This window comes from Haliotis rubra, unplaced genomic scaffold (assembly GCF_003918875.1).
Source record: "Haliotis rubra isolate DU_JTF1 unplaced genomic scaffold, ASM391887v1 Scf669, whole genome shotgun sequence".
Taxonomy (NCBI): domain Eukaryota; kingdom Metazoa; phylum Mollusca; class Gastropoda; order Lepetellida; family Haliotidae; genus Haliotis; species Haliotis rubra.
Window position 1 is genome coordinate 424,596 of NW_025767378.1, and position 72,089 is coordinate 496,684.

Below are 72,089 nucleotides of genomic sequence, written 5' to 3' on the forward strand. Positions count from 1 at the left end.
TGGTAACATACTAATACAATGAAGAATATAGTGTGTTGCGATACTTTTTTTCTATGTGTAAATTCAGTTAGTATTAGCTGAGGACACTGTCGGAAATCAGTTTCCTGACCGTGCAATATTGAATACAAATACAAGGTAAAAAAACCCAGGAAATGGCCCCTTTCTTCAAGATCGCGCGAACAGCGTAATTTCGGAAACAAAACAACACCATCATTGCAATCTAACATCTCTTATTGTGAGACGATGTGTAGAAAGGTAAGTAAGTACATTGTCGTAGGGAGAAGCTTCTATGCTTGATAGACGGCGAGGGCGTTGATCCTGGAGAAGTTGGGGGGTCCGGCCATGGAGTTGCCGGTGCCGTCTTTGTTGATCTTCATCACTCCGCTGGGAAAAAAGGGTAAGGATTCAGAACACACTACCGTGTGCATCTCATAGCGCCTGTTTCCACTTTTCGAAAATATATGGTGTACTTAGACCTATATGATCGTGAAACGAAGCGTGTCCATGGTAACCAACAGAGTGTTACAGGTGAGTGAATCGTCACAGCGATTGCTGGATATCAGATAGAAACAATACAAGGATGCACTACATAGCTGAGACCTTACAGGTAGGCATCAAGTTGGTGGATGTGGTTCCGACTGACACAAACGTGTAAACTCAAACACTCTGATAACCACTGCACAAAACAGATCACCTTTTGTTCCAGTCAGAGTAGAAGATGTATTTGTCGGACAGAGCGAGGGCGAAGAAGTGAGCCGAGTTGTCTTGATAGATGACCTTCCGGTTTCCGCCATCAAGGTCAACAACCTCGATCTGATGGGTACCAGCGTCACAGAAGTATAAGCGACCAGCTGCAAGTTATGCAAATAATTACTGAATCAAGAACAGGTGTACGGCTCACTCCAACAGCGCCCCCTTTGGTCATGAAAGGTAACGTTAACGATTCTAAAGGCAATAAGCTCGTCGTCTAACTGAATATTCAGACTAATCCTCTGAATGCAGAACACCCTGAAATGTTATAATTGATCTACACTAGGACATGCTTGTAACAGGTTATTAACGGATTCGGGTGGTCAGGCCCCGTGACTAGCTTGGTGTCATCGCACCCCTGTGGTGTAGACTCCTGCTCACGATGCCAGGCGCCGCTGTTTGGTCCAGACTCATACAGCTCAACTGTTAGTGCTGCGTCAAACAACGATTAAAACAAAACCGATTACTAGGCTACCCCACTGCCCCTGTTGCTGAGAGGGGAATATGACCATCATCATCTTTATTGCTATAAGTACTGGTCTTGAATTATAACAGAAATTGGGGGCTCTTCCATGATCAATCTTTAATAAATATCAAAATTAACTGTCAAAACTGTTTGATTAAAATCATATTTTCTGGGACTGTGGTGGAACTGGCCGAATATTACAACCTTGACATCAATTTTGGAATGCTCATTTAAGGCTGATTTCGGCTGGGGAATCACGTTACAACGCACAAACAAACACACATATTCACTTAATACACACATCTACACTTCTCCAGTGTTACCACAAACAGACAAATACACAACTTCAGTACCACACAGGGACATATATACAATTTGCCCTGGATACCACACAGGGTACATATACAACTTACCGAGGCTACCACACAGGGTACATATACAATTTGCCATGGTTACCACACAGGGTACATATACAACTTACCCTGGTTACCACACAGGGTACATATACAACTTGCCCTGGCTACCACACAGGGTACATATACAACTTGCCCTGGCTACCACACAGGGTACATATACAACTTACCCTGGCTACCACACAGAGGCATATACAATTTGCCCTGGCTACCACACAGGGTACATATACAACTTGCCCTGGCTACCACACAGGGTACATATACAACTTACCCTGGCTACCACACAGGGTACATATACAACTAACCCTGGCTACCACACAGGGTACATATACAACTTGCCCTGGATACCACACAGGGTACATATACAACTAACCCTGGATACCACACAGGGTACATATACAACTAACCCTGGCTACCACACAGGGTACATATACAACTTGCCCTGGATACCACACAGGGTACATAAACAACTTGCCCTGGATACCACACAGAGTACATATACAACTAACCCTGGATACCACACAGGGTACATATACAACTAACCCTGGATACCACACAGGGTACATATACAACTAACCCTGGATACCACACAGGGTACATGTACAACTTGCCCTGGATACCACACAGGGTACATATACAACTAACCCTGGATACCACACAGGGTACATGTACAACTTGCCCTGGATACCACACCGGGTACATATACAACTAACCCTGGCTACCACACAGAGTACATATACAACTTGCCCTGGCTACCACACAGGGTACATAAACAACTTAGCCTGGCTACCACACAGGGGCATATACAATTTGCCCTGGCTACCACACAGGGTACTTATACAATTTGCCCTGGCTACCACACAGGGTACATATACAACTTGCCCTGGATACCACACAGGGTACATATACAGCTAACCCCGGATACCACACAGGGTACATATACAACTAACCCCGGATACCACACAGGGTACATATACAGCTAACCCTGGCTACCACACAGGGTACATATACAACTAACCCTGGATACCACACAGGGTAGATATACAACTTGCCCTGGATACCACACAGGGTACATATACAACTAACCCTGGATACCACACAGGGTACATATACAACTTGCCCTGGCTACCACACAGGGTATATATACAACTTGCCCTGGCTGCCACACAGGGTATATATACAACTTACCCTGGCTACCACACAGGGTACATATACAATTTGCCCTGGATACCACACAGGGTACATATACAACTTACCGGGGCTACCACACAGGGTACATATACAATTTGCCCTGGATACCACACAGGGTACATATACAACTTACCCTGGCTACCACACAGGGTACATATACAATTTGCCCTGGATACCACACAGGGTACATATACAACTTGCCCTGGATACCACACAGGGTACATATACAGCTAACCCCGGATACCACACAGGGTACATATACAACTAACCCCGGATACCACACAGGGTACATATACAGCTAACCCTGGCTACCACACAGGGTACATATACAACTAACCCTGGATACCACACAGGGTAGATATACAACTTGCCCTGGATACCACACAGGGTACATATACAACTAACCCTGGATACCACACAGGGTACATATACAACTAACCCTGGATACCACACAGGGTACATATACAACTTGCCCTGGCTACCACACAGGGTATATATACAACTTGCCCTGGCTACCACACAGGGTATATATACAACTTACCCTGGCTACCACACAGGGTACATATACAATTTGCCCTGGATACCACACAGGGTACATATACAACTTACCGAGGCTACCACACAGGGTACATATACAATTTGCCCTGGATACCACACAGGGTACATATACAACTTACCGAGGCTACCACACAGGGTACTTATACAATTTGCCCTGGATACCACACAGAGTACTTATGCAATTTGCCCTGGATACCACACAGGGTACTTATACAATTTGCCCTGGATACCACACAGGGTATGTATACAACTTACCGAGGTTACCACACAGGGTACATATACAATTTGCCCTGTCTTCCACACAAACACATCTACAGTTCCACTGCACTTCCAATAAATCCAAAAAAGTCATGGGACCCAAGCCACCTAACATAAATGGACATCCGTGCTACCACACATAGATATCCACATTCAACCCACACATACCTTTCATGTCTATAGCTAGGCCGTTGGGCAGTTGGATGCCGGTTGACACGATGGTCTTCCTGTTTGCCCCAGAGTAGTCAGCACTCTCAATTTTAGGCGTACTGCCCCAGTCCGTCCAGAACGCCACCCTGGAACATGAGGGTTCACAGTTTACCTGGTCTGTGCATCACGGAAAACGCTACCTACACCACCCTGGAAGATGAGGGTTCACAGTTTACCTGGTCTGTGATTAACGGTATCGCCACCTACACCACCCTGGAACATGACAGTTCTCTCCCTCCTCCCTCCCTCCCCGGTCCACCCACCCACCGACCCACCCACCCACTGTTTGTATGGTAGTTTCATTAATACATCAAGCACATTTGTATGACACTGACTGGTTTTGTGTGTCCACGACGATTGCCCTTGGTTGGTCAAGTTGGTCTTGAGCTATAATTGTCTGCCCAGTTCCGTCGAGGGCCGTCCAGGCAATGATATCACTTCCGGCGTCAGTGTAAAATAGTTTTGCTGATGTCGAATCCACAGCTAAGCCATCTGGGATGCTTCCTGCAACAGGTAACATAGTGCAAAAATGTCAAAAATGTCCAACCACTTCTTTCATCTTATAAAGCGGAGGTACTCGTAGAAAGGAGAAGGACATGTGCCCCCCGGGAAATACCATCATCGTCAGTTGCCACATGGACATGTGCCCCCCGGGTAATACCATAACCATCAGTTGCAACGAGGACATGTGCCCCCCGGGTAATACCATCACCTTCAGTTGCCACCAGGACATGTGCCCCGCGGGTAATACCATCACCATCAGTTGCAGCCACCACATGTGCCTCCCCGGATAATACCATCACCATCAGTTGGTTGCAACCACGACATGTGACCCCGGGTAATACCATCACAGTCACTTGCAACCGCAACATGTGCCCAACCCTTCGTAATACCATCTCCGCCAGTTGCCACCACGTCATGTGCCCCCGGGTAATACCATCACCGCCAGTTGCCACCACGACATGTGCCCCCGGGTAATACCATCACTGCCAGTTGCACCCACGTCATGTGCACCCCCCACCCCCACCCCCCCGGGTAATATAATAACTGTCAGTTGCCACCAGGACATGTGTCCCCGGGTAATACCATCACCTTCAGTTGCAACCACGACATGTGACCCCGGGTAATACCATCACAGTCACTTGCAACCGCAACATGTGCCCAACCCTTCGTAATACCATCTCCGCCAGTTGCCACCACGTCATGTGTGCCCCGGGTAATACCATCACCGCCAGTTGCACCCACGTCATGTGCACCCCCCACCCCCCCCCCCCATCACCGCCAGTTGCCACCACGACATGTGCCCCGGGTAATACCATCACCAGTTGCCACCAGGACATGTGTCCCCGGGTAATACCATCACTGTCAGTTGCCACAACGGCATGTGCCCCCGGTAATACCATAACAGTCAGTTGCCACCTGGACATGTGCCCCCACGTAATACCATCACCATCACTTGGTTGCAACCAGGACATGTGCCCCTGGGTAATACCATCACTATCAGTTGCAACCGGAACATGTGCCCCCGGGTAATACCATCACCGCCAGTTGCCACCTGGACATGTGCCCCTGGGTGATACCATCACCGTCAGTTGCCAGCAGGAAATGTGCCCACTGGGTAATACCATCACCATCATTTGCCACCATGACATGTGCCCCCCGGGTAATACCATCACCATCAGTTGCCACTCAGGTAATACCAGAACCGTCTTGTGCAATGAGAACATGTGCCACCTGGGTAATGCCATCACCGTCAGTTACCACCAGGACATGTGCCATCACACAATTCTTACCTTGGACAATTACCACAAACCTTTTCAACTCTTAAAACATGTCACAGATATTGTTAAAGGTAGTGTGGTTCACTTCGGGGAAGGTGTTTGATTCAGGCTCGCCTTGACAGACTATTAGTTCGTTTTATGGCCATATGTTTGACTGGCTTAGTGCAGCTGTCTCACATTGGGGTAGATGTTTGATGCGCCATGGGGCAGCTGTTTGACTCACCTTTGAGGAACCTGTTTTACTCTCCCGTGGGTTGCTATGGGACTCACCATTGGGCCTTTGTTTGACTCACCATTACTGAGTTGTTTGATGACCTTTAAGCCGGTGTCATCGATGCCAACGCTCCTTATTTGACTGCCTGGGTTTGGCACAACCTCCGAGTAGAAGACTTGTTTCGTGACTTCATCGTAAGCGAGGCCGACGGGGTTGGGGCTTCCTTGCTGGGGTATTACGCTGAAGCTGTAGGTGTTTAAGTCCATCCTGAGCAGCTCACCGCTGTTTACGTCCGTGAAAATGAGGAAGTTGTCCGGAATTGTTGCTGTTGGTAAACACGGTAATTCCAGAACACTTTAATCGACAGCTTTAACAGGAAGTCAGGACATGTCTCAGTGAAGCCCCGCCCACGTAACGTCTCAACAACGAACCCCACTGAACGTGTCTACAAGAACATTTAAACGTTTAATGGAAAACCGATCCATTCGGCGTGTTTGTTAGAAACCCCGTACGCTCAAAGTGTTTAGGGATAGTTCACCCATTCAAAGAGTTTACATGATGCTAGGATGCCATATTGCCACGATTGTTTAATTTTATGGTGACACGATGTATCACGATCTGGTCTCCCGTTCAGATACGATCACATGCGTTCCGATAGGATTGTCCCGATGGAGTCCATGATTAGGTCGCGATCTGACACGATCATCATGATCATCACGATCGGGGTCACCGATTTGGGACGATCTGGTACGTGCTGGTATGTACCGATACGTTCATCACGAACCGATGCGCTTTGTTGCGACAGGATACGATTGTGGTCGCGATGTATTTTACGATCACGATCGAGGATGATCACGACTTGAGCTACGATTGGACCCCGACGGGTATTTATACAGCCCGACTGACCATGGACTTCATTGTTTCTTGAATACTACAGAGTGAACACTACAACCCACAACCATTGATGATGGCAGGAGTTGAGGATGATGACAACGTGACATTTGCAGAGTTACTGTATGCTGACATCGCCAGAGAGGAAGAAGACGAGCACCAGCCAGACCAGCAACAGCTTCAACCACAAAGGGTAGGAGAGTTTCAGTCTGGCACTTCTGGGTGCGACAATAGCTCACAGAGGAGAGGAGACAACAGTCTGGTCAGTTGTCCAGCCTCCTACACACTCATTTGAGGCTGGAAGATCCAGTAGTGTTCCAAAACTACACAAGGTTAACACCACAGCTCTTCGATGGCAAACACACCATCAAGAAATGACCCCAAGCTGGCAGCCAGTACTTCAATTACAAGGGCTTCTTTTCGATACCACTCCTAGCTCTGGTGGATGCAGATAACAAAATTGTGTGGATCGAGCTTGGTGTAAAAGGACACATGTCAGACTCGGAGCTGTTGAACGGCCTGGGGCAGGAAGGCCTAGGACTCCACCCCACCCTGCCCTCTGACTGCAAACCCTGATGACCGCCACACATGCCCTTTTTCATCCTGAGGGATGACTCCTTCGCACTCAGGAACTACCTCATGAAGCCATACAGCAGAAGAAGGATGTCCAGAAGGAGAGGATTTTCAACTGCAGACTCTCCAGAGAAGGAGAGTGGTGGAAAATGGCTTTGGGATCCTGGCCAATAGATTCAGGTGTCTCCTCAGGACTCAAGAGCAGAAGCCAAACACTGTCAAGGATGTAGTGGATACGGCAGTAACTCGTAATAGATCGCGAGCGTCCGTGAAAAAGCGTCAATACTTGCATTTACTCGTATCACCTCGTATCTGCTCGTGAGTCATTCGTGTCAAGTCGTGAGCAATGGCACCCGACAGAGCGTCACAGATCGCAAAACATCTCAACAGAGCGTGGTGTTTGTCATGTCCACGATTGATTCCGATCACCACGATTTGGAAGCACGATTAGATGCGATATGTTGCGCATTTGTTACGATGCAATACGATCTGGTGCGATGAGCACGACTGACAATTAATCGTGTTGATCGCAGAAAATCTTTGAACCGTCCAACATTTTTCTACGATCAACACGAGTGCCACGACTGACCTCACGAATCGTGATAGTGTGAAAATAGCATAACATCCAAACTCGTCAAGGTGGTGTTGCGACACCTGGCCACTCAACGTGTTTACAGGAAGCCGTACCTACTCAACGTGTTTACAGGAAGCCCTACCTACTCAACGTGTTTACAAAAAGCTCTACCTATTTAACGTGTTTACAAGATGCCCTACCTACTCAACGTGTTTACAGGAAGCCCTACCTACTCACCATGCTTACAGAAAGCCCTACCTACTTATCGTGTCAACAGGAAGCTCTACACACTCAGCGTGTTTACAGGAAGCCCTACCTACTCACCATGCTTACAGAAAGCCCTTCCTACTTATCGTGTTTACAGGAAGCTCTACACACTCAGCGTGTTTACAGGAAGCCCTACTTACTTATCGTGGTTACAGAAAGCCCTACCTACTCAGCGTGTTTACAGGAAGCCCTACCTACTTATCGTGTTTACAGGAATCTCTACCTACTCATCGTGTTAACAGGAAGCTCTACACACTCAGCGTGTTTACAGGAAGCCCTACCTACTTATCGTGTTTACAGGAAGCTCTACACACTCAGCATGTCTACAGGAAGCCCTACTTACTTATCGTGGTTACAGGAAGCCCTACCTACTCAACCTGTTTACAGGAAGCAACCTTACACACACTCAACGTGTTTACAGGAAGCACTACCCCTACCTACTCATCGTGTTTACAGGAATCACTACCTACTCAACGTGTTTTCACTACAGGAATCCCTACCTACTCAACGTGTTTACAGGAAGCACTACCTACTCAACGTGTTTACAGGAAGCCCTACCTACTCAACGTGTTTACAGGAATCACTACCTACTCAACCTGTTTACAGGAAGCCCTACCTACTCAACGTGTTTACAGGAATCACTACCTACTCAACCTGTTTACAGGAAGCCCTACCTACTCAACCTGTTTACAGGAATCACTACCTACTCAACCTGTTTACAGGAATCACTACCTACTCAACGTGTTTACAGGCATCACTACCTACTCAACGTGTTTACAGGCATCACTACCTACTCAACGTGTTTACAGGAAGCCCTACCTACTCAGCGTGTTTACAGGAAGCCCTACCTACTCAACGTGTTGACAGGAATCACTACCTACTCAACCTGTTTACAGAAAGCCCTACCTACTCAGCGTGTTTACAGGAATCACTACCTACTCAACCTGTTTACAGGCATCACTACCTACTCAACGTGTTTACAGGAAGCCCTACCTACTCAGGGTGTTTACAGGAAGCCCTACCTACTCAACCTGTTTACATGAAGCCCTACCTACTCAACGTGTTGACAGGAATCACTACCTACTCAACCTGTTTACAGGAAGCCCTACCTACTCAACGTGTTGACAGGAATCACTACCTACTCAACCTGTTTACAGGAAGCCCTACCTACTCAGCGTGTTTACAGGAATCACTACCTACTCAACCTGTTTACAGGAATCACTACCTACTCAACCTGTTTACAGGAATCACTACCTACTCAACCTGTTTACAGGAAGCCCTACCTACTCAACGTGTTTACAGGAAACACCACCCACTGATTGAACTGAACGTCACTAATTCTCAACATGTGAACAGGAAACCTCGGGAACACAACTTGTCTGCTGTATGCGTCACCTTATCAATATGTGTCCAGGGAACCATTACGCCCAACCAACTCACGGAGTTCACAGGTGATCCCAGCATCCTCTTGATGGCTGCAGTCGTGCACGGCCCAGTTCTCCTCGGTGAAGCCGCACTGTACGATGTGAGTCTCGGTTCCCGTGCAGTTCACCTCGTCCATGTAGATGAGGCCAGAGCCCGAGGACACTTGCACATTTGACGTGGCCAGAGCGTTCTCTCTGTGGGGAGGTCAAGAAATGGGATGGGATCCGAGAGCGTACATGTAATTCACGTTCACATTGGTCGATCTACAGTTACATGGCGTTATTGTTGGGTACAGGGAATGTTTAAACGAGCACAGCTGTCGAAAAGTATGATGACATATGAGGGCAATTGTTTTGAAACATGCGTGCATACATGGAAACCTGGTGACAATTGCCCTGTGGGCGGGTGTACACACGTTTGGAAATATGTTTCTGCATGCAGAGTACACAAAGTGTTTAGGAAACGTGTGACGTACATGTATATGTAGGTAGATGTACCTACGATGATATACGACCTCCTGTGTTCCTGAGCGCATCTTGACGAGAACAATGTTACATCTGTATGTATATATGAGAACAATGTTACATCTGTATGTATATATGAGTACAATGTTACATCTGTATGTATATATGAGTACAATGTGGCATCTGTTTGTATATATGAGTACAATGTGTCATCTGTATGTTTATATGAGTACAATGTGGCATCTGTATGTATATATGAGTACAATGTGTCATCTGTATGGTACACAGTGACATCTATGGACTAGGGACTATCTCTGTACCCACCTGTTGTACCCCAGCATGGAGCAGACCACACTGGCGTCTTTGTTGTCCCAGTGGTCATCGCAGATTGTTCCCCACTCGCCATTAGCATACACGTCCACTCGACCTGCTGACGCCGTCCCGAGCATGCGCACAAACACATGTGCAGGGTCTAAGTTCATAGTTGACGATGGGGTTGGCTCTACAAGAAGACAACGCGTGGATGTAAGAACCGATAACTTTAAAGAAATACACGGCCTGGGTATTAGAATGGTAAAGCAGTCGGTGTATAAATATGAAAAAGTTGGCTTCATAACGCCTTGTTGTAACTGTATACAGTTGACGTCATGCCATGAAGACCTCTAACGGTTATATGTTTGACAACGGACGGACAGGGTACAAGCCAACTTGATACAAGGGTTTACCAAACGTTGATATAACAATTGACATATCAGTGAATGATGACTACAGGCGTGAGAATTTTAAAAGTTTAACAGTTCACTATTTACCTCCTTTACGTAACATCTTTACAGTCTACTACTGCTGACCTGATAGAACAGGCAAACTATCGACACTGATATATAGATTTCACACTTGGCCACAGACTGATGTGATAGAACAGGCATACTTTTGACATATTTCTCGGCTAACTAACTGTTTCAACTTAGGAATCGACACGTATCACACTTCAGAACACCTTGCCTTGGACATCCGCCTTATAGATGCAACATCCGCCTTATAGAAGCAACATCCTCCTTATAGAAGCAACATCCTCCTTACAGATGCAACATCCGCCTTATAGGAGCAACATCCTCCTTATAGATGCAACATCCGGCTTATAGATGCAACATTCTCATTATAGAAGCAACATCCTTCTTATAGAAGCAACATCCGCCTTATAGATGCGACATCCGCCTTATAGAAGCAACATCCGCCTTATAGAAGCAACATCCGCCTTATAGATGCAACATCCTCCTTATAGGAGCAACATCCTCCTTATATATGCAACATCCGCCTTATAGGAGCAACATCCTCCTTATAGAAGCAATATCCGCCTTATAGGAGCAACATCCTCCTTATAGATGCAACATCCGGTTTATAGATGCAACATTCTCATTATAGAAGCAACATCCGCCTTATAGAAGCAACATCCTTCTTATAGAAGCAACATCCGCCTTATAGATGCAACATCCTCTTAATAAAAGGAACATCCGCCTTATAGAAGCAACATCCGCCTTATAGATGCAACACCCTCCTTATAGATGCAACATGCGCCTTATAGATGCAACATCCGCTTTATAGATGCAACATCCGCCTTAAAGGAGCAACATCCTCCTCATAGATGCAACATTCTCCTTATAGAAGCAACATCCGACTTATAGATGCAACATCCGCCTTATAGAAGCAACATCCGCCTTATAGAAGCAACATTCTTGTATAGATGCAACATCCTTATAGAAGCAACATCCGCCTTATAGGAGCAACATCCGCCTTATAGATGCAACATCCTCCTTATAGAAGCAACATCCGCCTTATAGAAGCAACATCCGCTGTATAGATGCAACATCTGCCTTATAGGAGCAACATCCGCCTTATAGATGCAACATCCTCCTTATAGAAGCAACATCCGCCTTATAGAAGCAATATCCGCCTTATATAGAAGCAACATCCGCCTTATAGTTGCAACATTCGCCTTATGGAAGCAACATCCTCCTTATAGAAGCAACATCCGCCTTATAGCAGCAACATCCGCCTTATAGATGCAACATCCTCCTTATAGAAGCAACATCCGCCTTATAGAAGCAACATCCGCCTTATAGATGCAACATCCTCCTTATAGAAGCAACATCCGCCTTATAGAAGCAACATTCGCCTTATAGATGCAACATCCGCCTTATAGAGCAACATCCGCCTTATAGATGCAACATCCTCCTTATAGAAGCAACATCCGCCTTATAGAAGCAACATCCGCCTTATAGAAGCAACATCCGCCTTATAGAAGCAACATCCGCCTTATAGATGCAACATCCGCCTAATAGGCAACAGCCTTAACATCCTCCTTATAGATGCAACATCCTCCTTATAGAAGCAACATCATCCGCCTTATAGAAGCAACATCCGCCCTCTTAATAGAAGCAACATCCCGCCTTATAGAAGCAACATCCGCCTTATAGAAGCAACATCCGCCTTATAGAAGCAACATCCGCCTTATAGAAGCAACATCCGCCTTATAGAAGCAACATCCGCCATGCAACATCCTCTTAGATGCAACAAAGGAACATCCGCCTTATAGATCAAGAAGCAACATCCGCCTTATAGATGCAACACACCCCTTATAGAAGCATGCGCCTTATAGATGCAACATCCGCTTTATAGATGCAACATCCGCCTTAAAGGAGCAACATCCGCCTCTTAGATGCAACATCCTCCTTATAGAAGCAACATCCGACTTATAGATGCAACATCCGCCTTATAGATGCAACATCCTCCTTATAGAAGCAACATCCTCCTTATAGAAGCAACATCCTCCTTATAGAAGCAACATCCGCCTTATAGAAGCAACATCCGCCTTATAGAAGCAACATCCGCCTTATAGAAGCAACATCCGCCTTATAGAAGCAACATCCTCCTTATAGAAGCAACATCCGCCTTATAGATGCAACATCCTCCTTATAGAAGCAACATCCGCCTTATAGCAACATCCGCCTTTATAGAAGCAACATCCGCCTTATAGATGCAACATCCGCCTTAATAGAAGCAACATCCGCCTTATAGAAGCAACATCCGCCTTATAGATGCAACACCCTCCTTATAGATGCGACATGCGCCTTATAGATGCAACATCCTCTTAATAGAAGGAACATCCGCCTTATAGAAGCAACATCCGCCTTATAGATGCAACACCCTCCTTATAGATGCGACATGCGCCTTATAGATGCAACATCCTCTTAATAGAAGGAACATCCGCCTTATAGAAGCAACATCCGCCTTATAGAAGCAACATCCGCCTTATAGATGCAACATCCTCCTTATAGAAGCAACATCCGCCTTATAGAAGCAACATCCGCCTTATAGATGTAACATCCTCCTTATAGAAGCAACATTCGCTGTATTTATGCAACATCCGCTTTATAGGAGCAACATCCGCCTTAAAGATGCAACATCCTCCTTATAGAAGCAACATCCGCCTTATAGAAGCAACATCCGCCTTATATAGAAGCAACATCCGCCTTATAGTTGCAACATCCTCCTTATGGAAGCAGCATGCGCCTTATGGAAGCAAAATCCACCTTATAGATGCAACATCCTCCTTATAGAAGCAACATCCTCCTTATAGAAGCAACGTCCTCCTTATAGAAGCAACATCCGCCTTATAGAAGCAACATCCGCCTTATAGAAGCAACATCCTCCTTATAGAAGCAACATGCGCCTTATAGATGCAACAGCCTCCTTATAGATGCAACATCCGCCTTATAGAAGCAACATCCTCCTTATAGAAGCAACATCCGCCTTATAGAAGCAACATCCTCCTTATAGAAGCAACATCCGCCTTATAGAAGCAACATCCGCCTTATAGAAGCAACATCCGCCTAGGGACGGACACTGCGGGACATGGTCCCTGTATTTAAACATCCGCCTTACATACGTGTGACTGAGGGACACTGGTCCTTAGACGTCTGAAAGATTGCTGACCATAGATGTCCAAATACGAGAGATCCTACGTTGGACAGCACAATAGACGTGACACTAAAGGCGAGCCTACCTTGGACATCAGATCCGTATTCGTGTATCCTGACGTCGGCGAGTTCCCTGAAGCCTGGTGGTCCCACAGCCGTCTTACCGCTACCATCCTTGTTGACCCGCATCAGCGTTCTGAAGGTGCATTGTAAACCATGTGACAAGTACATCTTCAATTAGAGATTCACTTGGGTGACACCAACAAGACTGACAGCTACATTTGAATAGGGCATCAGTACAGGGATCACATACACATGATGGACAGCAGTACATTATAAGTTGTTCACTGGTCACGAGGGGGGCATGGGTTGATGTACCCTCGATGTTTGTTTATGTTATTTAACATCGAGGGTACATCAGCCCATGGGCCCCGAGGGACTAGCAAACGACGTATTTTTCTTACCGAACACCTTAATATTAATTTTGAATTGTTTGAAGCACGGGTACACATCTTTTTGTAGCCATCGCTAGATTTTGCTGACAAGAAAAACAGATTTAGAGTTATCTCCCTTCCATCAATTTGCATTCGCAAAACATCGGTAATTTCCGTACATCATACGTGATTCAATGTTATTCGAGATAAAGAATTACTACCACGAAGTACCAAATGAGTTGCCATTGACAGCGTGGTACATTGAAATGTTACTCGCTTGTAAGGGGGTACATGGAAGATAATAGAAGAGAGCTCAGCCAATCAGAAAGCGACATTTATGTGTGAGGTAAGATAAGGATAGATGTATCCATAGAGGCGGGTTTCCGGACTGCATACAGATCTTCAGGCTTGTAAATGTTGAGCACTTGTTTAAAGATCTGTAAGGATGCCATGTACGGGATAGACAGCACTTCACGTACGGTTGGTTCCAGTCGGTGTAGTAGAGGTAGTTTTTGAAGACATCGATGGCAAAGAAGTGTGCGCCGGCGTCCTTCAAGATGGTGCGTCTGTTGGAGCCGTCCATATCCATCACCTCCAGCAGGTGCGTGCCCCCGTCGACGAAGTACAGCTTGTCGTCTGCCAAACACAGACATTGTGTAACTCTTAGACATTTGGTCTATATAAACTTAACTTTAACATGGAGTCTTTTGAACGCCATCTCATAGATGCTTTAGGCCAGGAATAAATTGGTCAATGTCATGTGATAGTTGACATTCTCTTCTAGGAATAGAATCATAAAGTCGTTCCCTATTTGAAATAGAATAGAACGGTATTGTCTTGTTTGGTCAATATTCAATTCTGCTGACATAAACTATATTTCGGGGGATTGGTGGGCATGAGGAAGTAGGGTGTGAGTACGGTGTGTGTGTGTGTGTAGTCTATTCCCACATTCTGTACTGACCATTGTAATCTATTGCCACATTCCGTACTGACCATTGTAGTCTATTGCCACATTCTGTACTGACCATTGTAGTCTATTGGCACATTCTGTACTGACCATTGTAGTCTATTGCCACATTCTGTACTGACCATTGAAGTCTATTGCCACACTCTGTACTGACCATTGTAGTTTTTCCCACATTCTGTACTGACCATTGTAATCCATTGCTACCCTCTATTACTGACCATTGTAGTCTATTGCCATGCCGTTAGGCCACATGATTCCGGTGGTCACCAGGGCTTTCCTGTTCGTGCCGTCATAGTTGGAGCTCTCTATCTTTGGAGATTTTCCCCAGTCTGTCCAGAAGATCTGTCTGCAAGAGGACAAATCATTAGGCCATTACTAAATCAGTTCGTCTGGCCAATGTGAGATCACCTTGTGTGGCTATTTCAAGAATATCTCTTAAAACCAAGTCTGAAGGTTATTTCATGGTCATCTCGTTAGGCCGACTCTGAAGATTATTTCTCGCTCAGCTTGTTCAGCCATATTTGGATCAACCCAATTGGAATTGCTCGTGGGTCCTGATTAAAGTGTCGGAATTCGGATTCACCATTAGTAGTCATAATGTTTTGTATAATAGCTTATAGGCTGTGTATAATAACACAATGTTCTGTGGCGTGACCGATAGGCTCTTGATGTGTCGCGATTGATAGGCTCTGTCATTCTCTTCCCACAGAGGTTACTTGTCATTTCTTCCTACGAACCTCTGTTCTAATACGGTCATATTTCCCGGTTCTCGTAAAATCCCCTAGCGGCAAAAAAATCGCAACACGAATTATCTCCCTTCTTTCTGTCCAATCAGAACACGTATTACATCAACTTGACTAATACAAGCAAATGTTGGGTCACAAATATCCCACCTCTGCCAGGAACGTGTGTTGATGTGACACACAAGACATTTAATGGCTAGCTTGTCCGTTGTCAACGAGGGCGATGGAGACGCCATTGATCCGCCATTTACATGACTGAGTTTTGTCTATAAGAAACGTTTGCGCATCGCGCAGGGAAAGAGGTTCTAGTTTTCCCGAAGCATACGGAAATAACCGAGGCCTTGCGAATGATCACTTTTGAAACAACGTCGCTGATTGCACAACTAAATCTGATTGCAACCAATCACGAATCCTGAACACTCGCACCATGAAAAGGCCGTATTAGAACAGAGGTTCGTAGGAATATATGACAAGTAACCTCTGTGGGAAGAGAATGAGGCTCTGTATGATACCACACATTGCTGTGTCGAGACAGATGGAATCTGTATAACACAAGGTGCTGTGTCGCCATAGATAGGGTCGCCATAACACAAGATAGGCGATAAATCTGGTATAATAACACAAGACAGTTGCTGTGTCACGATTGATAGGCTCGGTATAATAACACAAGTCGCTGTGTCGCGATAGATAGGCTCGGTATAATAACACAAGTCGCTGTGTCGCGATTGATAGGCTCTGTATATAACACAAGATGCTGTGTCGCGATTGATAGGCTCCGTATATAATACGAGGTGCTGTGTCGCTATAGATAGGCTCGGTATAATAACACAAGTTGCTGTGTCGCGACAGATAGGCTCGGTATAATAACACAAGTCGCTGTTGCATATCGACCAGAGTGTAGGATCACATATACGTACTTTGAGCGAGGATCTACAGCGATCTCTCGGGGCGAATCAAGATTAGAGTTGATAACAATCTTGAAGTTGCTTCCGTCGAGGTTGATCGATCCGATGACGTCATTGCCGGTGTCAGTGTAGAAGAGGATGCGGTTGACTGGGTCCACCTCAAGTTTCTCCAGATCGGCATCTATACAGGGAAAAGTCGAGTTATACAAGTAACACTCGTGTCTCGCTCACACTGGGAAGTCGAGTTATACAAGTAAGATGCTGACCACCTGGTGTCTGCCCACCCCCACAACTCTCCCTCCACTTACTAGCGTTCAACTGCTTCAGTTCCCTGATGTCTGTCCCGTCAAAGTGGATGCTGACCACCTGGTATCTGTTCACCCCCACCCCTCTCCCTCAACTTACTAGCGTTCAACTGCTTCAGTTCCCTGAGGTCTGTCTGTCCCGTCAAAGTGGATGCTGACCATCTGGTATCTGCCCACCCCCACAACTCTCCCTCCACTTACTAGCGTTCAACTGCTTCAGTTCCCTGAGGTCTGTCTGTCCCGTCAAAGTGGATGCTGACCACCTGGTATCTGCCCACCCCCACAACTCTCCCTCCACGTACTATCGTTCAACTGCTTCAGTTCCCTGATGTCCGTCCCGTCAAAGTGGATGCTGACCACCTGGTTTCTGTTCACCCCCACCCCTCTCCCTCCACTTACTAGCGTTCAACTGCTTCAGTTCCCTGATGTCTGTCTGTCCCGTCAAGTGGATGCTGACCATCTGGTATCTGCCCACCCCCACAACTCTCCCTCCACTTACTAGCGTTCAACTGCTTCAGTTCCCTGGTGTCTGTCTGTCCCGTCAAAGTGGATGCTGACCATCTGGTATCTGCCCACCCCCACCCCTCTCCCTCCACTTACTAGCGTTCAGCTGCTTCAGTTCCCTGATGTCTGTCCCGTCAAAGTGCATGCTGACCAGCTGGTCCAGTCGCGGCTCCACGAAGTAGATCCTTCCATCCACCGAGTCGTAGTCGAAGGAGCCCACGGCGTACTGTTTGTTGATTGGGATGTCAACGAAGCTGCCGGATAGGAGGTTCATGCGGGTCAGTTTTCCTCCTCGGCCGGTGTCCGCCAGAAATATGATGTCATCCTCCTTTGAAACTAGTAACAGTTGTGGTTATGTTACTCCCAGCTGCTCAAATGTGTCAATAACGCATTTATGTAAGCATATCTAAACTCTGTAAATCTTAACAACTCTCAAAATCTAGCGGATGTAGATGGAACTCGCGAGTGTAGCAATTAGCACACTGCAACTCTTACACGACGTCACATCACACTGACATGCCGAACACTGGAATATCTCCTTGTGTGGGATATTGTAACACTTGCTGTGCAGACATAAAGATAGCCTCGGATAATTCTTGAGTGTAAAAAGGAAAACATGTCCACTTTTTATAAATCTGGCTGCTATCGTAGATTTGTAATTGTCTACCCTTCCCTCTCCGTATACATACTGATCGGAACATCTATGTGAATGCTATGCTTGTATCATACACGACTATTTCATCTCTATTTTTCAATATACCGATCTTACTATTACTACTAAACAAGTGAACGTCTTCTGTTGTCCACAGCTCTACAGGCCCACGTTCATCGCAGTGGATTGACGCCAACATGGCGACCTCTGCATCCTCTGTGTTAACTCCCCTGACACAATACACCGGCGTCCGTGTGTTGACTCACCTGACGTACACAATACACAAACGTTCATGTGTTGACTCACCTGACGTACACAATACACCAGCGTCCATGTGTTGACTCACCTGACGTACACAATACACCGGCGTTCATGTGTTGACTCACCTGACGTACACAATACACCGGCGTCCGTGTGTTGACTCACCTGACGTACACAATACACCGGCGTCCATGTGTTGACTCACCTGACAATACACCGGGGACCATGTATTTGACTCACCTGACGTACACAATACACCGGCGACCGTGTGTTGACTCACCTGACACAATACACCGGCGTCCGTGTGTTGACTCACCTGACGCTGACAATACACCGGCACCATGTGTTGACTCACCTGACGTACACAATACCGGCATCCATGTGTTGACTCACCTTACAAAACACAATACACCGGCGTCAATGTGTTGACTAACCTGACAAACAACACCATACACCAGCGTCCGTGTGTTGACTCACCTGACGTACACAATACACCGGCGTCCATGTGTTGACTCACCTGACGTATACAATACACCGGCCTATACACCGGCGTCCATGTAATTGACTCACCTGACGTACACAATACACCGGCGTCCGTGTGTTGACTCACCTGACGTACACAATACACCAGCGTTCATGTGTAGACTCACCTGACGTACACACAATACACCAGCCTCCATGTGTTGACTCACCTGACACAATACACCGGAGTCCGTGTGTTGACTCACCTGACACAATACACCAGCGTCCATGTGTTGACTCACCTGACACACAATACACCGGCGTCCATGTGTTGACTCACCTGGCGTACACAATACACCGGTGTCATTGCGTTGACTCACCTGACGTACACAATACACCGGTGTCCATGTGTTAACTCACCTGACAAACACAATACATCAGTGTCCATGTGTTGACTCACCTGACGTACACAATACACCGGCGTCCATGTGTTGACTCACCTGACGTACACAATACACCGGCGTCCATGTGTTGACTCACCTGACGTACACAATACACCAGCCTCCATGTGTTGACTCAACTGACGTACACAATACATCGTCGTCCATGTATTGACTCAACTGACGTACACAATACATCAGTGTCCATGTGTTGACTCAACTGACGTACACAATACACCGGCGTCCGTGTGTTGACTCACCTGACGTACACAATACACCAGCGTTCATGTGTAGACTCACCTGACACAATACACCAGCCTCCATGTGTTGACTCACCTGACACAATACACCGGAGTCCGTGTGTTGACTCACCTGACACAATACACCAGCGTCCATGTGTTGACTCACCTGACACAATACACCGGCGTCCATGTGTTGACTCACCTGGCGTACACTATACACCGGTGTCATTGCGTTGACTCACCTGACGTACACAATACACCGGTGTCCATGTGTTAACTCACCTGACAAACACAATACATCAGTGTCCATGTGTTGACTCACCTGACGTACACAATACACCGGCGTCCATGTGTTGACTCACCTGACGTACACAATACACCGGCGTCCATGTGTTGACTCACCTGACGTACACAATACACCAGCCTCCATGTGTTGACTCAACTGACGTACACAATACATCGGCGTCCATGTATTGACTCAACTGACGTACACAATACATCAGTGTCCATATGTTGACCCAACTGACGTACACAATACATCGGCGTCCATGTGTTGACTCACCTGACGTACACAATACACCGGGGACCATGTGTTGACTCACCTAACACAATACACCAGCCTCCATGTGTTGACTCACCTGACACAATACACCGGCGTCCGTGTGTTGACTCACCTGACGTAAACAATACACTTGCAACCATGTGTTGACTCAACTGACGTACACAATACACCGGCGTCCATGTGTTGACTCACCTGACGTACACAATACATCGGCGTCCATGTATTGACTCAACTGACGTACACAATACACCGGCGTCCATGTGTTGACTCACCTGACGTACACAATACACCGGCGTCCGTGTGTTAACTCACCTGACACAATAAACCGGCGTCCATGTGTTGACTCACCTGACACAATACACCGGCGTCCATGTGTTGACTCACCTGGCGTACACAATACACCAGCCTCCATGTGTTGACTCAACTGACGTACACAATACACCGGCGTCATTGCGTTGACTCACCTGACGTACACAATACACCGGTGTCCATGTGTTAACTCACCTGACAAACACAATTCATCAGTGTCCATGTGTTGACTCACCTGACGTACACAATACACCGGCGTCTATGTGTTGACTCACCTGACGTACACAATACACCGGCGTCCGTGTGTTGACTCACCTGACGTACACAATACACCAGCCTCCATGTGTTGACTCAACTGACGTACACAATACATCGGCGTCCATGTATTGACTCACCTGACGTACACAATACACCAGCGTCCATGTGTTGACTCAACTGACGTACACAATACATCAGTGTCCATGTGTTGACTCACCTGACGTACACAATACACCAGCCTCCATGTGTTGACTCAACTGACGTACACAATACATCAGTGTCCATGTGTTGACTCACCTGACGTACACAATACACCAGCGTCCATGTGTTGACTCAACTGACGTACACAATACATCGGCGTCCATGTGTTGACTCACCTGACGTACACAATACACCGGGGACCATGTGTTGACTCACCTAACACAATACACCAGCGTCCATGTGTTGACTCAACTGACACAATACACCGGCGTCCGTGTGTTGACTCACCTGACGTAAACAATACACTTGCAACCATGTGTTGACTCACCTGACAAACACAATACACCGGCGTCCATGTGTTGACTCAACTGACGTACACAATACACCGGCGTCCATGTGTTGACTCACCTGACGTACACAATACACCGGCGTCCATGTGTTGACTCACCTGACGTACACAATACACCGGGGACCATGTGTTGACTCAACTGACGTACACAATACATCGGCGTCCATGTGTTGACTCACCTGACGTACACAATACACCGGGGACCATGTGTTGACACACCTAACACAATACACCAGCCTCCATGTGTTGACTCAACTGACGTACACAATACACCGGCGTCCGTGTGTTGACTCACCCGACGTAAACAATGCACTTGCAACCATGTGTTGACTCACCTGACAAAGACAATACACCGACGTCCATGTGTTGACTCACCTGACGTACACAATACACCAGCGTCCATGTGTTGATTCACCTGAATACACCGGCCTCCATGTGTTGACTCACCTGACAAAACACAACACACCGGCGTCCATGTGTTGACTCACCTGGCGTACACAATACACCAGCGTCCATGTGTTGACTCACCTGACGTACACAATACACCGGCGTCCATGTGTTGACTCACCTGACAAACACAATACACCGGCGTCCGTGTGTTGACTCACCTGACGTACACAATACACCGGCGTCCATGTGTTGACTCACCTGACGTACACAATACACCGGCGTCCATGTGTTGACTCACCTGACAAACAATACACCGGCGTCCGTGTGTTGACTCACCTGACGTAAACAATACACCGGCGTCCATGTGTTGACTCACCTGACGTACACAATACACCGGCGTCCGTGTATTGACTCACCTGACGTACACAATACACCGGCGTCCGTGTGTTGACTCACCTGACAAACACAATACACCGGCGACCATGTGTTGACTCACCTGACACAATACACCGGCGTCCGTGTGTTGACTCCCCTGACGTACACATTACACAGGCGTCGGTGTGTTGACTCACCTGACGTGCACAATACACCGGCGTCCTCTGCATGTGAGCAGTCAGTGATTCCCCAGTTACTCTTCTGACACTGAGTAATGCTTGTTTCATTCCCGACACAGCTCACGTCTTCCAACCAGATTCGCCCGCTTGAAAAGTATCCAAATCTTGCGTTCCCCACACCGCCAGCTCCCACACTGCATCAGACGGAGAAACCTACATAGTGACTAGACATCCACACTGCATCAGACGGAGATACCTACATAGTGACTAGACATCCACACTGCATCAGACGGAGATACCTACATAGTGACTAGACATCCACACTGCATCAGACGGAGATACCTACATAGTGACTAGACATCCACACTGCATCAGACGGAGATACCTACATAGTGACTAGACATCCACACTGCATCAGACGGAGATACCTACATAGTGACTAGACATCCACACTGCATCAGACGGAGATACCTACATAGTGACTAGACATCCACACTGCATCAGACGGAGATACCTACATAGTGACTAGACATCCACACTGCATCAGACGGAGATACCTACATAGTGACTAGACATCCACACTGCATCAGACGGAGATACCTACATAGTGACTAGACATCCACACTGCATCAGACGGAGATACCTACATAGTGACTAGACATCCACACTGCATCAGACGGAGATACCTACATAGTGACTAGACATCCACACTGCATCAGACGGAGATACCTACATAGTGACTAGACATCCACACTGCATCAGACGGAGATACCTACATAGTGACTAGACATCCACACTGCATCAGACGGAGATACCTACATAGTGACTAGACATCCACACTGCATCAGACGGAGATACCTACATAGTGACTAGACATCCACACTGCATCAGACGGAGATACCTACATAGTGACTAGACATCCACACTGCATCAGACGGAGATACCTACATAGTGACTAGACATCCACACTGCATCAGACGGAGATACCTACATAGTGACTAGACATCCACACTGCATCAGACGGAGATACCTACATAGTGACTAGACATCCACACTGCATCAGACGGAGATACCTACATAGTGACTAGACATCCACACTGCATCAGACGGAGATACCTACATAGTGACTAGACATCCACACTGCATCAGACGGAGATACCTACATAGTGACTAGACATCCACACTGCATCAGACGGAGATACCTACATAGTGACTAGACATCCACACTGCATCAGACGGAGATACCTACATAGTGACTAGACATCCACACTGCATCAGACGGAGATACCTACATAGTGACTAGACATCCACACTGCATCAGACGGAGATACCTACATAGTGACTAGACATCCACACTGCATCAGACGGAGATACCTACATAGTGACTAGACATCCACACTGCATCAGACGGAGATACCTACATAGTGACTAGACATCCACACTGCATCAGACGGAGATACCTACATAGTGACTAGACATCCACACTGCATCAGACGGAGATACCTACATAGTGACTAGACATCCACACTGCATCAGACGGAGATACCTACATAGTGACTAGACATCCACACTGCATCAGACGGAGATACCTACATAGTGACTAGACATCCACACTGCATCAGACGGAGATACCTACATAGTGACTAGACATCCACACTGCATCAGACGGAGATACCTACATAGTGACTAGACATCCACACTGCATCAGACGGAGATACCTACATAGTGACTAGACATCCACACTGCATCAGACGGAGATACCTACATAGTGACTAGACATCCACACTGCATCAGACGGAGATACCTACATAGTGACTAGACATCCACACTGCATCAGACGGAGATACCTACATAGTGACTAGACATCCACACTGCATCAGACGGAGATACCTACATAGTGACTAGACATCCACACTGCATCAGACGGAGATACCTACATACAGTGACTAGACATCCACACTGCATGCATCAGACGAGATATACCTACATAGTGACTAGACATCCACACTGCATCAGACGGAGATACCTACATAGTGACTAGACATCCACACTGCATCAGACGGAGATACCTACATAGTGACTAGACATCCACACTGCATCAGACGGAGATACCTACATAGTGACTAGACATCCACACTGCATCAGACGGAGATACCTACATAGTGACTAGACATCCACACTGCATCAGACGGAGATACCTACATAGTGACTAGACATCCACACTGCATCAGACGGAGATACCTACATAGTGACTAGACATCCACACTGCATCAGACGGAGATACCTAGTGACTAGACATCCACACTGCATCAGACGGAGATACCTACATAGTGACTAGACATCCACACTGCATCAGACGGAGATACCTACATAGTGACTAGACATCCACACTGCATCAGACGGAGATACCTACATAGTGACTAGACATCCACACTGCATCAGACGGAGATACCTACATAGTGACTAGACATCCACACTGCATCAGACGGAGATACCTACATAGTGACTAGACATCCACACTGCATCAGACGGAGATACCTACATAGAGTGACTAGACATCCACACTGCATCAGACGGAGATACCTACATAGTGACTAGACATCCACACTGCATCAGACGGAGATACCTACATAGTGACTAGACATCCACACTGCATCAGACGGAGATACCTACATAGTGACTAGACATCCACACTGCATCAGACGGAGATACCTACATAGTGACTAGACATCCACACTGCATCAGACGGAGATACCTACATAGTGACTAGACATCCACACTGCATCAGACGGAGATACCTACATAGTGACTAGACATCCACACTGCATCAGACGGAGATACCTACATAGTGACTAGACATCCACACTGCATCAGACGGAGATACCTACATAGTGACTAGACATCCACACTGCATCAGACGGAGATACCTACATAGTGACTAGACATCCACACTGCATCAGACGGAGATACCTACATAGTGATCAGAGACATCCCACACTGCATCAGACGGAGATACCTACATAGTGACTAGACATCCACACTGCATCAGACGGAGATACCTACATAGTGACTAGACATCCACACTGCATCAGACGGAGATACCTACATAGTGACTAGACATCCACACATCAGACGGAGCATCAGACGGAGAGATACCTACATAGTGACAGAGACATACCTACATAGTGACTGACATCCACACTGCATCAGACGGAGATACCTACATAGTGACTAGACATCCACACTGCATCAGACGGAGATACCTACATAGTGACTAGACATCCACACTGCATCAGACGGAGATACCTACATAGTGACTAGACATCCACACTGCATCAGACGGAGATACCTACATAGTGACTAGACATCCACACTGCATCAGACGGAGATACCTACATAGTGACTAGACATCCACACTGCATCAGACGGAGATACCTACATAGTGACTAGACATCCCACTGCATCAGACGGAGATACCTACATAGTGACCAGACATCCACACTGCATCAGACGGAGATACCTACATAGTGACTAGACATCCACACTGCATCAGACGGAGATACCTATATAGTGACTAGACATCCACACTGCATCAGACGGAGATACCTATATAGTGACTAGACATCCACACTGCGTCAAACAAATATATACACCGAAACACACGGATTTTTTCTCTATACAACATCGGGTGTAGCGGTGTTTTCAATAGATGTACCCGTGAAGGTCAGGGTTAGAATGAGCCTTCAGTAACCCATGCTTGTCGTAAGAGGCGACTAACGGGATCGGGTGGTCAGGCTCGCTGACTTGGTTGACACATGTCATCGGTTCCCAATTGCGCAGATCGATGTTCATGCTGTTGATCACTGGATTGTCTGGTCCAGACTCGATTATTTACAGACCGCCGCCATATAATTGGAAGATTGCTGAGTGCGGCGTAAAACTAAACTCACTCACTCAATTCAGTAGATGTACAGTGTTCTTTGACCATACCTGACTTAATACATTGACATAATACTGACATCACCAATAAACGATAAAGAGTTAAAACTCACGCTGAATATCCCAGCATTTTGCAGATGACGCCAGCATCGTTGCCAGTCCAATTGTCGTCACAGATGGTGCCCCAGGCGTTGTTGAAGTACAGCAGCACGGTGCCCTCGTAGGCGTTTGGTCCTCCCAACAGCTGCACGTACACCGGGCTCGTTGCCGGGATCGTGGGCACTTGGTACAGGAAATACGGTAATGACTGAGGATGCTTGTTTGGAAGCAAACATATAACTATTCATAAACAATGTCCCTACGACCTTTAGTCTGTCTGCAAATAGTCTTACCTCCACACAAACCCGTAGCGCACAGGTTCCCAGAACAGCACCTGGAACACAAGGTAACTGCCCGCTTGGCTCTCGTTCCCGGGACTGTCCTCACGTTCCGCCTGCGTCCAATAGCTGGACCTTGGCCGGCAACGAGCGCTGCACAAACCTACAAAGTACATACACCATGCGCTTGCAATATACACTGAAAATGAACGAGAACGGGACAGAGACAGTAATAGAGAGCGAGGAGTTAGTGAATTTACCTTTACGCCACTTTTAGCAATACTCCAGCAATATGGTGCCGGGGTACACCAGAAATGGGATTCACTCATTGTACCCATGTGGTGAAACGAACCCGGGTCTTCGCTTTCACCATAAGGCTACTCCACCGCAAGGGCGAGAAAGAGTGAGTGAGTGAGTATAGTTTCACGCCACTATTTAGCAATATTCCAGCAATATCACGGCCGGGGGACACCAGAAATGGGTTTCACACATTGTACCCATGTGGGGAATCGAACCCGCGTGACCACCAGGCTACCACAGCCCGTGACCAGATAGACTCACCTTAGTCTTCTGGCAGCCAAAAGTATAACTTGTGCTCAAGTCATCCTCCAGCTTTTTCTCCATGTAGCACTCCTACAGCAGAAGACAAAGATGCAACGATGTAACATTTATATAACAGGCAAAACACACAGGCATGTAACAATCCTACATCAATCAAAACAAAAATGTCATTCTCCCCCTTATTCTAAAACCGTACCATATTACAACCTATACAAAAATCCTCTGTATCCTCTTTGACGTACATCCAAGCCCAGCATACACGTTCCCATCTCACGAGTATAGATGATTTTCAACTACAAATGGAATATTCTATGTTTACCTTACAAGTTCCTTCTCTCTCTCTCTCACACACACACACACGCACGCACGCATGCACGCACGCACGCACGCACGCACGCGTGCGAGCACACACACACACAACAACAACACACACAGACCAAACGCCCTCCTCCTTACAAACATTACCTCATCAGCATCACAGTTGACCTCGTCAGTGCAGGCCTCGGGACTGGCTGCACTGCTGCACTTGTGGCACACGGGTCCACCGTCACCTGGGGCACAAGTAACACTTGGAGAAAACACCCATCATATCATAACTCCATCCCATAGAATTAACCAGCATCGTACCCAACACCCTTAGCCTCACATTTACACCACCCTTATCCATAACCATAACATTGACATTGACACTCGCCTTTTCACGTGTACCAAGTCTACCTATTTCGTACCCTTTACATGTGTACAATGGCAGACTACCTATTTCGTACCCTTTTCATGTGTACATAGGCAGTCAATCTATTCCTGATCCATTCATTGTGTACAACGTACGAGAGTATCTCACAGTTTACATCTGTACAGAAGGTCGTCGATAGTGTCCTACAGTGCACATGTTTACTGAAAGTCGTCGAGTGTATCTTACAGTTTACTGAAAGTCGTCGAGAGTATCTTACAGTGTACTGAAAGTCGTCGAGAGTATCTTACAGTCTACTGAAAGTCGTCGAGTGTATCTTACAGTTTACTGAAAGTCGTCGAGTGTATCTTACAGTGTACTGAAAGTCGTCGAGAGTATCTTACAGTGTACTGAAAGTCGTCGAGAGTATCTTACAGTGTACATGTTAACTGAAAGTCGTCGAGAGTATCTTACAGTGTACACCTTTACTGAAAGTCGTCGAGAGTATCTTACAGTGTACACCTTTACTGAAAGTCGTCGAGTGTATCTTACAGTGTACTGAAAGTCGTCGAGAGTATCTTACAGTGTACTGAAAGTCGTCGAGAGTATCTTACAGTGTACATGTTTACTGAAAGTCGTCGAGAGTATCTTACAGTGTACACATTTACTGGAAGACGTCGAGAGTATCTTACAATGTACACATTTACTGAAAGTCGTCGAGAGTATCTTACAGTGTACACCTTTACTGAAAGTCGTCGAGAGTATCTTACAGTGTACATGTTTACTGAAAGTCGTGGAGAGTATCTTACAGTGTACACCTTAACTGAAAGTCGTGGAGAGTATCTTACAGTGTACATGTTTACTGAAAGGCGTCGAGTGTATCTTACAGTGTACACCTTTAATGAAAGTCATCGAGAGTATCTTACAGTGTACATGTTTACTGAAAGTCGTCAAGAGTATCTTACAGTGTAAACATTTACTGAAAGTCGTCGAGAGTATCTTACAGTGTACACCTTACTGGAAGACGTCGAGAGTATCTTACAATGTACACATTTACTGAAAGTCGTCGAGAGTATCTTACAGTGTACACCTTTACTGAAAGTCGTGGAGAGTATCTTACAGTGTACATGTTTACTGAAAGTCGTGGAGAGTATCTTACAGTGTAAACATTTACTGAAAGTCGTCGAGAGTATCTTACAGTGTACATGTTTACTGAAAGTCGTGGAGAGTATCTTACAGCGTACACCTTTACTGAAAGTCGTCGAGAGTATCTTACAGTGTACACCTTTACTGAAAGTCGTGGAGAGTATCTTACAGTGTACACCTTTACTGAAAGTCGTGGAGAGTATCTTACAGTGTACATGTTTACTGAAAGTCGTGGAGAGTATCTTACAGTGTACACCTTTACTGAAAGTCGTGGAGAGTATCTTACAGTGTACACCTTTACTGAAAGTCGTCGAGAGTATCTTACAGTGTACACCTTTACTGAAAGTCGTCGAGAGTATCTTACAGTGTACACCTTTACTGAAAGTCGTGGAGAGTATCTTACAGTGTACATGTTTACTGAAAGTCGTCGAGTGTATCTTACAGTGTACACCTTTACTGAAAGTCGTCGAGAGTATCTTACAGTGTACATGTTTACTGAAAGTCGTCGAGAGTATCTTACAGTGTAAACATTTACTGAAAGTCGTCGAGAGTATCTTACAGTGTACACCTTACTGAAAGACGTCGAGAGTATCTTACAGTGTACACATTTACTGAAAGTCGTGGAGAGTATCTTACAGTGTACACCTTTACTGAAAGTCGTGGAGAGTATCTTACAGTGTACATGTTTACTGAAAGTCGTGGAGAGTATCTTACAGTGTAAACATTTACTGAAAGTCGTGGAGAGTATCTTACAGTGTACACCTTTACTGAAAGTCGTGGAGAGTATCTTACAGCGTACACCTTTACTGAAAGTCGTGGAGAGTATCTTACAGTGTACACCTTTACTGAAAGTCGTCGAGAGTATCTTACAGTGTACACCTTTACTGAAAGTCGTGGAGAGTATCTTACAGTGTACATGTTTACTGAAAGTCGTGGAGAGTATCTTACAGTGTACACCTTTACTGAAAGTCGTGGAGAGTATCTTACAGTGTACACCTTTACTGAAAGTCGTCGAGAGTATCTTACAGTGTACACCTTTACTGAAAGTCGTCGAGAGTATCTTACAGTGTACACCTTTACTGAAAGTCGTCGAGTATCTTACAGTGTACATGTTTACTGAAAGTCGTGGAGAGTATCTTACAGTGTACACCTTTACTGAAAGTCGTGGAGAGTATCTTACAGTGTACATTTACTGAAAGTCGTCGAGAGTATCTTACAGTGTACATGTTTACTGAAAGTCGTGGAGAGTATCTTACAGTGTAAACATTTACTGAAAGTCGTCGAGAGTATCTTACAGTGTACACATTTACTAAAAGTCGTGGAGAGTATCTTACAGTGTACACGTTTACTGAAAGTCATCGAGAGTATCTTACAGTGTACATGTTTACTGAACAGTGTACATGTTTACTGAAAGTCGTCGAGAGTATCTTACAGTGTACACCTTTACTGAAAGTCGTCGAGAGTATCTTACAGTGTACACGTTTCCTGAAAGTCGTCGAGAGTATCTTACAGTGTACATGTTTACTGAAAGTCGTCGAGAGTATCTTACCGTTTACCACCACGGCTACAATGGCAGCAGCAACTGAAAGAGATTAAGAAGATATGCATTTGTGGTTGTACAAGACTGTTTTGAATGTACAAGCAGTTAAATATCGTTAATCTTGACCGCCGTGTGTTTCCTGACTAACGTTTCCTGGTTGTTCACAAGTAGGAGGGCCCGACAATAGCTATGAGCACCAACACACGACTGGTAATTCGGCTTCCAGAGCAACAAGGCTTTAGTCTAAGCGTGGGGCCAGACATTATGCTTACTGGCAATGTAGATCATGGCTGTCGATCCTATACTGCACCCGTCTCTGTCTCTGGTAGATTTATACCACCTGAAAAATGGCACATTGAGAATTATCTTTAATTTTTAAGTGATATATTAAGAATACGAGAGACAACGCAAAAACCGGATTATCAAGTGGTTATACTGGGAACTCAACATGTAGAGTTGCTTTGGTCAAGATTACACTCAGCGAACGTGTCACATAAACTGATAGAGACAAACAGGTGTTGGTGACTAAGATTTGCAACAGGCCATCACATGATTGTCCAATCCAGACACTGGATGTCTACAATGTTCTGCGAAAGCCTCGCACTAATACAAACAAATCCAGAACTAATTTAGTACCTTGATCGTGTTTAATAAAAGCCAGACTCTAATGAAGAACATGTTTCTGACATTAGGCAGTGTTATACATTGTGCAGCCATGTTGCAGCTGTTAAACGTTTAAACGTTGGTACAACTCGCATTACATCTCAGGTTACCAGAAGACCAGCATTTCAGAATTATAATTTTCTAAACGGCGCGACACAATATCTACAGGAGAAACAGTGCCGACATGGGTACAGTGTCATTTCTTTCGGGATACTTTCTAAACAAATTGACATGACAAAGCTGTGTCACTCACTGTCGTATCAATAACATATGGGCGATGGTACTTAGCACGTAATGGCGATTGACAAAACATGTACATGTCTCTCTCTTGCAAACTTTTATCATAATAATTGTTCATTTTTTCCTGGGATTCTTATACTTTTTCCCTACCAACCTCACAAGTGTTATCCAGAAATATTGAACAAACTTATTTCATCATTAAGCCAATGCTCCCGCAAGTGCTTTAAAGGTCCTCAAACAGTATGTCCAAAGACAGAGGGACGGAACCTTCTCAGTTGACAAAGTCCTCGTCATGTTCTTGACGCCTGATGAAGCCTCTAGACTCCTTCAGATTCAGGTCAACTAATGCGTAGCCTGTTGAAACACACAGAGAAAATTGGAACCCCCTGACTGAATAGTCCTAGGTAAACCTGAACACAGTGAAGAACGTCCCCAAATCTTTTATAATGACCAGGGCCTCCTTTCACAAAGCACTAAGGTGATAGTAAGTCACTAAGGTAACCTTAGTGCAATGTTAAAGAATAGGAGTTGAGGTTAATCTTAGTTAAGGGTGCTTCGTGAAAGGAGCCCCTGAGCTTTTCCTTTTCCGAAAATATATATTTTCTTCTGAAAACCTAGTGGAAGCACACTTGAGGGAAACCATGTGTTACCTGCCCGACCTTATGTTAACCAAAGGGCAAACACTATCAGTGATGACCCTCCTGAAAACCTCTTCCAGCCCTGGAATGGGTTTCAAAGGCGTGACTGGTATTTCTGATTTGAAACCATCGGACACACATGATAGCAGTTGTCAACTTCAGCCATATCATGGTGCAAAGTGACCCAATGGAGATGGAACAAACTGAGCTGCCACAAAGTTTCATGTTTTTAATACATGTTTTGGACAGGAAATTAGAAGAAAAATATGATATAATCCCTCCATTCATTATCAGCAGGTAAATCCTGTGACCTCCATTTCCAAAACTAAACTCACTCACAAGCGCGTAGCAGGCCATTTTTTCGTGTAAGCCCGATAGGTTGCAAAGCTTTGTATTTAGATAGTATTGAGGGCTTGCCCAACCATTTTAGCAGCAATCATGTGTAAGCCCGGGCTTTTTTTCATAATGGTAGCTACGCCCCTGACTCACTCACTCATGCCTCATGTTGTTGCTAAATGACTTGTCGTGGATGCACACGTTTCAGTCCGGGGACAAACACACACCAGGTATTCGTTGGTTTCACATTACTTTTCAACTCGCTGTGCGCATGCGTAGAGCGTGTGAAAAATATCCACTGACATGCTTCCGGTTTTGTCGTATGTTTATCGATAGTATAAACGCTCCAAAGAAAACAAATATCAAAACAAATATGTAGTTTTATGTCGAATACAACTGATCCCAATTGATTTATGAAACAGAGGCCGGGATTAGTTAGATAAATAGCTTAAGTTATGTTAATAAGCTCTTGTATAAAGACATCTCACCACCACAGTCCTTCCTGCACAACCCTTCTCACAACTAAACAAACACATCACTGATGGAATTGCAACCAAAATAGGACATCAGTTATTGAAAAGCAGAGGCAAATGGAAGTATGTACTCAGCTATGAACAGTTGTCACAACGTAAATAAATTTCATAACAGCTTTTATTTAGAGTGCATTTACACTATCGATAAACATACGACCAAACCGGAAGCATGTCAGTGGATATTTTTCACACGCTCTGCGCATGCGCACAGCGAGTTGAAAACGTAATGTGAAACCAACGAATGTACAGTCGGTGACCTGTAGCTGCTGACTGGAACTCTCCAGGTTGAAGACATTTAGTCTTGGCAGTACCCCACTACCAGTACGTCGACTGTGTATGACCGTTCATGGTGACTCACACTTGTCACAATTTTCTCATACATCCTGCTTTTGGTTTTCGTTCCATAACATTTTCGATCAGTTTTATGAAATTGCTGTATAAAGCTGCAAAAGTTTTAAAATGTCATGTTGATGCACTGTATGAGGTAACGAATATATGTTTACAATCAAAAGTATTACATTCGTATTAGTGTTTTGGTGAATGAACAAAATTATTATATCATTTTCACGTGTAAGTTTTACGTTTTGAGTGTGAAACGTCTGTGGGTTTTAAAGCCATACACTGACATCTAACACATTGTTCATGTAGAACAAGCCATTCACTGACATCTAACACATTGTTCATGTAGAACAAAGCCATTCACTCACATCTAACACACTCCTCGATAGATGATAGATATACACTGGTCTCACACGTCCATCGGCGTACGTCAAAGGGAGATACTGATCTGCCACGTGGTTAGATGTACAATCTTAGATGCCAGTCTTTATGTCAGTTCCGGAGTTTTTCCTGATATTGTCCCATAACGACAACATTCTATCTTGTGTTGACAGGCACGAGATTTATTGTATGACATTCTCTTATGTCTCTAATGCGTTTTATATGTCTTAGAACAAAATCTTATTATACACAAACTTTCAAAATATGTCATAAATGATGCACTTTTATCGAGGTTAAAAGATTACACGTCATATTTCAATTAAAGGTGTTTGTAAATGGTGGCCTGTCATTGAAATACACCCCTGCTGGGGTACATCAGGTTTTGTTCAGTGTCAACATATATTATACTCATGGAAAGGATTCTCATAAGTGAGAACTTGGAACGGCCCCTCTCCCATAGATTTACACGAATACCTATTACAATTAATACATCTTCTGACAAAAGGAAAGAAAAGAAATAGAGAAACGTACGTACATTAACACCGCTAAACGTTTTGTTTTCTTTATGTATGTTTGTACATATCTAAAATCCTTTCGTTCACATGGTTATGTAAATATGCATTGTCAGCTAGCAACAGATCAATGTTAACATCACAAGTATCTTTCACAATTCATGGTACAGAGTGAATCAATTCGTTTTTAGCTGATTTACAAAATGCACATTTAATGGAAAAAATACATGCATTTGGGAACTGTTAATTGCCAGCGCTCGTTTATACCAGACACACTCAAACTATGGAAAACCTTTTCAGTTGATTGGCAACTTTCTGCTTCAGTTTCCTGTTGAAAAATGGAACTAGGTAACTTAATTAATGTCCTAATTACCATACAATTACAAGAACGCTCCATAGCCATCTGTTCTCAGTTGGACTCTCGATCCAAACAAGTCTCTCTGGTGGTACACCATGCGAAACGTATAACGTGTGCAAATAGATGGCGTGTCAACAGAGATTCGTTGAACATTTTCGTTGCCTACAAACATACTCATATACAACTTTTCCAACCACTCAAAACATGTTCACAGCAGATGTGTAGGTATAGTCTGTTTGCAGTGAAAACGTACCGATGAATTTCGCTTTAAACAAAAAAGTAAATGAAATGAAGTGAAATTAAGATTGCGAATCCTCGTAATTTTACCTTGCCAATTGAACATTTAAATCTCAGAATTTTATTCATATTAGGATAAAAGTTGTTTAACAAACGATCATAGATTCAAATCTAAGGGGGTAAGCGTATTAGTTGGAACAGTTAAACAAATGCACGTGCGGTACGTGATGAGCGTTAACTTAGACCAACCATACTTGTTCTAGGTGTTTCATCTAATGTGCATACCCCCTTGTAATACAAACCAATAATAGCGGTTTGAAATCACTTTTATCCTAAGTTGAATAAAATTCTGAGATTTAAATGTTCAATTGGCAAGGTACAATTATGAGGATTCGCAATCTGATTTTCACTTTATTCGATTTACTTTTTTGTTTAAAGTGAAATTCATCGGTACGTTTTCACTGCAAACAGACTATAAATTGATTTATGAACAATTCATTAGTCCCACTGGGTGACTTGTGACTTGCTAACTTGCTTGTGTACATTGAAACCTGATGTTAGGCCCCATGGTGTGACCCGGAAGACATGTAGCACAGGTTGTCGTTTATTCACGATTGCATAAAATACTGCATGATTTCATAATCTCCAAATGGAGAGATGTGAATTTTGTAACACTAGACAACTGTCACGGAACTCTCTAGACATCCAGATAAGGACCGCTCCATGTACAGCTGTGCACTGCCCATGACATGCAGGCATATACATCCGGGTACATTCATGGGTCGTGCTACAATGGCGTGTCATTGTTTGATTGTTTGTTGTATTCTGTATTGCAACTGTACGACAGCGGTTCGCAAATAATCGAGTCTGGACCTGCCAACCCAGAGACAGACACCAGGAGCATCTATCTTAGAAGTTGGAATTCGATGACCCAGACAGGAAGCCTGGCCAAGTTATGTCGCCAGACTTGTACAGCAGGCGTTGTCGCCTTTAATGAACAGCACGGGTCATTGGGACTGTGAGATGATCATATAGAACAGACACATAAAATACACATGTGTGGGGAACGCAAAACCAACACATATATGTGGTGAATTCACAACCAACACATACATTGTGAACTCACAACCAACACACGTTGTGAACTCACAAACCATCACACGTTGTCATCTCACAACCAACACATACGTGGTGAACTCACAACCAACACACGTGGTGAACTCACAACCAACACACGTGGTGAACTCACAACCAACACACGTGGTGAACTCACAACCAACACACACGTGGTGAACTCACAACCAACACATACGTGGTGAACTCACAACCAACATATACGTGGTGAACTCACAAACAACATACGTGGTGAACTCACAACCAACACATACGTGGTGAACTCACAACCAACACATACGTGGTGAACTCACAACCAACACATACGTGGTGAACTCACAACCAACACATACGTGGTGAACTCACAACCAACATATACGTGGTGAACTCACAACCAACAGCATACGTGGTGAACTCACAACCAACACATACGTGGTGAACTCACAACCAACACACGTGGTGAACTCACAACCAACACACGTGGTGAACTCACAACCAACACATACGTGGTGAACTCACAACCAACACACGTGGTGAACTCACAACCAACATACGTGGTGAACTCACAACCAACACATACGTGGTGAACTCACAACCAACACACGTGGTGAACTCACAACCAACACATACGTTGTGAACTCCCAACCAACGTATACGTGGTGAACTCACAACCAACACATACGTTGTGAACTCACAACCAACAAACGTGGTGAACTCACAACCAACACACGTGGTGAACTCACAACCAACACACACGTTGTGAACTCACAACCAACATATACGTGGTGAACTCACAACCAACAAATACGTGGTGAACTCACAACCAACATACGTGGTGAACTCACAACCAGCACATACATGGTGAACTCACAACTAACACATACGTTGTGAACTCACAACCAACATACGTGGTGAACTCACAACCAACACATACGTGGTGAACTCACAACCAACATATACGTGGTGAACTCACAACCAACATATACGTGGTGAACTCACAACCAACACATACGTGGTGAACTCACAACCAACACACACGTGGTGAACTCACAACCAACACATACGTGGTGAACTCCCAACCAACATAATACGTGGTGAACTCACAACCAACACATACGTGGTGAACTCACAACCAACACATACGTGGTGAACTCACAACCAACATACGTGGTGAACTCACAACCAACACACGTGGTGAACTCACAACCAACATACGTGGTGAACTCACAACCAACATACGTGGTGAACTCACAACCAACACATACGTGGTGAACTCACAACCAACATATACGTGGTGAACTCACAACCAACATATACGTGGTGAACTCACAACCAACACATACGTGGTGAACTCACAACCAAACATACGTGGTGAACTCACAACCAACATATACGTGGTGAACTCACAACCAACACATACGTGGTGAACTCACAACCAACATTAACACGTGGTGAACTTACAACCAACATAACACGTGGTGAACTCCCAACCAACACATACGTTGTGAACTCACAACCAACACACGTGGTGAACTCACAACCAACACACGTGGTGAACTCACAACCAACATAAAACGTGGTGAACTCACAACCAGCACACGAGGTGAACTCACAACCAACACACGTGGTGAACTCACACCAACACATACGTTGTGAACTCCCAACCAACGTATACGTGGTGAACTCACAACCAACACATACGTTGTGAACTCACAACCAACACACGTGGTGAACTCACAACCAACACACATGTGGTGAACTCACAACCAACGTATACGTGGTGAACTCACAACCAACAAATACGTGGTGAACTCACAACCATCATATACGTGGTGAACTCACAGCCAACACATACGTGGTGAACTCACAATTAACACACGTGGTGAACTTACAAGCAACACACGTGGTGAACTCCCAACCAACACATACGTTGTGAACTCACAACCAACACACGTGGTGAACTCACAACCAACACACGTGGTGAACTCACAACCAACATAAAACGTGGTGAACTCACAACCAGCACACGAGGTGAACTCACAACCAACACACGTGGTGAACTCACACCAACACATACGTTGTGAACTCCCAACCAACGTATACGTGGTGAACTCACAACCAACACACATGTGGTGAACTCACAACCAACATATACGTGGTGAACTCACAACCAACAAATACGTGGTGAACTCACAACCAACACATACGTGTTGAACTCATAACCAACATACGTGTTGAACTCACAACCATCATATACGTGAACTCACAGCCAACACATACGTGGTGAACTCACAATTAACACACGTGGTGAACTTACAAGCAACACACGTGGTGAACTCCCAACCAACACATACGTTGTGAACTCACAACCAACACACGTGGTGAACTCACAACCAACACACGTGGTGAACTCACAACCAACACACATGTGGTGAACTCACAACCAACACATACGTGGTGAACTCACAATCAGCATGTACCTGGTGAACTCGAGGCCAACATACATGTGGTGAACTCACAACCAACATATACGTGGTGAACTCACAACCAACACACGTTGTGAACTCAAAAACAGCACTCATGTGGTGAACTCACAACCAACATAATACCAGAACACAACAAATGCTACATTTACTACAACATGTATCTTTGGAGGACACAACAAATGCTACATTTACTGCAACATGTGTCTTTAGAGGACACAACAGGTGCCACATTTACTGCAACATGTCTTTTGAGGACTCAACAGGTGCTCAGCGGCGTTTGTTCCACACGAGGCTGCATACAAAATTTTACTTTTCGTGACATAGCAAGTTGTATACTTTCAGAAATGAAATATGCGGTGGCAAGGTAATGGTGTGCATGACGCAGGGGTGTCCTGTCGCAACGTCGGTGTCAACCTGAACATTATCCACAGGGTTACTGGTTGTGAAGAAGCACATGGCCATCGGTGATGTAAAGGGTCGTACAAGACCCGAAACACCGAGGAGCAACAAGGACGTGACGACCGATTCCCATTGGTGAAGTAAAGGGTCGTACAAGACCCAAAACACCGGGGAGCAACAATGACGTGACGACCGAGTCCCATCGGTGAAGTAAAGGGTCGTACAAGACCCGAAACACCGGGGAGGAACAAGGACGTGACGACCGAGTCCCATCGGTGAAGTAAAGGGTCGTACAAGACCCAAAACACCGGGGAGGAACAAGGACGTGACGACCGAGTCCCATCGGTGAAGTAAAGGGTCGTACAAGACCCGAAACACCGGGAGCAACAAGGACGTGACGACCGAGTCCCATCGGTGAAGTAAAGGGTCGTACAAGACCCGAAACACCGAGGAGCAACAAGGACGTGACGACCGAGTCCCATCGGTGAAGTAAAGGGTCGTACAAGACCCAAAACACCGGGGAGCAACAAGGACGTGACGACCGAGTCCCATTGGTGAAGTAAAGGGTCGTACAAGACCCAAAACACCGGGGAGGAACAAGGACGTGACGACCGAGTCCCATCGGTGAAGTAAAGGGTCGTACAAGACCCGAAACACCGAGGAGCAACAAGGACGTGACGACCGAGTCCCATTGGTGAAGTAAAGGGTCGTACAAGACCCAAAACACCGGGGAGCAACAAGGACGTGACGACCGAGTCCCATCGGTGAAGTAAAGGGTCGTACAAGACCCGAAACACCGGGGAGCAACAAGGACGTGACGACCGAGTCCCATTGGTGAAGTAAAGGGTCGTACAAGACCCGAAACACCGAGGAGCAACAAGGACGTGACGACCGAGTCCCCACTTCGTCTGGCAAGACCCCTTCCCATGACCCATGCAGAACTGCGCCGACGATGACAGCGGGAGTCCGACTCTCCAGCAGTAACATACATCGTACATCATCTTTATGTATACATTCACGTGTGTGCAACGGTATTTATAGATAAAGACATTATTGTGCAATAGCGACGTTTCGTCGTAGATACTTGTACCGTTTTGAAGCGTGAGATGGTGAATGGATACAGTAGTATAAAAAGGGTACATGAGGTCCCACACAGACCATGGAGGATAAACAAGATGATTAACAATAAAAACAAGCAAACTTATACACGAGACAAGAGGCAAGATAAAAGCATGATGAATAGGATTCCAGTGAGGGTGGGGATGACTAATTAGGGGAGGGGATTAGTTAGAGAAGCCAGAAAGAAGCCAGAGAGAGGGAGATTGGATTAATTAGTTTTGGATTAGGTACTGTTAAGCTGGTGGGATGAAATAGCCCTGGTCGCTATTAACCTTTGGGCGGTGCCTTTTCATGTGTAGTGCTTCTGTCAATTTTCTTGTTGTGTAATCATGTTGATTGTTGGCTAGTATTTTCACAGTGTCCCAATTGATGTTGTGTTGAGGAAATTTGATGATGTGTTCCGAAAGGGCTGATTTTGGTGTTTGGGTTGTCTGTGGATGTCTTGTGCCCTTTGATGCGAATGTTGAGTGGTCTGGATGTTTCCCCTATGTAGTTGCTGCCACAGTCGCAGCTGATGTTGTAGACCACACCTTTAGGCTGGTGTGTTGTGTATTTCCTACCGTTAGCTAATGGTGGTTATAAGTGGTGTGGCTGTAGTGAAGTTTAGTGGGGTAATTGTTAAGTTGACTGCAAACGTGGAGAAGGCGTTGGAGCTCGGGTTCAGGTGAAGTAGAGGACAGATGGACAGCACGGCGGGTGTGGGTAGAGATTATACCGGTTTTAGTTCTGAGAGCGTGGTTAGAGTCAAATTGTAAACCAAAAGTCACTGTGTTCTTTAATCTGATTGGTTGAAAAAACGTGATCAAATGGTATTCGATTCCCGGAAATTCGCTGCGTATTAATACATACAAACATCGCTCACACCATTGTATAGTTACGTCGTCAGCTGTGATGACGTCATTCAAATCATATTGTGACGTAAAGTCCGAATGACGTCACAAATGAGCAGTTGCAGATGCTACCATGAGAGACAGCCGAAACGGCCGGTTGATGACATTTCACTGCTGTACCCGTACACGATGTCAATGAGTGCAGACACAAAAACGTGTGTGGACCTTTTGGTTTACTTTTGTGTTTACAATTTCGATAAACATCATGTGTTGGCCAATTTCCGGGTGTTATTGAGTATTTGAAGCACGGGAATATTCCATTTGAAACCTCCGGCTTCAAATACTCAATAACACCCGGAAATTGGCCAACACATGATGTTTATCTCCTAATTGGATGTATTGGTCAGTGTGTGGGTTTGTGGTGGGTATCACAATATAAGTACATTGTATCACAATACATAATGAAAAGATTCCTAGACTTCTAGAATGTTTAGTTTTAAGTCTCCAGTATTAAACTGAGACGTATTACTGGGTCTTGTCGCTCCGTGTCGACCATCTGTGGCTCCGTGCCGACCACCTGTGGCTTCAGGACGTTGATGCTTGACACTGAGGCTCCGTTACATCAACACTTGTCACCTTAACACAGGTGGGACACAGACCTTTGCAGAAGGAAAAACTTCTCACCCAGGTGTCACGTTTTCGACAGTATTATTATTATTATGATGTCTATTAATTCAACAAATTCAAATTCATGCATGATGTTTGTAGACACATTAATTTAAAAAACAAAAAGCGCCGTGAGCAAGGAAACGTATTCTCCTCCAGGGGCCATTGTTTGCACATGAGTCTGTTGGTGGGCGACATGGTTGAAATTTTGAGTTTCGAAAACAAAATGTTTTCATGTACCTGTCCCTGAAAATACCCAGTTGTATTTTGTAAAATCCTCTGCCAGAGACTCATGAAAGCGCGGGGCTTCTGGACAAAAGGCATTTCAGCACTGGGACCTGTTCTTTCATAATTGTAAGGTATAGCTGTTAATAGTAGAGTTCATTGTTCGGTTCCTATTGAAGGAGAGACTGACACGAAATCAATACCTGTCCGAACCTTTATAGGTACTTGCTCTTTATTACGAGAAGTAGTATGCATGACACATTTCATCACAAAGGTATCACAAAGATCAAGATCAGTAACAAGATAATTACCGATGCAATATTTCTGTGGCTATTGATGTGCATTATACTGCCTCCCTTGGGCGACAACTGGTCACGAATCAAGTACACAGTCTCCTGTACACCATATACCTGTGACCAGACGCGGTCGGCAGTGCGAGCCTTAACACTTGGAGACACAGGTAGGTTATGGATGAACTTACCAGACAAATGACGTAGAAATGTAGAGGACCATTCTGTCTTGGGAAGGCACTTTAGAAAGAGAAGTAAATGCACAATCCAGAAGGACCGTTATGGCGGATAAACAAGATAGAGAGTTCATAGTTGGGTAGACTTACACTCCTGACAAGTTACATAGACGGACATTCCTGACAAGTTACATAGACGGACATTCCCGACAAGTTAAGTAGACTTACAGTCCTGACAAGTTAATTAGACGGACATTCCTAGCAAGTTAAGTAGACTTACAGTCCTTTCAAGTTTGATAGACGGACATTCCTGACAAGTTAAGTAGACTTAAGTCCTGACAAGTTACATGGACGGACATTCCTGACAAGTTTGATAGACGGACATTCCTGACAAGTTAAGTAGACTTAAGTCCTGACAAGTTACATGGACGGACATTCCTGACAAGTTTGAGAAACGGACATTCCTGACAAGTTACATAGTCGGCCAGTGCTGACAAGTTAGACAGATGGACATTCTCGACAAGTTAGTTCCTAGATAAGTTAGACAAAAGGACATTCTAGAAAACTTAAGTGGACGGAAGTACAATCTATTCTGATAAGGTACACAGACAGTCCTGACAAGGCAGGTAGACGGAGACATCCGAAACAGATAGACGGACAGTATCGACAAGTGGGATGGACCGAGAGACAAGTTAGATAGACTGCTACAGTTGAGATCAGGTAGACGGCAAGGTAGACAGGCGGTCTAGACATGTCTGGGTGTTCGCATATAATAGGAAAGATGGACTAATGTGTTTTCACTAATATGTACGTTATGCGTTGTGTTTGTTTCTGTTATTTAAGGATGCTGATACTCCCTCTGTTGCTTGGCCTGCTGGGTACTCTACCAGCCATGAGGTTCGAGGGGCTTCCAGTGGCAACGTTTACCCACAACATAGCCGCCGTCCTCAAATCTCCTACGAAAGTTCTTCAAGAGAAATTCGATCACATGTCGTCTGACGTCAGTGGCCTTAAAAAGAGTGTGGACATTTTGAAGACTGAAACAGACAAAAACAGTAGGTCTAGGTTTCACACTGATCAGCGAGTTTAACCGAACAGTTTTCCAATAATAACACTTCGGGGGTCAGCTTTCTGGGTGAAGAAGGCCCGAAACAATTGAGGCCTCTCAGACGTTTGTCACTTCACTGAAGCCCCAGAGAACGGGTCTGATGGTGCTGGCAGATTTACAAACAAAACAGGGTTTAAACAGGATTCGAACCCACAGTCGTGTCGAGAGACGCAAGCGAATTGCAGTTCCTGAGGCAACCATGTGGCCTGTATTTATTTAGAATCTACCATGCAGTATTTGTCATGCAGTATCTGGCATGTAGTATACAACATGCAGTATGCATCATGCAGAATCTTTCATGCAGAATATATAATGCAGTATAAATCGTGCAGTACGTATCATAGAGAATCTATCATGCATGATTCGTTATGCAGTATACGCCATACATAATCTTTCATACCCTACCAACCATAGAGTATACGTCGTCTTGAGAGGTGACGTCCACATGCTTGCACCTCTTATGCATTCTAAATACCTTCGACCGCCTCCGTGGTGTAGTGGTTAGAGCGTCCGCCCGGAGAGCGGAAGGTCGCGGGTTCGATTCCCGACCGCGTCATACCAAAAGACGTTAAAATATGGTACTTGTTGGTCCCTGCCTGGCGCTCGGCATTAGTGGGTACAACAAGGACTGGTCTGCTCGGAGTCAGTATAATGTGTCTGAATAGGGTATTCATGCTTCACTGCGTCATGGTATCCCAGTGGGCTAGCACTATAAAACCAGCTTAAGTCTGGGCTAGTACAAGCAGCCGCACAAACACATACACACACATGCACGTCGTCATATGAGCGAAATATTCTCAAGGACGACGTTAAAACCCAATTACCTCACCTCACCTGACCATGGGGCAGATTCCTGTCCAGAGTGTCGGCGTGTCATTACCGTATACGTGTCAGAAGTGAAGTTGGGTACACGTTGCATTTCAGAGTATGCCGTTGATAATGTCAGGAAGGTGAAGACCGATGAGACTGGTGTCATCTTTAACAACGTCGCTAAATTGGAGGCTGAAATGACCGACCACAAGAAAGACGTCACGGAAATTCAGAAAAAGCTGCATTCTGAAATCAAGACTGCAGCTCATCTCGAAAATGACCTTATGGAAATAAAAAACGAAATTACTACCATCTATGAAGACATTGCGAACATCAAGATCGTCGTGACATCAGTACAGAATGACGTCGCTGAGATGAAGACACACATCATTGACATCACAACACTGAAGCAGGAGATGGCGGCTGTCACGGCAAACGTCACTGAACTGGCAAAGAACGTCACCTCCGTGGTGGAGGACGTAGATGCTCTGAGCACACAGGCCAGATCCCCAGGTGATTATACAGAAGAGAGTACGGACCATGGGGAAGTCCGACTTTGTGTGTATTTGTGTCTGCGTCTGTGTGTCTGTGTGCTTGTACTGACGTTTTATGGACAAGGCCAACTAAAATGACTCATATTCGATAAGGATCCTGCTTATTGTTAATTTATCCCAGGTGCCATGGACATGGTGTACCTTTTGATCAGCAGGTTAAGTGTGTACTTAGATCTTGATGAGACGTACTGGACGTAGACAGATACATTGTTGGTTTAAAATGAATACAGTCAGGGGCCATCCGAACATTTCTCATTTTCCTTCCAATGTCTTTGAGGAAGCTGCTCTCAACATCAACTTTACCTGAGATAAAAAAAACTTCAGAGAAAGATGGAAGCAAAATGTTTGTAGCTCAGTAATGTACACGTGGTGTTTCCTTAATCAGTAGCAAGTGTCCGTACACACATGGTGTTTCCTTAATCAGTAGCAAGTGTCCGTACACACATGGTGTTTCCTTAATCAGTAGCAAGTGTCCGTACACACATGGTGTTTCCTTAATCAGTAGCAAGTGTCCGTACACACATGGTGTTTCCTTAATCAGTAGCAAGTGTCCGTACACATGGTGTTTCCTTAATCAGTAGCAAGTGTCCGTACACACATGGTGTTTCCTTAATCAGTAGCAAGTGTCCGTACACACATGGTGTTTCCTTAATCAGTAGCAAGTGTCCGTACACACATGTTTCCTTATCAGTAGCGGTGTGTTTCCTTAATCAGTAGCAAGTGTCCGTACACACATGGTGTTTCCTTAATCAGTAGCAAGTGTCCGTACACACATGGTGTTTCCTTAATCAGTAGCAAGTGTCCGTACACACATGGTGTTTCCTTAATCAGTAGCAAGTGTCCGTACACATGGTGTTTCCTTAATCAGTAGCAAGTGTCCGTACACACATGGTGTTTCCTTAATCAGTAGCAAGTGTCCGTACACACATGGTGTTTCCTTAATCAGTAGCAATCAGTAGCATGGTGTTTCCTTAATCACACAGTGGTGTTTCCTTAATCAGTAGCAAGTGTCCGTACACACATGGGTGTTTCGTACACACAATCAGTAGCAAGTGTCCGTACACACATGGTGTTTCCTTAATCAGTAGCAAGTGTCCATACACACAATGGGTGTTTCCTTAATCAGTAGCAAGTGTCCGTACACACATGGTGTTTCCTTATCAGTAGCAAGTGTCCGTACACACATGGTGTTTCCTTAATCAGTAGCAAGTGTCCGTACACACATGGTGTTTCCTTAATCAGTAGCAAGTGTCCGTACACACATGGTGTTTCCATGGTGTTTCCTTAATCAGTAGCAAGTGTCCGTACACACATGGTGTTTCCTTAATCAGTAGCAAGTGTCCGTACACACAATGGGTGTTTCCTTAATCAGTAGCAAGTGTCCGTACACACATGGTGTTTCCTTAATCAGTAGCAAGTGTCCGTACACACATGGTGTTTCCTTAATCAGTAGCAAGTGTCCGTACACACATGGTGTTTCCTTAATCAGTAGCAAGTGTCCGTACACATGGTGTTTCCTTAATCAGTAGCAAGTGTCCGTACACACATGGTGTTTCCTTAATCAGTAGCAAGTGTCCGTACACACATGGTGTTTCCTTAATTATCAGTAGCAAGTGTCCGTACACACATGGTGTTTCCTTAATCAGTAGCAAGTGTCCGTACACACATGGTGTTTCCTTAATCAGTAGCAAGTGTCCGTACACACATGGTGTTTACACTTTATCAGTAGCAAGTGTCCGTACACATGGTGTTTCCTTAATCAGTAGCAAGTGTCCGTACACACATCCGTACGCACATGGTGTTTCCTTAATCAGTAGCAAGTGTCCGTACACACATGGTGTTTCCTTCAGTAGCAAGTGTCCATTACAAACATGGTGTTTCCTTATCAGTAGCAAGTGTCCGTACACACATGGTTTTCCTTAATCAGTAGCAAGTGTCCGTACACACAATGGGTGTTTCCTTATCAGTAGCAAGTGTCCGTACACACATGGTGTTTCCATAATCAGTAGCAAGTGTCCGTACACGCATGGTGTTTCCCTTAATCAGTAGCAAGTGTCCGTACACACATGGTGTTTCCTTAATCAGTAGCAAGTGTCCGTACACACATGGTTTTCCCTTAATCAGTAGCAAGTGTCCGTACACACATGGTGTTTTCTTAATCAGTAGCAAGTGTCCGTACACACATGGTGTTTCCTTAATCAGTAGCAAGTGTCCGTACACACATGAATTGTTTCCTTAATTAGTAAGCAAGTGTCCCTACAGACATGGTGTTTCCTTAATCAGTAGCAAGTGTCCGTACACATAGATTGTTTCCTTAATCAGTAGCAAGTGTCTGTACACATGGTGTTTCCCTTAATCAGTAGCAAGTGTCCGTACACACATGATGTTTCCTTAATCAGTAGCAAGTGTCCTTACACACAATGGGTGTTTCCTTAATCAGTAGCAAGTGTCCGTACACACATGGTGTTTCCTTATCAGTAGCAAGTGTCCGTAGACACATGGTGTTTCCTTAATCAGTAGCAAGTGTCCGTACACACATGGTGTTTTTCCTTATCAGTAGCAAGTGTCCGTACACATGGGTGTTTCCTTAATCAGTAGCAAGTGTCCGTACACACATGGTGTTTTCCTTAATCAGTAGCAAGTGTCCATACACACAATGGGTGTTTCCTTATCGGTAGCAAGTGTCCGTACACACATGGTGTTTCCTTAATCAGTAGCAAGTGTCCGTACACACATGGTGTTTCCTTTATCAGTAGCAAGTGTCCGTACACACATGGTGTTTCCTTAATCAGTAGCAAGTGTCCGTACACACATGGTGTTTCCTTATCAGTAGCAAGTGTCCGTACACATGATGTTTCCTTAATCAGTAGCAAGTGTCCGTACACACATGGTGTTTCCTTATCAGTAGCAAGTGTCCGTACACATGGTGTTTCCTTGATCAGTAGCAAGTGTCCGTACACACATGGTGTTTCCTTATCAGTAGCAAAGTGTCCGTACACACATGGTGTTTCCTTAATCAGTAGCAAGTGTCCGTACACACATGGTGTTTCCTTAATCAGTAGCAAGTGTCCGTACACACAATGGCTGTTTCCCTTATCAGTAGCAAGTGTCCGTACACACATGGTGTTTCCTTAATCAGTAGCAAGTGTCCGTACACACATGGTGTTTCCTTAATCAGTAGCAAGTGTCCGTACACACATGGTGTTTTCTTAATCAGTAGCAAGTGTCCGTACACACATGGTGTTTCCTAATCAGTAGCAAGTGTCCGTACACACATGGTGTTTCCTTAATTAGTAGCAAGTGTCCCTACAGACATGGTGTTTCCTTAATCAGTAGCAAGTGTCCGTACACACATGGTGTTTCCTTAATCAGTAGCAAGTGTCTGTACACACATGGTGTTTCCTTAATCAGTAGCAAGTGTCCGTACACACATGATGTTTCCTTAATCAGTAGCAACTGTCCATACACACAATGGGTGTTTCCTTAATCAGTAGCAAGTGTCCGTACACACATGGTGTTTCCTTATCAGTAGCAAGTGTCCGTAGACACATGGTGTTTCCTTAATCAGTAGCAGTGTCCGTACACACATGGTGTTTCCTTATCAGTAGCAAGTGTCCGTTACACACATGGTGTTTCCTTAATCAGTAGCAAGTGTCCGTACACACATGGTGTTTTCTTAATCAGTAGCAAGTGTCCGTACACACATGGTGTTTCCTTAATCAGTAGCAAGTGTCCGTACACACATGGTGTTTCCTTAATTAGTAGCAAGTGTCCCTACAGACATGGTGTTTCCTTAATCAGTAGCAAGTGTCCGTACACACATGGTGTTTCCTTAATCAGTAGCAAGTGTCTGTACACACATGGTGTTTCCTTAATCAGTAGCAAGTGTCCGTACACACATGATGTTTCCTTAATCAGTAGCAAGTGTCCATACACACAATGGGTGTTTCCTTAATCAGTAGCAAGTGTCCGTACACACATGGTGTTTCCTTATCAGTAGCAAGTGTCCGTACACACATGGTGTTTCCTTAATCAGTAGCAAGTGTCCGTACACACATGGTGTTTCCTTATCAGTAGCAAGTGTCCGTACACACATGGTGTTTCCTTAATCAGTAGCAAGTGTCCGTACACACATGGTGTTTCCTTAATCAGTAGCAAGTGTCCATACACACAATGGGTGTTTCCTTATCAGTAGCAAGTGTCCGTACACACATGGTGTTTCCTTAATCAGTAGCAAGTGTCCGTACACACATGGTGTTTCCTTATCAGTAGCAAGTGTCCGTACACACATGGTGTTTCCTTAATCAGTAGCAAGTGTCCGTACACACATGGTGTTTCCTTATCAGTAGCAAGTGTCCGTACACACATGATGTTTCCTTAATCAGTAGCAAGTGTCCGTACACACATGGTGTTTCCTTATCAGTAGCAAGTGTCCGTACACACATGGTGTTTCCTTGATCAGTAGCAAGTGTCCGTACACACATGGTGTTTCCTTAATCAGTAGCAAGTGTCCGTACACACAATGGCTGTTTCCTTATCAGTAGCAAGTGTCCGTACACACATGGTGTTTCCTTAATCAGTAGCAAGTGTCCGTACACGCATGGTGTTTCCTTAATCAGTAGCAAGTGTCAGTACACACATGGTGTTTCCTTAATCAGTAGCAAGTGTCCGTACACACATGGTGTTTCCTTAATCAGTAGCAAGTGTCCGTACACACATGGTGTTTTCTTAATCAGTAGCAAGTGTTCGTACACACATGGTGTTTCCTTAATCAGTAGCAAGTGTCCGTAGACACATGGTGTTTCCTTAATTAGTAGCAAGTGTCCCTACAGACATGGTGTTTCCTTAATCAGTAGCAAGTGTCCGTACACACATGGTGTTTCCTTAATCAGTAGCAAGTGTCTGTACACACATGGTGTTTCCTTAATCAGTAGCAAGTGTCCGTACACACATGATGTTTCCTTAATCAGTAGCAAGTGTCCATACACACAATGGGTGTTTCCTTAATCAGTAGCAAGTGTCCGTACACACATGGTGTTTCCTTATCAGTAGCAAGTGTCCGTAGACACATGGTGTTTCCTTATCAGTAGCAAGTGTCCGTACACACATGATGTTTCCTTAATCAGTAGCAAGTGTCCGTACACACATGGTGTTTCCTTATCAGTAGCAAGTGTCCGTACACACATGGTGTTTCCTTGATCAGTAGCAAGTGTCCGTACACACATGGTGTTTCCTTATCAGTAGCAAGTGTCCGTACACACATGGTGTTTCCTTAATCAGTATACTTAGTGTCCGTACACACATGGTGTTTCCTTAATCAGTAGCAAGTGTCCGTACACACAATGGCTGTTTCCTTATCAGTAGCAAGTGTCCGTACACACATGGTGTTTCCTTAATCAGTAGCAAGTGTCCGTACACACATGGTGTTTCCTTATCAGTAGCAAGTGTCCGTACACACATGGTGTTTCCTTATCAGTAGCAAGTGTCCGTACAAACATGATGTTTCCTTAATCAGTAGCAAGTGTCCGTACACATGGTGTTTCCTTATCAGTAGCAAGTGTCCGTACACACATGGTGTTTCCTTGATCAGTAGCAAGTGTCCGTACACACATGGTGTTTCCTTATCAGTAGCAAAGTGTCCGTACACACATGGTGTTTCCTTAATCAGTAGCAAGTGTCCCTACACACATGGTGTTTCCTTAATCAGTAGCAAGTGTCCGTACACACAATGGCTGTTTCCTTTATCAGTAGCAAGTGTCCGTACACATGTTGTTTCTTAATCAGTAGCAAGTGTCCGTGCACGCATGGTGTTTCCTTAATCAGTAGCAAAGTGTCCGTACACACATGGTGTTTCCTTAATCAGTAGCAAGTGTCCCTTTGAACTTGACATGGTGTTTCCTTAATCAGTAGCAAGTGTCCGTTACACATGGTGTTTTCTTAATCAGTAGCAAGTGTCCGTACACATGGTGTTTCCTTAATCAGTAGCAAGTGTCCGTTAACACATGGTGTTTCCTTAATCAGTAGCAAGTGTCCCTACAGACATGGTGTTTCCTTAATCAGTAGCAAGTGTCCGTACACACATGGTGTTTCCTTAATCAGTAGCAAGTGTCCGTACACACATGGTGTTTCCTTATCAGTAGCAAGTGTCCGTACACACGGTGTTTCCTTAATCAGTAGCAAGTGTCCATACACACAATGGGTGTTTCCTTATCAGTAGCAAGTGTCCGTACACACATGGTGTTTCCTTAATCAGTAGCAAGTGTCCGTACACACATGGTGTTTCCTTAATCAGTAGCAAGTGTCCGTACACACATGGTGTTTCCTCAGTAGCAAGTGTCCGTACACACATGGTGTTTCCTTATCAGTAGCAAGTGTCCGTACACACATGGTTTTTCCCTAATCAGTAGCAAGTGTCCGTACACACAATGGGTGTTTCCTTATCAGTAGCAAGTGTCCGTACACACATGGTGTTTCCTTAATCAGTAGCAAGTGTCCGTACACGCATGGTGTTTCCTTAATCAGTAGCAAGTGTCCGTACACACATGGTGTTTCCTTAATCAGTAGCAAGTGTCCGTACACACATGGTGTTTCCTTAATCAGTAGCAAGTGTCCGTACACACATGGTGTTTTCTTAATCAGTAGCAAGTGTCCGTACACATGGTGTTTCCTTAATCAGTAGCAAGTGTCCGTACACACATGGTGTTTCCTTAATTAGTAGCAAGTGTCCCTACAGACATGGTGTTTCCTTAATCAGTAGCAAGTGTCCGTACACACATGGTGTTTCCTTAATCAGTAGCAAGTGTCTGTACACACATGGTGTTTCCTTAATCAGTAGCAAGTGTCCGTACACACATGATGTTTCCTTAATCAGTAGCAAGTGTCCATACACACAATGGGTGTTTCCTTAATCAGTAGCAAGTGTCCGTACACACATGGTGTTTCCTTATCAGTAGCAAGTGTCCGTAGACACATGGTGTTTCCTTAATCAGTAGCAAGTGTCCGTACACAAGTGTCCGCATTTTTACATTTAACCTTGATCAAACACATCTACCACGTGAGATCAATTAAACCCTCTACGATGTAGGATCTGTTAAATCCTGAACCATATAGTGTCAATAGAACTGTCTACCATGAAAACTTTGTCAATTCTATGATGAACCGGCTATTAACGTATCTATCAGCCTTCAGCCATCCTGTTTCCATGTGTTTTCTGTTATGTGGCGTTCTCCTGTGGTTTCAGTGTGCACCGCCCCTCGCGTAGACAACGCTGATGTCGCTTACAGCCATGCAAAGTATATTGAGTACAATTGCAAGTCGTCCTTCATCTTGTGTGGAACGGCAAAGGTCGAGTGCGTCACAGGTGGGCGATGGGAGGATACACAGTTTTCCTGTGAACAAGGTCAATGGAACAACTTGGTGAGTTAGCCAATATGATTGATGAAACATGTTGAGTGTTGTGACATAATTGATAACTATTCGTGAATATTCTGGCGTGACTGATGTCACATGGTGAGTTACCTGACAAGATAGATGTCTTTCCGAGTCTAACTTGGCATGATTCATGATACATGGTGAGCTACCTGAAAGGACTGATGATACATGGTGAGTTACCTGACAGGGCTGATGATACATGGTGAGTTACCTGACAAGATAGATGTCTTTCCGAGAGTAACTTGGCATGATTCATGATACGTGGTGAGTTACCTGAAAGGATTGATGATACATGGTGAGTTACCTGACTTGGCTGATGATACATGGTGTGTTACCTGACAGGACTGATGATACATGGTGAGTGTTACCTGACAGGGCTGATGATACATGGTGAGCTACCTGAAAGGACTGATGATACATGGTGAGTTACCTGACAGGGCTGATGATACATGGTGAGTTACCTGACAAGATAGATGTCTTTCCGAGTCAAACTTGGCATGATTCATGATACATGGTGAGCTACCTGAAAGGACTGATGATACATGGTGAGTTACCTGACAGGGCTGATGATACATGGTGAGTTACCTGACAAGATAGATGTCTTTCCGAGAGTAACTTGGCATGATTCATGATACGTGGTGAGTTACCTGAAAGGATTGATGATACATGGTGAGTTACCTGACTTGGCTGATGATACATGGTGTGTTACCTGACAGGACTGATGATACATGGTGAGTGTTACCTGACAGGGCTGATGATACATGGTGAGTTACCTGAAAGGACCGATGATACATGGTGTGTTACCTGACAGGGCTGATGATACATGGTGAGTTACCTGACAGGACCGATGATACATGGTGTGTTACCTGAAAGGACTCATGATACATGGTGAGTTACCTGACAGGACTGATGATACATGGTGAGCTGCCTGAAAGGACTGATAATGCATGGTAAGTTACTTGACAGGACTGATGATACATGGCGTGTTACCTGAAAGGACTGATGATACATGGTGAGTTGCCTGAAGGGACTGATAATGCATGGTGAGTTGCCTGAAGGGACTGATAATGCATGGTGAGTTACCTGACAGGACTGAACCCTTACCCTAACACTCGTGCAACCCTGTTTTTTCCCGCTGGTATGATAAAAATCAAGAATGAAAACGTTTGTTTAAACACCGCTGTGAACATGATCATCGACAGCGAGATTGAAGAGTCTAACATGAAGTAGGTTCGTAGAACAAGAACGCAATCGGTCACATACGTTTAAAGATGATATGAAAGCGGAACCATCTCAAATGTCAGAAACATCCCGACTAAAGTAAACTAAAGGAACTGTGGTCACGTTGACGTATATCTGGTGCGAAACCAGTCAATATGACCACCACCGAGCCTCACCTATGTAACTGAACTTTAAATATTGTCACAAGCTTCATCTACAATATTACGCCTCCGTGCGATGTTACTATTTTCTTCTATTGTTTTCAACCAGGGAGGTCCTGCGAATGTTCCTGTGCCGAAATGCTTCAAGACAGGGATGGTCAACATAACTGGGAGGCCATCAAAACACACGAGGTATGTATCAGCAAAACAGTCATGCGTGAGAATGTCGACGTCATGAGGCACCATCTCTCATGGCATTCAGAGGACACCAGTATCACTCCTGGCACTATTGAGGCACTTGTATCTCTCATGACACTCGTGAGGTAGAAGCGACTGAGTAAGTGAGTTACGTTTTACGCCGCACTCAGCAATATTCCAGCTATATGGCGGCGGTCTGTAAATAATCGAGTCTGGACTAGACAATTCAGTGATCAACAGCATGAGCATCGATCTGCGCAATTGGGAACCAATGACATGTGTCAACCAAGTCAGCGAGCCTGACCGCCTGATCACGTTTGTCGCCTCTTACAAGATTGGGTTACTGAAGATCAATATTCTAACCCGGACCTTCATGGGTATCATGAGGCATAAGTATCTCTCATGACTATTATGAGGCACCAGTATCTCTCATGACACTCTTGAGACACCAGTATCTCTCATGACGCTTTTGGGGCGCCAGTATCTCTCATGACACTCATGAGACACCAGTATCTCTCATGACGCTTTGGGGCGCCAGTATCTCTCATGAGACACCAGAGTCTCTCGTGACGCTTTTGGGGCGCCAGTGTCTATCATGACACTTTTGAGACACCTGCGTCTCTCATCACGCTTTTGGGGCGCCAGTGTCTCTCATGACACTCATGAGACACCAGTGTCTCTCATGACACTTTGGGGCGCCAGTATCTCTCATGACACTCATGAGACACCAGTGTCTCTCGTGACGCTTTTGGGGCGCCAGCATATCTCATGACACTTATGAGACACTAGTATCGCTCATGACACTTATGAGACGTCAGTGTCTCTCGTGACGCTTTTGGGGCGCCAGTATCTCTCATGAGACACCAGTGTCTCTCATGACTGTTTTGGGCGCCAGTATCTCTCATGACACTCATGAGCCACAAGTATCTCTCATGACACTTATGAGACACCAGCGTCTCTCATGACGCTTTTGGGCGCAAGTATCTCTCATGACACTTATGAGACGTCAGTGTCTCTCATGACGCTTTTGGGGCGCGAGCGTCTCTCATGACACTTATGAGACGTCAGTGTCTCTCATGCCGCTTTTGGGGCGCCAAGGTCCCTCATGACACTCATGAGACACCAGTGTCTCTCGTGACGCTTTGGGGCGCCAGTATCTCTCATGACACTTATGAGACGTCAGTGTCTCTCGTGACGCTTTTGGGGCGCCAGTATCTCTCATGAGACACCAGTGTCTCTCATGACTGTTTTGGGTGCCAGTATCTCTCATGACACTCACGAGACAACAGTGTCTCTTATGACGCTTTGGGGCGCCAGTATCTATCATGACACTCATGAGCCACAAGTATCTCTCATGACACTTATGAGACACCAGCGTCTCTCATGACGCTTTTGGGCGCCAGTATCTCTCATGACACTTATGAGACGTCAGTGTCTCTCATGCCGCTTTTGGGGCTCCAAGGTCCCTCATGACACTCATGAGACACCAGTGTCTCTCATGACGCTTTGGGGCGCCAGTATCTCTCATGACACTCATGAAACACCAGTGTCTCTCGTGACGCTTTTGGGGCGCCAGTATCTCTCATGACACTTATGAGACGTCAGTGTCTCTCGTGACGCTTTTGGGGCGCCAGTGTCTCTCATGACACTCGTGAGACACCAGTGTCTCTCGTGACGCTTTTGGGCGCCAGTATCTCTCATGACACTTATGAGACACCAGTATCTCTTATGGCGCTTTTTGGGCGCCAGCATCTCTCATGACACTTTTGAGACGCCAGTGTCTCTCATGACACTCATGAGACACCGGTGTCTCTCGTGACGCTTTTGGAGCGCCAGTGTCTCTCATGACACTTATGAGACACCAGTGTCTCTCGTGACGCTTTGGGGCGCCAGTATCTCTCATGACGCTCATGAGACACCAGTGTCTCTCGTGACGCTTTGGGGCGCCAGTATCTCTCATGACACTCATGAGACACCAGTGTCTCTGGTGACGCTTTGGGGTGACAGTATCTCTCATGACGCTTTGGGGCGCCAGTATCTCTCATGATGCTTTTGGGGCGCCAGTATCTCTCTTGACACTCACGAGACACCAGTGTCTCTTATGACACTTTTGAGGCACCAGCGTCTCTCATGACGCTTTTGAGGCACCAGCATATCTCATGATACGCAACTTTGTCGAGACATAACCGAAATACTGCCCAAGAAAGACATATACATGTATTCTGTTTTTCATACATTTATGTAGCAGTTTACCACTCATGTAACAAACAATTCTAGAAATATTGAAAGAATAACATTCTGCTATCGATAGGACTTATGCTATAATGTAATGTGATAGTAATGGTATTGTGGTACCTGTTGCACTTATATTCCTGTCATTGGAAATGTAATGAGGGCTGGAACAAAACTCGGGACCGGGTCATATTTTGACAACTGCAAATGTGAAAGAAAATAACACAGCTGACTTAGGGCATCCACAGAGGGATTTGGTTTTAAAGTGCAACTATGTATTACAGAATTTTTAGTTTAGTAGGTGGGCAGACAATAAGCCCTCTGGGACAAAAATCCCCTAGGCTAAATACCCACATAAGACAAAATAGCCCTTGCAAAATTCTAACCATAGGATAAAACACCCTTTGAGTTGATTTGAGTTGACAGGTGATAACATGATGTTTTCTATGCAATTCACCCCATTGCTGACAGTAGTTTCAGGTAAGCAGCATATGTGAAACACATGCACTCATGCTCCTCAGTGACGATGTTGTTTTTTAACAATGGAATGAAGCCTGTTAAATGTTGTTTCAGAGAATTGGCTTAAATTGGTCACTTCCTCTTATGTTTGATTTTGTTGGACAGCTATGTGTTTGGTGTTTTTTAAGATGATCTTATTTCATATTATATTATAAATAATATATTCATGTGCTGCAAAAAGATTTGTTGGTATTATATGACATCTTTTTATTGAGGACCTTTTTTCCTACCCATTGAGGGTTTTTTTTGGTCATGGATGCATTTAGCCTAGGGGTGTTTTGTCTGGGTGCTTTATGTCCTTGTGGGCCTATTCTCCTACCACCGTTTGGTATCACTTTATGTGTGACTGAGGTTCTAAGTACTCTTCGTTAATACCAGTTTTGAGGTTGCGTTGAGCAGAGAAAATGGCGACTTGATCTTCTACCACCACATTCGGATGGAGCATTTCTTAGGCAACCGCCAGAACTGCTTCAACACCTTCATCGACGGGGTGTGGGAACAAGAATTGAACAACAACGACTTCTTCCCTTGGCTTGCGGACGTTCCATTCCAGTATCTGCTGGAGGTGACACTGTCTTCGTTTGAGGTAAAGGAATCACATACTACTCCTGCAGTAAGTCTTCACTTACAAAAACATATGTTCGAGTATAACGCTAACCTTGACTCCAGCCCAACAGAAACCTCGCCCTTGAGTATTGCAGGAACATTCCTGTAGGGAGACTTCACAGACAAACGTTTTTACAGTGTACTCTGTCCGCTGCTCTGGGGATCTACATGTATGTCAGTAAGAACAAAAAATGCCAACAGCGACTATATTTTCTTCGCCGCTTAAGAAACTTTTCGATTATCAAAACCATAATGACCGTTTTTTTATCAAACCTTTATTCATTGTGTGGTGACCTTGATTTTTTATGTTGGTATGGGGTCTGTCTGCTCGCTTTTCAAAATTGTTAATACTGCCAGCAAAATTACTGGAGTGTCTTTCGAGTATATTCCCCTTATTTATGAGCGCCAGATTGCCAAAAGGCAACTAAAATTAGAATTGGTAGTTCACATATTTATCTCATCATTTTGAAATATTTCCATCTGGACGCCGCTTTCGATTACCTTCGCTTAAAACAGAGCTCGACATTAGACCATCCAGTATTCGTGTTATTAATGCAACAAATGTTTTTGAATAATCATCACGCATGAGATAACTACTAACTCAGCATCTTTACCTATGTGGTTAATTGTATGGAATCATCAGCATTCATTTTGTGCATGTAATTACATGTATTGTGTATATTTTTGCAAATGTTGTATATATTCCTTTTCAGGCCGTTTTTTGATACAAAAAAGAATTTCCTCCGGGATAATAAAGTTATATCTTATCTTATCTTATCTTATCTGAACGGTCTGACAATGCAGGTATTCACCTTCCTAATGCCACTGGAGGAAGACTCATTGGCAAGAAAATGTAATACCGATAGATATACCACATTGGCGTCTAATACATGTACAATATGGTTTTCACCAATGATCTGGGCTCTACAGGGTTTTTTTTTTTTTGACTCGTGAAGATCCGGGGTAAAATTGGTTTTCAGCAACCCATGCTTGCCATAAAAGGCGATTTTGCTTGACGTAAGAGGCGACTAACGGGATCGGGTGGTCAGGCTCGCTGACTTGGTTGACACATGTCATCGGTTCCCAATTGCGCACATCGATGCTCATGCTGTTGATCACTGGATTGTCTGGTCCAGACTCGATTATTTACAGACCGCCGCCATATAGCTGTAATATTGCTGAGTGCGGCGTAAAACATAACTCACTCACTTACTCTACAGGGTTTTTTCCTCTGTTCTTGTTTCAGATGCCAGTAGAAGGCAGCAAATGATATTCATTCCTCCCCTCTGGTCTTGTTTCAGGTAACAGTTGATGGGCTGCACATGATATCCTTCCCAAACAGATACCCGTCTTTTGTATTTACAACCCTGGAGGTGCGACCTGACGCCATTGTCGACAATATTGTGTTCACCAAGAACTGACAAACGTTCAGGCTGTAGGTCAATACATTGTCTACACGTCTACTTGCTAATTGTTGGTAAAGACATCCCAAACAAGCTCTGTTACTATCTCTTTAGTCTGTCTCACAGTCCCTGAATCATATTATTTTCCCTACTGTCAAGCCCTCCCTGCGATGCTAAAGCCCTAAATAAAGGAAGTCTAGATTTCCTAAGGGTTCAGGTTCTGAATCTCTGGTCTACCTAGGGCACCTTTTCAATTTAAATGGGTTTGTTTGTTACTATCAAACTTATATATATGCAGAAACTAAGCCTTAGTCTACTAATCTCTATTGCACATGCTAACATCCACTAAGCCATTCACCCACCACTTTACACATAACTTTACTTCTTGTGGTTTCCAACCCTGAAGTCATTTTACCCCTACTTGACTTGACTTTGCTCTGTCAATGAACTTATAATGTCGACAGCTGCATGCACTGCTAGGAAAATTCAGTTACGCTGGATTATTGTTACTGTAAGCAGTATATTGAGATCACACGTTAGTGAATTTAGAATTTGCAAACAAGAGAAAAGAATAATTGCCACAAATTTAAGTAACAGATCAGGAGACAAAAGTCACGTTCACAAAATAAACTGTAAATACAAAAAAAGTATCCTTTTCCTATACGAACACAATTTCATCAAGGTTGTTTAAATGTAGGAACGTGTTACAGAACGTAGAAAGAGTGAGTGAGTGTAGTTACACGCCGCACTCAGCAATATTCCAGCTATATGGCGGCGGTCTGTAAATAATCGAGTCTGGACCAGACAGTCCATTGATCAACAGCGTGAGCATTGATCTGCGCAATTGGGAACCGATGACGTGTGTCAACCAAGTCAGCGAGCCTGACTACCCGATCCCGTTAGTCGCCTCTTGCGACAAGCATGGGTTACTGAAGGTTTGTTCTAACCCGGACCCTTACGGGTCACAGAACGTAGACTTGGCAGATCATAGTGTAAACTCCACCTAATATGACTGCCAAGACTCATTGTAAAGCTACAAACCTGTACGACAGGTTAATGTTTGCAGTAACAATCTTTGTCAGCTATTCAAATATGGACCTAAATAACGTGAACTGTTTCCTACCGGTTGGGATAACAATTATAAAATCATTATGGATGCCCATATGGGGCCGCATATTACCCCGTGTCAAACTCAAACAACCATTACACAAGGAGGCCTGGAGAAAGCACCAACTCCCGATATGCCAACTCCAATACTTGTGATGGGTTGCTTCTGATTGATAAACCCCTTGGTTTACACAGCACAAAAACTCTATGGAGTGGAGCGGTCCCGAATTAATGTGGTTTTCAGCCGCAACTTTTGTCAAAACAGGACGCAGTTTAGCAAGTAGGTCCCGCCTCCCCACGATTTCTCAGAAGGCCCCAGTGAATTGAGGTGAGGTGAGGTGAGGTGAAATTGCGTTTAACGTCGTGCTTGAGAATATTTCACTCATATGACGACCCGAGTGAATTGAAGTCTAAGACCTCAATCTGGACAGTCTATGCCTTTAAACATCCCCCAGACACACGCTGGAAGGCAGTGAAAGGGAAGACAGCCCGGTGCTCAACTTGTTTAACGTTCAGTACCAATCAATCACCCAAAGATGAGAAAGGAACCAAGGAGCGGAACGCTTCGAAAACCTTATAGATAATCGGAAATTGCTCAGGAGTAGAGGTCAACAAGTGGAATGTCGACCACCTCTGCACAGGTGCAAGACTGGCCTCACAGTTGCTGCGCTAGCACCAATGAACCAAACTGGTGAAGACCCTACATATCAGTGATGGACAGTCTCGGAGATAGTGATAGGCGAAGACCGTATCCGACTTCCAGACACAGCCCGCTTACTGCTAGTGTTGGGAATTGGTTAAAATCTCATAATTGATGATTGCAATCATCGAAGGTAATTGGTTAGCGTCATTTATCAAATTTTCCTGGTTGTTTATTTCTTGCATATTGCACAAATGCATTTGCAAATTTCACATCTTTAAAGGATGACTAGTATCTTAGGAACATAAATTTACTGGAGCCTTTTAAGATAAATTCAATCATGACTTGGAACGAGCTTGTAGTGGTAATGAAATGTAACAGACAAAACCAACCTTGTGAAAAATATTGTTAATGCAAACAAGTGTTCAAAAATTGTTTAAGTTCAATTATGAGAAAACATGATCGATTGCTTGGCCGTTTAGTCATTGCGACCAATCTTCGATTATTTCAATTAATCAGACCACCACTACTTACTACTGAGGGTTGGCAGTAGAAGCGGTGGAAGATCAGCGTAGGCACAGGCACGAAGGATGGTAGACCTCATCCCAAATGCCAAGGTGGTACGTGAGACTTCTGCAGATGAGGCTGTAGAGAGAGGAATGAACAGTCTCTTACGTAGCCTATGACGTTCACTGGAGGCAGCAAGATACACCCATAAAGCCCGGACAGGGCATAGGGAGAGATCCTCAGTGTCGTCAGGGCCTAGGATTGTAGACAGTGGCGGAATAACAAAGAGTCTGTCCAGATCTCCTGGCAAATGGTTCTTGGTGATGAAGTCCCACCTCAAACCTAGGAAACCTTTGGCATGCCTTTTCCTCTCAAAATGTACCCGGTTGACGTCAAGCGTACCCTGAGCTGGTGGCCGGAACTTCCGAGACTGGTCAGCAGCCTTGTGATCGCAAGAGAGACTGGAGTTCAGGGAGAGTTCATAACTTGACGCCTGGAGCTGTGGCAATTACCGTGCAAAAAGAAAGCTAAGTACGTGGCCAAAGTTGAGCCCTTCAACTTCCAGGAAGAACGTAGAAGCTGTAAATATTCGGTGACGCTGTAGTCGTGGAAGTAATGGCCTTTTTCTTGCAATATGCATCGAAGTTCTGCCATTTATCTTCGTAGAGTGAATGGGTGGAAGTACGTTGAGCTGTGGTAACTGACGTAGCTACACGCTTTGAATAGCCCTTCGCAATCAGCATTTTATGCAAATGCATCAAGCGTGTAGATGGAGCGTTTGCGGCGACGAATGGAGCTGATCCGAGTGAAGGTGGAGCAGAAGGTCGTTGGGAAGCAGTACTGTGTGTGGATGGTCAGCCTTTGTAGATCAACGAACCAACTTCTGGCCAGCCAATAAGGCATGACCAACAGCAGTGTCATCTGCTGCGTCGTTCGTAGCTTGAGTAGTATTCGAGGGAGTAAAGCCAGTGGTGGAAAAGCATGCGTTGAAGCCTTCCCAAGGTATCGCCATTGTTCTCATGCCAGAGGATCCGGAATCGGGGACACAAACTTAGGAAGGTGAGCGTTGAACCGGTTTATGAAGAGATCCACTGTCGGGCTCGACATTGGAAAACAGTGAGTCTGGAAGATCTGTGGATGCAACTTCCACTCTGTCGGGGATGGTCGAGCTAATCGGGACAGTGAATCGGCAATGATGATCTTTATCCCTGGAATGTGATTTGCCCTGACCGTGATGTTCAATGAGTCCAAAGGCTGAAAAACTGTGGAGTGCCCAGTGAAATAGCTGTGGAGAACCCACGGATCCCATCTGGTTGATATACATCACGACAGTGGCGTTGTCCGAACGAATAAGAAAGCAGGTTGACTGAAGAAGATGCTGCCAATGAGTTACTGCCCGGAACTCCAAGACACTGATGTGACAAGTCTGATCTGAGGGAGACCACAGCCTTGCAACTTGAAGATCGAGTAGGTGAGGTCCCATCGCGTGTAGAGAGGTATCTACGAACAGATGATGCGCTGGAGCAAACGACCTGAAAGACATTCTGCCGCAAACATTTCATTTGTCCAACCACCAATGAAGATGGGGATGAAGCTCCGTGGGATATGAAATTAGCGTGTGGGGATCGCCGATTCTCATGTGCGGATACAGAAACAGTTGTAGCGGCCATATTTGAAGTGAGCCCTTCAGCCGGCATCAGCAAACCAAGAAGTGCTTGCCACTGACAGAGAGTTCTGGGTTGCGTAAGTGCTGGGGGTATCAGTTGTAGAATCTTGAGGAACCAATCTCTGGGAAAACAGTTTGCTGAGATTGGTGTTGAACACCACCTCGAAGAATTGGAGATGGCGTGTTGGGACTAGTTCCAACTTCTTTAGATTCACAAGCCAGCCTAACTGGCGAAGAAGCTTTGTCGTGAAACTGCATGTGGAGAAGCAGAATCCGCTGATCTGTCTGCACTTGAGTGCAGTCGTCGATGTACGCTTCGAAAACAATCCCTCTGTGGTGGAGAAATTATGTGATTGGTTTCCTGACCCGTGTGAATAACCATTGGACTGAAAATGGCAAATGGGAGGACACGCCACTGATAGTGGATGCCCTCGTAGATGAAAGGGAGAAACTTGTGATGTTCGTGGAAAATCAGCATTTGGAATTAGGCATCTTGCAAATCTAGTCTGACCATGAAGTCACCCGGTTTGATGATGAAGGGCCACCAAGACCATCCGGAAGTGGGGAGGTTGTTGGGGGTAAGTTGCGTTGAATATCTTCATGTTGAAGATTAAAGGCAGTTTGTCCAAGTCTTTCTTCAGAACCAGAAAATCCGAGAGTAAAATGCAGGAACATCGGGAGCCGGGCCTAGAGATTCAACCACAAGCTTCTGTAGCAACGTGTTGATCGTTGTTTGCAGGATGGATGACTGGGATGCGGGATATGTCCTTTGAACCAGTTGAAGTGTCAATGGAGGAGCACCGACCAGAGGAATCTGAAATCCCATGTAAAGAGTTGACTGAACGAAAGGGTCTTCCAGTATCGTCCAGTTGAGTGCATAATCTCCAAGTCTTCCGCCGACTGGTGAGCCTACCACTGGCACAACTGGAGGCGAGAGTTCCCAGTGATGCAGCAATGTCACAGAGTCACTGCTTCGAAGATCCCGACACAGGGGGCTGTACGGTCCTGGCAGTGCCACGAGAGCTTGCAAAATAATGTTGCTGTCGTCTGGGACGTCCATGAGAGAATGATCGACCACCCAAAGGGAGCTGAAGAATGTGGAGCGTAAATTCAGATTGTTCGCAACGGATTGTTGCAACGAGTCCTCTACCTGCATACTGGAACACTTGTTTTCATTAACAATATTTTTCATGAAATAATATTCTCAAATTACAATACTTATTTCTATAAGTGTATCATGCATTATGTACAGTATTGTTCTGACTGGACCAAAATGTATACTACGTCAAGACGGATATTTCACTATACTATTTTTTGTACAATGATACTTTATGAAAATCAAGTGTAATATGTGTTGGGCTCGAGACTATACCCTCTTAGTACTTGATGCATATGTCATGCTTGTTTTACTATTTCATCAAATGATACTCAAATGCCATCCTGTATGCTTCACTGAAATGCTTGTTTTACTATTTCACCAAATGATACTCAAATGTCATCCTGCATGCTTCACTGAAATGCTTGTCTACTATTTCATCAAACGTCCTTATGCCATCCTGTATGCTCCACTGAAATGAATAAAAATATTCAAAAAAAACAAAAAAAACAATATTTTTCACATGGTTGGTTTTGTCTGTTACATTTCGTAAGCACTACAAGCTTGTTTCAAGTCATGATTGAATTTATCTTAAAGATTCCTAGAAATTTATGTTCCTAGCATACTAGTCATCCTTTAAAGATGTGAAATTTTGCCAGAAAACCTACATATATTTTCATTATTTTTATGTGCATTAACAAATTTCATAAATGATGCTAACCACTTATGTTCGATGATTGATCGGTAGTAATGAACCAATCATCAATTATGAGATTTTAACCAATTCCCAACACTACTGCATACGCTGAAACTTCAGGAGTTCAACTGAAACCTGAAGTTGTGTATCTTGGTGATGGACCAAATATGCCCTGGTCACATGTCGAAAGAGGAAAGCAGATCTGACGGAACCTACTCCTGGGTAGGTTCAAGTTATCAGCAATCCACGTCAGCAGTTGGGGTGTTACTACTGCATCTGAGGTAGACAGACACTCTGAAGGAGGGGAAGGCATGGCAGAAGTGAGTGCTTCATCCAATGAAGGACCCGACGATGGTTCATGCAAACCAGGAGGAGTAGCAGTCGCTTGGGGAGGATCCTGACCTAAGGCAGAGGTTACTGCTCAAACAATTGAGTCAAAGTCGAAAGGCTGGGAACCAGCACTGTCTCTAGAAGGATCCCAAGAAACCAAAATAATCGGACGGGAGGATGTAGACTAAACCATCACAGGAGCTGAACCCGGCAAAGTAGATGACGTTGTAGATGGGAATGATGTCACACCTGGCCGGAGAGGGACTGTCACCAGTCAGTCTGTCTCAACACTGGACTCGATGTCTGGGGCCTGAATAAACGGCTTAAACTCACTGAGGTAGGAATCCGATACAGCATCGAGAAATCACTACGTCCAGTGATAGTGATGAACGGCGAGCTGTTCAGAAGGCCTCCGACGGTCCCTGTCTGCCACTCCTCTTGTGCCCACTCTACAATGAGCGGTGAATGATTCATCATCTAAACTGCCAAAATATGAGCAACGGCTAGACCAGACAGAGCATAACACACATCCACCTCTGTAGGCAACAAGAAAGAGAAAGACAGCAGTGGGACGTCACGTGACCATCTGAGAGCTTAGCTTCACAAAGATGATTTACAGGTCCAGCTATAGGAGCAGTGGGAGCAATCGTCTGGGAGAGAAACCAGAAGATTTGATTCAACTTAGCCTACAGCACATATCCACACCATAGTCAAAGTGAGAGAGAGTAGTGCATACCGTGAGATAGGATAAGTTTAAAAATTATTCATTTTCTAAATCTATACACAATCATACAACTTGGTTCCAAAGTAGTATTACCCCAAACTAGAATATCCCCTACTTTTTCAAAAAGTGTATGATGCCCAGCTGTGAATATATCCGACATTGGTTAAGGTAGGACACCTCGTCTTAAGGGATGATGAATGGTTCCTGGAGGACTAGTGTCAGAAACTGCTTGGCCGCATGGGAACGTTTATTGCGATACAGTCCGGCATCGGTATCTTCTGGAAACTTAACAGGATTTGGGTTAATCATATTTCTGGAACCACAAATTCTGGATAGGTGTAGTTGAATAGGTGACAAACAATTTAAACTTTCATAGTGTTTAATTCTGATGCAACAATAAGAAATATTTTACAAGAAGAACCTTCTCCAAGAGTGATCACTATGTTCAACAACAGCAATATTCACCACCAGAAATTAGGAAGCAACAGTAAGTGTGTGTTTAGTGTTACGCTGCTTACAGCAATATTCCAGCAATATCACAGTGAGGTACACCAGTAATGGGCTTAACACTTTGTGCCCATGTTGGGAATCGAACCCGGGTCTTCGGTATGACAAGCGGATGTTTAACCACTAGGCTACCCCACCTCCCAGGGCAGCAACAGCATATATTCACCACCAGCAATTCCCATGTTGAGGAAGTCAGCAGCAGCAATATTCACCACCAGCATGTTGGGGAAGTCAGCAACACCATCAGCAACCATTATGTTCAAAAACTCATCAAAGCACTATTTCCCTCAGCAATGACTATCTTCATAAATGCAGCACCAGCTTCAGCTACAGCACAGACAAAACAATACAGACAAAGCTGTCACAGACAGGAATGTTTCCTTGCGGGGATCACAGGGCCAAAGTCTTTCAAGAAAGACGTAAAGACAATATCATGCATTAGAACTATATTACATAACTCGGAATCTGTATGCTGAAGTGGATAAAAAGATGGATCATGTCATTGTTGGAACCCAGCTGTAATGATAAGAGACTTGCACATAGTCTACATGTATACTGAGCCAGGCGAGCCGGACCGGCCCCCTACCTGGATGTGCATGCCTCACACGTGCTTCTCGCGAACCGTGTCACCTTGTACACATTCTCCTCCTTCAGAGTGTCTGTCTACCTCAGATGCAGTAGAGACACTCCAACGTCCTAGCGTCACATTGTTACATGGTGTCAGGAGTGGTTTCGTCAGAGAATGGACAAACTACATCCACCCTCATCTTTGCCGTTGACGGGTAATCTTGCGGAGAACTGGCGTAAGTTCAAGCGACGGTTTCAGTTGTTTATGACTGCTACTGACAAGGACGGGAAAGGTGACAAGGTAAAGTCGTCTACTTTTTTGTCTACTAGTGGAGAAGATGCACTGGAGATTTATAACACATTTCATTTTGAGAATGACACGGATGCTATGAAACTTCAGCCGATTTTGGATAAATTTGAAGCTTATTGCATTCCCAAACGTAACATTACCTTTGAAAGGCACGGATTCTTTACCTGTGGCCAGATGGAAGGGGAGAAAACAGACCAGTATGTTACAGAGTTAAAGAGCAGAGCAAAAACATGCGAATTTGGAGATTTGCATGATTCTCTCATCCAAGATAGGATAATTTGTGGCATTGCAAGTGATGCATTAAGGGAAAGGAGCTTGCGTGAAGATGATTTGACTTTAAATAAGACTGTTACTATGTGCAGAGTTGCTGAAGCTAGTAAAGTCCAAGTTAAGGGACTTCATCCACTAGACTCCCAATCGGTACATTCTGTTAACAGAAAAAAGCTCCAGAGTTCTGGTTCCCGTTCGTCCGAGCAATCTGATACATGTGGCTATTGTGGATTTAAACACGCTCCTAGAAGATGTCCTGCATCTGGAAAATCATGCGATAATTGTGGGAAACAGAATCACTTTGCTAGAGTTTGTAGGTCCAAGAATCAGTCCTTGAAAAGTAAAGTTCACTTTGTTGAGGAAACCCAAGATGAACTCTCTGTGGATTCAATTAATACAGATGTCGTTTCTGACAAAGATTGGATAGTCTCCTTACAAGTCAATAACACGTTCTTGCCACTTAAACTTGACACAGGTGCTCAAGCTAATATCCTTTCTGAGAAAGATTTCAACAGGCTACTTGACAAACCAAGACTGCGTCCCTCCAGAACTAAACTCACTGGTTACTCACATGTTGATACTCCCGTAATGGGTCAGTTTACAGCTACAGTTTGTCACAAGAACACACAAATTGATCTCATGTTTGTTGTAACTACAGAAGATGTTCAGCCTATTCTAGGGTTGAAAGCATGTGACCAGCTGAATTTGGTACGTCGTGTTCTCTCTGTTGGTTCTGAGTTACCTTTAGACGGAGATGTAGTGTTTCAGAACTATGCAGACGTGTTCAAGGGTCTGGGTGATCTGCCAGGTGTTCACCACTTCAAGCTGGACAATGATGTTCCACCTGTTGTGCACGTATGTCGTCGAGTACCCTTTGCTTTGCATGACAGATTAAAGGAAGAACTCAACCGCATGGATAAGCTTGACGTCATAACCAAGGTGAATGAGTCAACGGACTGGGTGAGTGCTCTTGTAATTGTTGAAAAGCCAAACAAGCAATTGAGAGTCTGCCTCGACCCTAAAGACTTAAATAAGCCCATTAAACGTGAACATTTTAAACTTCCTACACGAGAGGAAATCACTGCAAAGTTCTCGAATGCACGTTATTTCAGTAAACTTGATGCATCAGCTGGATTTTGGCAACTAAAGCTGGATGAGGAGAGTTCTAAGCTCTATACATTCATAACACCCTTTGGAAGATATATAGTTTCTTACGGCTCCCCTTTGGCATATCTTCTGCCCCAGAAGTATATCACAAAACGATACACGCCTTGTTTGATTCAGTAGAAGGTGTAGATACCACCATGGATGACATTATTGTGTCAGGTTCAACGCCTGAAGATCATGAGAATCATCTTTCTCAGGTTCTTGATATCGAACGTCAGAATAACTTGAAGTTTAACCCAGACAAATGTCTTTTTGGGGTCACCGAGTTGACATTTCTTGGCGATGTGATCAGCAGTGATGGTGCGAAGCCAGATGTCCAGAAGGTTGAAGCAATACAATCTATGCAGAGACCTACCTGTAAGAAAGATGTCCAGAGGTTTTTGGGTATGATAAACTACCTAGGTAAATTCATCCGCAACCACTTGAGAAGACGCAACCTCTTAGACAGTTGTTGGATAAAGATGTTAATTTTCAGTGGCTACCTCAACAGGAACAAACATGGTTGTCTCTGAAGCAAGTTGTGTCACCGGAACCAGTCCTGAAGTTCTTTGATCCTGGGAGGAAGATCAAGATTTCGTCTGACGCTTCCCAGAGTGGTTTAGGTGCTGTCCTACTGTAGAAGTATGATTCTGATTGGTTGCCTGTAGCGTAAGCTTCCAGAGCTCTTACCAGTGCTGAAACTAGGTACGCTCAAATTAAAAAAGAAATGTTGTCAATAACCTTTGCATCTGAACATTTCCATCAGTACATATATGGACAGTCCATATATGTAGAAACGGATCACAAGCCATTAGTTTCAATCTTCAACAAGTCTCTCAATGAATGCCCTCTCAGAATACAGAGATTCATGTTAAGAATGCAACAGTATGATGTTCAAGTCTCAAATACCGCAGGAAAGTTAATGTTTACAGCTGATACATTATCACGCTCATGTCCTTCATCAAAGCCCGGATCTGTTTCGTCATCTGATGAATGTGTTCAAGCCTATGTTGACATAATCGTCTCGTCTTTCCCTGTGTTCACGACACGCTATGCTGAGACAGACAGATAGTTCTTCAGACAGATAGTGGTAGTCAACTTCGACGGAATCGTCGTGATATACTGTTGTCATCCCGCACCCCTGGACCAGCGAAGAGTGCTGGAAACGCTGATGTTACAACTCCATCATTGTCGAGTCCATCTTCGTCGGCTGTGACGTCTCCTGTGTCTGTGATGTCTCCGTCGCCGACTGTGACTAAATATGGCCGTGTGTCCAAGCAACCCGTGAGACATTTATGCTGAGCCAGGCGAGCCGGACCGGCCCCCTACCCAGATGTGCCTGCCTCGCACTAGTCTCTCGTACAGACCCTGAAGCAAATATATCCAAGAAAGCCCATGCAAGTCTAGAAAATGTGGCAAGTCTAGATTTCCTCAGCTTCATGGTCTGTACCAATCTGCTGAATTCACAAGCCAGAATATGGCTTGTAATTATCAGTTGATCTCTAGCTGTCACTAGTGTTTAATATTAACTCATGGAGAGCCTCCCCCACCACTCCACAAGACACCACACTGAGCTAAGACCTCCTGCTTCTGCCTGTCCTCTCACTCCAGACAAACAACATGGGTGATTACACTAGAGACCTGGTGACTTATAAAATCTGAGTATTTTCTTTAACTGTTTCATTTTACACTGGCGAGGAGAGGGGATCATTTCGAAACGTTTTCCGTCTCAGGGTAAAAATGAATTGGAACTTTGATGAGAATGAAAGCAAATATACATAGCATTTGTCCAAATCAGAATACAGAGATTGAAAAGTACTAAGGTGGAGAAGATGTCTTGTATTGTTCTCCATCCAGGTCAGTAGAAAATACAAGGAAGAGACAAACAGAGAAATATAAATCATTAGGCTCAAAGCAGTGTACCTCTACGATGTAGGCATTTGTGACTTTATCCATAAACTTTGCAAAGACATTGTCATGGGGATCTGATGGCATATTGTTTTCCCCCGCAACAACGAAGTTGCAGGGAATATAGAAACGTGTTCTGTCCGTCCGTGCATCCGTCACGCTTTGTCCAAAGCATATCTCCTTAACTATTTGTGATAGCTTAACCAAACTTGGTACACATGTCAACCATGATCCCTAGATGTGCCTTTTGGGGGTTAGGCCCAGATATGTTTTTTTTATTTTGAACTTTGCACATAGATAGGTTTGGCGATATACTGGTGCCTTTTGGTAGTTTTGGATTTCTGAATAAAACATATTTTGCGTTTCCATGGCAACAAGTTTGACTTTGACTGAAATTGGCGGTAGTGCTCTTTTCCGGAGTAGAACTTAAAAAACCTTTCAATACTCTCCTTCCACTTTGTAATATAGTCACAGACTTGGTTGACACATATCATTGCATCCCATTTGAGTAGATTGATGCTCATACTGTTGATCACTGGATTATCTGGTCCAGATTCTATTATTTACAGACAGCTGGAATATTGCTGAGTGTGGCATAAAACTAAACTCACTCACTCGGTCACTGTTATATACACACCAAAACATTTGACATAGTCGTAACTAACTGACATATACATGAAGAGTATTTTGCCATTGCGGGGGATATTGATGACTTTTTCTCCTTGTCACATTATATATATGCGACATCAACTAAACTTCCACATATAGTGCAGACACAACCTTTGGATTTTGGAGAATATAAATAAATTTGGAATTTTTTGGGTGAGATCCAGTTGTCCAGCCATAGGAATATCAAGAGATGCTACCCTTAGCTGGTATCCCTGCTTGCTCTCAAAATAGATTTGGCGACACTTGATACTCATTACCCCAAATCGGCCCACACCACTGACAGTACGACCTGGAGGCGGTGGGGGCAGTAAATATTCCTGTCACACACAATTAAAGCAGTAATGGGTGATAAGAACCTTTGTTCATGTTGTGAAATTCCAGGGAATTATCCCTCTGCAGATTTGTTTAGTCTCTGAAAATGAAGAAAGTCTCAGGGCTCCTTTTCATTATATATATATTTTTTTACTATGTACGTTTTTTTCAGTAAAATATGTTCATTTCAGAGACTAGTTGTTAGTCTAGCCTCGCACGTGCTTCTCGCGAACCATTGTTACATGATGTCAGGAGTGGTTTCGTCAGAGAATGGACAAACTACATCCACCCTCACCTTTGCCGTTGACGGGTAATCTTGCGGAGAACTGGCGTAAGTTCAAGCGACGGTTTCAGTTGTTTATGACTGCTACTGACAAGGACGCGAAAGGGGACAAGGTAAAGTCGTCTATTTTTTTGTCTACTATTGGAGAAGATGCACTGGAGATTTATAACACATTTCATTTTGAGAATGACACGGATGCTATGAAACTTCAGCCGATTTTGGATAGATTTGAAGCTTATTGCATTCCCAAACGTAACATTACCTTTGAAAGGCACAGATTCTTTATCTGTAGCCAGAGGGAAGGGGGGAAAACAGACCAGTATGTTACAGAGTTAAAGAGCAGAGCAAAAACATGCGAGTTTGGAGATTTGCATGATTCTCTCATCCGAGATAGGATGTGCTGTCTTGTTTCACATACAAAAATATAAAACACTGACCAATCTGCCATTACTGCCAGACTTAGACTTATGGTCAAGGTCATGTGTGGGCCCTAGTTCATTGACACTTCCAACAAAGGAACGAGTATAAAACAGTTCCAATATCTATACAAAGTTATGTACAAATAAATTATCCTAATATTGTCCACTAGCATAAATTTATTTTTAGAGGTCTGCCCTCTGTGGGTGTGACGTCATACCCGAGAATCCGCTCAGTGTGGTGACATTTCAGTAGTGTATACGCCATCGAGTTGACACTTTCAACTTGAAGCGCAATATTTTGAATGGAGCGTTGTTGTGATTATGTATTGGAAACTGACAACAGCTCTACGAGTTTTGATTATTA

The 72,089-nt window shown here is 44.6% G+C and overlaps 1 protein-coding gene across 1 annotated transcript; it reads right to left on the minus strand.

Moving 5' to 3' along the window:
- Positions 1 to 213: 213 nt before the first annotated feature.
- Positions 214 to 32,843, minus strand: LOC124257615 (low-density lipoprotein receptor-related protein 5-like). Its single transcript, XM_046691716.1, has 20 exons — positions 32,818 to 32,843; positions 31,056 to 31,123; positions 30,793 to 30,825; positions 27,893 to 27,978; positions 27,428 to 27,499; positions 26,882 to 27,029; positions 26,603 to 26,771; positions 22,569 to 22,744; positions 17,967 to 18,206; positions 17,074 to 17,242; positions 15,632 to 15,759; positions 14,926 to 15,082; positions 14,099 to 14,208; positions 10,360 to 10,537; positions 9,587 to 9,765; positions 5,921 to 6,166; positions 4,182 to 4,350; positions 3,805 to 3,932; positions 695 to 851; positions 214 to 384 (listed from the first exon to the last, which is right to left on the minus strand). Exons 1-20 carry the CDS (start codon positions 32,826 to 32,828, stop codon positions 288 to 290), a joined length of 2,721 nt encoding a protein of 906 aa, XP_046547672.1. The 5' UTR covers positions 32,829 to 32,843; the 3' UTR covers positions 214 to 287.
- Between the last annotated feature and the right edge of the window lie 39,246 nt (positions 32,844 to 72,089).

What these genes read in the sequence shown, in the direction of transcription:
- LOC124257615 (XM_046691716.1), bottom strand. An exon ending in TCCATGCTGGGGTACAACAG is followed by an intron (nt 9,766 to 10,359) that starts GTGGGTACAGAG and finishes ACCTCCCCACAG; the next exon opens with AGAGAACGCTCTGGCCACGT. An exon ending in TACTCTGACTGGAACAAAAG is followed by an intron (nt 385 to 694) that starts GTGATCTGTTTT and finishes CTTTTTTCCCAG; the next exon opens with CGGAGTGATGAAGATCAACA.